This window comes from Arachis stenosperma, chromosome 10 (genome assembly GCF_014773155.1).
Source record: "Arachis stenosperma cultivar V10309 chromosome 10, arast.V10309.gnm1.PFL2, whole genome shotgun sequence".
Taxonomy (NCBI): domain Eukaryota; kingdom Viridiplantae; phylum Streptophyta; class Magnoliopsida; order Fabales; family Fabaceae; genus Arachis; species Arachis stenosperma.
The window spans coordinates 107,438,321-107,510,409 of record NC_080386.1 but is presented as its reverse complement, the minus strand read 5'-3'; the positions used below and the strand labels follow the sequence as shown (position 1 = coordinate 107,510,409).

The 72,089-nt window shown below is 38.9% G+C and overlaps 2 protein-coding genes and 1 pseudogene across 5 annotated transcripts; all 3 read right to left on the bottom strand.

Annotated features, from left to right (window-relative positions):
- Positions 1–2,477: 2,477 nt before the first annotated feature.
- LOC130957435 (uncharacterized) lies at positions 2,478–8,621 on the bottom strand (annotated as a pseudogene).
- Positions 8,622–48,680: 40,059 nt separating this feature from the next.
- LOC130955286 (mitogen-activated protein kinase kinase kinase 3-like) lies at positions 48,681–54,834 on the bottom strand. 4 transcript variants are annotated; one of them, XR_009076705.1, is made up of 13 exons: positions 54,154–54,834; positions 52,853–53,176; positions 52,644–52,731; positions 52,428–52,490; positions 52,127–52,287; positions 51,957–52,032; positions 51,493–51,552; positions 51,274–51,381; positions 50,936–51,172; positions 50,546–50,646; positions 50,032–50,452; positions 49,163–49,669; positions 48,681–49,090 (listed from the first exon to the last, which is right to left on the bottom strand). XR_009076705.1 is itself a non-coding variant. In XM_057882120.1 (11 exons), the coding sequence occupies exons 1-11, from the start codon at positions 54,627–54,629 to the stop codon at positions 50,203–50,205; spliced, it is 1,944 nt and encodes a 647-aa protein (XP_057738103.1). In that variant the 5' UTR covers positions 54,630–54,834; the 3' UTR covers positions 49,738–50,202. The 4 variants fall into 4 exon arrangements, 1 of the variants encoding a protein (XP_057738103.1); XR_009076706.1 differs by having other exon boundaries at positions 49,216–49,669; XR_009076704.1 differs by having other exon boundaries at positions 48,681–49,669.
- Positions 54,835–56,672: 1,838 nt separating this feature from the next.
- Positions 56,673–60,771, bottom strand: LOC130957434 (uncharacterized). The gene is made up of 4 exons (XM_057884291.1): positions 60,076–60,771; positions 59,674–59,994; positions 59,362–59,608; positions 56,673–56,911 (listed from the first exon to the last, which is right to left on the bottom strand). The coding sequence occupies exons 1-4, from the start codon at positions 60,769–60,771 to the stop codon at positions 56,673–56,675; spliced, it is 1,503 nt and encodes a 500-aa protein (XP_057740274.1).
- Between the last annotated feature and the right edge of the window lie 11,318 nt (positions 60,772–72,089).

Genomic DNA, 72,089 nt, shown 5'->3' with positions numbered 1-72,089 from the left:
GTAGGATTCAAGGATTGAATGACTGTGACGAGCTTCAAACTCTTGAAGGCTGGGCGTTAGTGACAGACGTAAAAGGATCACTGGATTCTATTCCAACCTGATTGAGAACCGACAGATGATTAGCCGCGCTGTGACAGAGCGCATTGAACATTTTCACTGAGAGGATGGGAGGTAGCCATTGACAACGGTGAAACCCTACATACAGCTTGCCATGGAAGGAGACTAGCGTGCTTGAAGAAGAAGACAGTAGGAAAGCAAAGGTTCAGAAGATAGAGCATCTCCAAAACCTCAACCTGTTCTCCATTACTGCAAAACAAGTATTTAATTCATGTTCTTTTGCTTTTTACAATCAACCGTGATAATTATTGATATCCTGACTAAGAGTTACAAGATAACCATAGCTTGCTTCAAGCCGACAATCTCCGTGGGATCGACCCTTACTCACGTAAGGTATTACTTGGATGACCCAGTACACTTGCTGGTTAGTTGTGCGAGATTGCAAAAGTGTGATTGCAATTTCGTGCACCAATGATCAACTAGAAGACGGGTGTAGAAAAAAGATTTGGGACCCCAGAATACATGAGGATCAACCTTGGGAGCCCCTGGCTTGTTCGGAGCTTTATCAAAACTTGGTGCGATTAATTTGGAATTTTGGAGCATATTGGAGATTCAAGCATTGGTGGAAGTTCAAGGATGAGTTCAACCATAAGCCGCCATGATAAGGAGCTCGCCAAATGTCCAACTTAAGAACAATAACTAAAAGTGCTAGGTGGGAGACACCCCACCATGGTAAACTCTTTCCACTTTCTCTTTTATTCATATTGGTGAATAAGTTTAATTCCCATTTAGTTTAGGTTGTTAAGTTTAATTAGTAGTTTAATATGTTTAAATAAGGTTTGGTAGTGCTTTGGTAACCTTTTGGGTGTTTGGAATGCTTGGTTTGGTGCAAAAAATTGGAAAAGTTTTGAAAAATAGAGCACCAACCATGCGTATGCACACCTCATGCATATGCATGACCCCAAAAGTTCACCAAATCATGCGTACGCACACCTCATGCATATGCATGACCCCAAAAGTTCACCAAATCATGCGTACGTATGCCTCATGCGTACGCATGACACCAAAATAGGACGAAAGCCATTTTGTGCTAGTATCGTGTGTACACCATGCGTACACATAGTACCCCTCAGTACATCATGTTAAAAAAAAAACCACATTCATGCGTACGCATGCCTTATGCGTACACACGATCCCCTTTCCAGAACCAAAAGAGTGTGGTGTGAGCGTTGTGTGTATGCACAATTTCCATTCGCACCATACCTCGCGAGTACGCATGCCTTAAACGTATGTGCGGATTTGAAAATCCCAACCCTTATACATGAATGCCCTAGTGTATTTGCACACCTTTCCCTTCTTTTCCCCAACGTCCATCTCTTCTCCAACGTTCCACCATCAACCTCCATCATTCACCACCAACCACCTCCGGTGACCCCAACAGCACTGTTAATACCTCCGTCTACCTCCATTCTACTTCCCCTTCTCCCCTTTCTTCTTTCATTTCCCCTCTCTATCCCTTCTGCCACCGCCATTACCGCAGCTCTGTCGGCGACCACCACAACGACCCCCATCACCCTTTCTTCCACTCACTCTCACTACATCACTAGTAATCTCGCCTATCTCCATCCCATTCTCCACTGTCTTCAAAGAACCAGAACAGGGCATGATCCCGTGTTTTCTTCTTTATACACTGCTACTACCGCCTCTCTTGGCTGGCCACCACTATTGCGACTACAACCCAGCCGTCCTTTCCCTTCCCCTATTCTTATCTTTCTCTAGTCTAGGTTAGTTTACTTTCAATTTATGTTAGTTTAATTTCATTTCGATAGTTTAGTTAGTTGGTTAATTTGGTTCATTAGAGTTAGTTAGAATTGCATATTTTAGTGGATTTTAGGTGGTTAGTGATAAGGAATTTAAAAGAGAATAGATAAATGGATTTTTCCTACTAGACCTCTAAGATACCTGCTCTTAGCAACCTAGGTCACCGGAAAGGATTTCCTACTAGATCTTCAAAGAACTTGTCCTTGACAACCTAGATCAGAGGGGCAAAAACTGAAAGAAACCACCACGCAGATCACCTTAGCGTTGGATCCTCCAATCTTTCTCATGCAACAAGTGAAGCAAATCACTCACCTCACTTCTCACACAATAAAAGTGCTTAAAAGCAATTGAAATTTATTCATCAAAGTTGTGTAAATTGTCTCACCAAAGATATTTAAATAGCACCTAACAATTAACTAAAAGATAAGATAACTAATTTAAATCAGATTTGATCTTATTGGATTAGATCAGATTTGATTTAAATTTAAAATCCCTAAAATACTACTAAGCATAACAGATTTAAAATAAGTCTTCTAACAAACTTTTGACCACATAACAAACTAAAACAAGAGTCTAGAATTTTGAAATTTAAAAATAAATTATGCCTCCCACTGAATTCGGAAAGCATTATTGGGCTTCTTACTGTCCTGACTTAGCCCAATGGGCCTTGCCCATTCTTCCTTGGTTAGAACTTGATGTAACTCCATATGCACAAGTGCTGCCAGGTTTCCAAAACTCTCTTTGAGCTTCTTTGCACGTGCTCTAGTGATGGGGCCTTCTGGAAGTGTGAAATTCCCATTTTGCCCTTGTGTCTTAGAATGCCCCTGTTGTCTTTTCGAGCATGTATCATTCCCTCCTTCCTCAAAAAGATTTGTCCTCGAATTTGTGTCCATATCAAAAGGAGAGAGATCAGAAACATTGAAAGTAGCAGAGACATTATACTCATCTGGTAGGTCAATCTTGTAGGCGTTGTCATTGATCTTCTCAAGCACTTGGAATGGGCCATCCCCTCTAGCATCAAGTTTAGTCTTCCTCTGAGCAGGAAATCTCTCCTTCCTCAAATGTACCCAAACCCAATCTCATGGTTCGAAGACTATATGCTTTCGGTTTTTGTTAACCCTTTCAGCCGTGGTTTTGTTCTTCCTCTCAATTAGGTCACGAGCCTTTGCATGTATTGCTTTAACTTTTTCAGCCTTGCTAGCTCCATCTAAACTAATAATATCACTTAAAGGTAAAGGCATTAAATCTAAGACAGTGAGAGGATTAAAACCATAGACAAGTTCAAAGGGTGAAAAACCAGTGGAAGAATGGATTGTCCTGTTACAAGCAAACTCAATAAAAGGTAAACAATCTTCCCATGTTTTCAAATTCTTACCAACAACAGCACGCTGATGCGTGAGCATCTTGTCTATCTTTTCCTAGTGAATTTACATCTAAATTATTGAGTTTAATTAAGAATTAATTATATTTTAGCCACTATGGATGCTATTTTGAGTTTTGTGCAATTTTATTTATTTTAGGTAGCATTCAGAGGGATTTGATGAAGTTTCTGCAGAGAAAAAGAAGAAATCAAAGAGATGACCAGCGAAGACCGACGCGGACGCATGGCTCACGCGACTGCGCGGAATAGAGAAATCGCAATGACGCGATCGCGTGCCTAACACGAACGCGTGGACTGGAATCTGCACAAATGACGCGAGCGTGTGGACGACGCGGACGCGTCACATGCGCGATCTGAAAAAATACAAATGACGCTGGGGTGATTTCTCGGCTGTTTTGACCCACTTTCTAGCCCAGAAAACACAGATTTGAAGCTGCAGAATGGACAAAGCAAGTGGTCCCCACCCATCAACTGAAAATCTGTTAATTAATTCGAATTTAAATTCAAATCTTATCTTTTAGGAAACGATATTATTTTTATTTTTAGATAATTAGATTTTAAATTAATGAGGATTAGTTATAAAAAGAGAAGACTTCTCTTCTATTAGAACATTAGATTAGAGGGATTCCATTAGGGAATTCTATACAAATTTACATTCTTCATTCCATGAGCAACTAAACCTCCACTGTTAAGGTTAGGAGCTCTGTCTATTTGTATGGATTGATTTTATTACTTTTTATATTTTAATTTATGTTTGGATTTATATTTAAGAATTGTTTTCGTTCTTTATCTTATGAATTTGGGTGGAACGGAAGTATGACCCTCTTTTTATTTGAGTTCTTGTAAAACTTGGAAAAGCTCTTTACTTGAACAACAGCTTGAAAACATATTCTCCTGAATTTTAATTATTTGGATTTAATGGGATACGTGACATATAATCCCCTTATTTTTGGGTAATTAGAGTTTTTGTGGCATGCAAACTGAAAATTGATTTTTACCCTCTAATTGAAATTAATTAATTGACCAAGGAATTGGCAGTTGATGAATTTTAGAGGAGACTAGGAAGGTCTAAGGAATTAGGGTCTAGTCACATATAGTTTGCCATAAATTAAATCCTACATAATTAAAATAGTTAGTAAGAAAAGTTAATTCGGAAAAATAGATAACTCTGAAGCCTTAACTGTGTATCCATATTTTATTTTTATTGTCTATACTTTTGATATTTTGAATTCAAACTTAAACCTTTTAAACATCTCAAAACCAATTTCTGCTTGCCTAACTAAGCCAATCAATCAATCATTGTTGCTTGATCCATCAATCCTCGTGGAATCGACCCTTACTCACGTAAGGTATTACTTGGTACGACCCGGTGCACTTGCCGGTTAGTAAGTGTGGGTTATAAAAAATGCACCACACGCAATAAGGTTCCCAATGTCCTATTTACGACTTCAGTTTGACCATCAGTTTGAGGGTGACAAGTAGTTGAGTATAACAATTTTGTTCCCAGCTTACTCCACAAAACTTTCCAAAAGTGACTTAAGAATTTGACATCACGATCAGAAACAATAGTTTGGGGAACACCATGTAAGCGCACAACTTCTCGAAAAAATAGGTCAGCAATATGTGTGGCATCATCAGTTTTATGGCAAGCAATGAAATGAGCCATTTTACTAAATCTATCTACCACAACAAAAATGCTATCTTGACCTCTCCTAGTTCTAGGTAAACCGAGAACAAAATCCATAGAAATATCAACCCATGGATGCACAGGAACAGGTAAAGGAGTATACAAACCATGTGGTAAAGACTTAGATTTAGCTTGTTTACATGCAATGCATTTAGCACAAAATTTCTCAACATCTTTACGCATGTGGGACCAGTAAAAATGCTCAGATAAAACATCCAAAGTCTTATGCACACCAAAATGACCCATCAAACCCCCACTATGTGATTCTAGAACAAGTAACTCCCTAATAGAACAAGTAGGTACACAAATTCTATTACCCCGAAAAAGAAAGCCATCATGCTTATAGAATTTGTTATATGCACCATGTTCACATACAGCATAGATAGAGGCAAAAGCTGAATCAGTTGCATACAATTCCTTCATACACTCAAAACCTAACAGTTTAGAAATAAGGGTTGTGATTAAGGAATACCTTCTAGATAATGCATCAGTAACCACATTCTCTTTACCTTGCTTATAGGCGATTATATATGGAAAGGATTCAAGAAATTCTATCCATTTTACATGTCTCTTGTTCAGCTTCCCTTGGCCCTTCAAGTGTTTGAGGGATTCATGGTCAGTATGTACCACAAATTCCTTAGGTAGCAAATAATGCTGCCACACTTCCAAAGCTCGCACCAAGGCATAAAGCTCTTTATCATAAGTGGAGTAGTTAAAGCGGGCCCCATTCAACTTCTCACTGAAATAGCCAATTGCTCGCTTTTCCTGCATCAAAACAGCACCTATACCAATTCCGAAAGCATCACATTCGATTTCAAAAGTTTTAAAAAAATCTGGTAAAATAAGAATGGGGGCAGAACACAATAATTCTTTCAAGGTGTTAAAGGCAAATTCTTGTTCCTGATCCCATTTAAAGTTGACATGTTTCTTGATGATATCAGTTAAAGGTGCAGCAATAGTAGAAAAATCTTTAACAAACCTCCAATAAAAACCCGCAAGACCATGAAAACTTCTAACATCAGAGACACTCTGCGGTGTGGGCCATTCTCTAATAGCCTTCACCTTCTCGTCATCTACCTCAATTCCTACAGAACTTATCACAAAACCTAGGAATACGACTTTACTCAGACAAAACGAGCACTTTTGGAGATTAGCATACAATTTTTCCTTTCTAAGTACCTCTAAAACAGATTGAACATGCAAAATATGATCATCAAGACATTTACTGTAGATAATGATATCATCAAAATAAACAACCACAAATTTACCTAAAAACTCTCGCAAAACATGATTCATTAGTCTCATAAATGTACTAGGTGCATTAGTCAAACCAAATGGCATAACTAACCACCCATACAAACCATATTTAGTTTTGAAAGCTGTTTTCCATTCATCACCAAGTTTCATTCGTATTTGATGATAACCACTCCTTAAATCTATTTTAGTAAAAATAACAGAACCATGCAATTCATCAAGCATATCATCAAGTCTAGGAATAGGATGGCGATACTTTACCGTAATCTTATTTACAGCTCTGCAGTCAAAACACATCCTCCATGAGCCATCCTTCTTGGGCACCAATAGTACCAAAACAGCACAAGGACTCATGTTTTCTCTCATAAAACCCTTAGCCAAAAGGTCCTCGACTTGCCATTGCAGTTCCTTCGTCTCCTCAGGATTGGTCTGGTAAGCTGGCCGGTTAGGAATGCTTGATCTGGGGACAAAGTCAATCTGATGTTCAATGTCTCGTAATGAAAGTAAACCTGAGGGCTTCTCATCCGAAAATACATCGCCAAATTCATGCAAGAGTGAAATAAAAGTGCTAGGCAGGTTATGGTTAGTTTCAATAGTAGAAAGTAAAGACTCTCTAAATCGTACTAACACCAATGTTTTTTTCCCTAAACTAGCATGCTTCAGATCCCTCTCTTTGGCATAAAAACATATTTTGTGAGCACTCTCACTCTCCACAGATGCTTCTCTTTTAGAACTCTCTTTTTCACTCAGACCCTGACTCTTTTTCTCACACGTTTCATCTCTCAAAGCCCTCTCTTTACCCTCTTGTTTTTCAATTTTCTCACATCATAAAGACTCTTTAGTAGATTTGTGCATGCTTAGTTGCTCCAGGTACACTTCTTTAGGTGTCAAAGGTGCAAGGGTAATCTTCTTCCCAAGATAAGTAAAGGAGTATCAGTTTGTGAAACCATCATGGACCACCTTCCTATCATACTGCCATGGACGTCCTAGGAGTAGATGACATGCCTGCATGGGAACCACATCACAAAGTACCTCTTCACTATATCTCCCAATAGAGAACTGTATGCGGGCTTGCTTCATAACCTTCAACTCACCAACATCACTTAGCCACTCCAGTTTGTAAGGGTTAGGGTGTTTGGTGCATTTCAACCCCAATTTTATGATCAAAGTAGAGCTAGCAATGTTTGTATGACTTCCAGCATCAATGATCATAAGTCCAACCTTACCTCCTAATAAAACTTTTGTATGAAAGATGTTCTCTCGCTGTTCTAGACGATCATCCTTGGCCTGTACATTTAAGATCTGCCTAGTAACAAGGGTCTCGCCACTAACAGCATACTCAACTATATCTTCATTATCTGTAGCATCATCCGCATGTGGCGTGTCTTCATACCCATCTGAGTTATTAGATTCTGAGAAAATATCATTTGCTTTAATTACCATGGTCCTTTTATTTGGACACTCGGAAGCATAATAGCGTAATCCACGGCACTTAAAGCAGGTAATATCACGATGCCGTGCAGGAGGTTTAGAAGTGGAATTAGGTGTGTGCAGCTTCCTGTGCTACTCTGTGGGCTTCTCCTTTGATTCGGTAGGTTTGGATCCAGTCTTCTCCCTGAAATTAGCACCTCTCGAATCCCACCTTGAAGTAGAATTACGCAGCCCTTTCGCCTTTTACTGTCTTTCCACTTTGATAGCTAGGTTCACCCAGTCTTCCATAGTCACAAATGGGAGATGTTCTACAGTATTTGCAATGTCTCGGTTCAGCCCACTCAAGAAACGTGCCATAGTAGCCTCAGACTCCTCTTCAATGTTTGCTTGGATTAGTAGCATCTCTATCTCTTTATGATACTCATCTACAGACTTAGAACCTTGGTATAACCGTTGGAGCCGTTGATGTAGCTCCTTGTAATAATAAGAAGGAACAAACTGTTGTTGCATGACCTTCTTCATCTTTTCCCAAGACAGAATTGGTGGTTTTTCATTCTGCCTGCTCTGTTTGTCCAGCTCGGCCCACCAGACAAAGGCATAATCTGAGAATTCGATAGCCGCTAGCCTTACCTTTTTTACATTTGTGTAGTTATGACACTGAAATAGGAGCTCTACCTTGCATTCCCATTCCAGGTACGCCTCAGGGTCACTTCTGCCTTTAAATTCTGGGATGCGCATCTTGATAGCATTAAGGTTATTATCAACATCTACCGGTTGTCTATGATGTCGGGATCTGGATGAAGTCTCCTCCTCAGACTCCGTAGAATCATTATGAATAGATTCTCGTGACCGTGCTTTTCGCCTAGGGGAAAAAGAGTTAATTTGAGAATCCATGCCATCAAGACGTTGTTGAATCCCTGTAAGGATGCTGGCAAATGCGTTGAGGTGGAAAGTTAGTTGTGGATCGGGGTTCCCTTCAGTGTTAGCCATCAATGAACCTGTAAAAGAAAAGACCTTGCAACACTCTTCTCACGTGTATCACTCGAAATAGGACACTCGTGTTTCACTCAATACGTGGCTTTTACCCTCTGATGAGCTTACCACTCTTGCCTTTTTCCACTCTTGGATTGCCTTAACAAGTTGCACTTCGGAAGATGAGGAATTGAGATACCAAACTAAGATAATCTGAATGATAGAAACGTTCAACTTGACAAGAAGACAATTAAAGTATGTGAAAAAAAAGGAAACAAGGAGTGATACTAGGATGACAAAAACTAGCAAAATTGGATCCTAAGTGGAACCTAAGGAAAATTTGAAAAGATAAACAACGGGAAAATTTAAAATTTCATTTTTTTTCTTTTTTTTTAAACGTTTATATTTTTTTTGTTAACTGGAATAAACAGAAATTGCAGTAATAGAATTTAAGGAAGAGTTTTTTTTCGTTTTTTTCTAATCTAAAGTAAATTGCAGAAATTGAAGAGAAAAAGAAAGAGATTAAACAAGACCCATGGAACGTGTAGATAAATAAGAATTTACCTACGACATGTAACTGATACCAGATGATAAGGAATTTAAAAGAGAATAGATAAATGGATTTTTCCTACTAGACCTCTAAGATACCTGCTCTTAGCAACTTAGGTCACCAGAAAGGATTCCCTACTAGACCTTCAAAAAACTTGTCCTTGACAACCTAGATCAGAGGGGCAAAAACTGAAAGAAACCACCACGCAGATCACCTTAGTGTTGGATCCTCCAATCTTCCTCATGCAACAAGTGAAGAAAATCACTCACCTCACTTCTCACACAATAAAAAGTGCTTAAAAGCAACTGAAATTTATTCATCAAAGTTGTGTAAATTGTCTCACCAAAGGTGTTTAAATAGGCACCTAACAATTAACTAAAAGATAAGATAACTAATTTAAATCAGATTTGATCTTATTGGATTAGATAAGATTTGATTTAAATTTAAAATCCCTAAAATACTACTAAGCATAACAGATTTAAAATAAGTCTTCTAACAAACTTTTGACCACATAACAAACTAAAACAAGAGTCTAGAATTTCGAAATTCAAAAATAAATCATGCCTCCCACTGAATTCGGAAAGCATTATTGGGCTTCTTGCTGTCTTGACTTAGCCCAATGGGCCTTGCCCATTCTTCCTTGGTTAGAACTTGATGTAACTCCATATGCACAAGCGCTGCCAGGTTTCCAAAACTCTCCTTGAGCTTCTTTGCACGTGCTCTAGTGATGGGGCCTTCTGGAAGTGTGAAATTCTCATTCTACCCTTTTGTCTTAGAATGCCCTTGTTGTCTTTTCGAGCATGTATCAGTTAGGTAGGATGAACTTAGTTTGTATTGGATTTTTACGTTTGGAAATTTTGTTGTTTTGAATGTGTTTGGTATGAATTTGTTTGTTGTATGCTGATGGCATTGATGTTTTTTTTACTAAACTGTATATGTGCTGCTCACTCAATTATGTTTGATTCGTATGAATTGATATGTGAATGGTGTTTATTTGTTGTTAAAATTCATTTGGACATTCATTTGATTGAGTGAATTTAGGAAATGTGCTAGTTTGCTGCTGAAATGCTACCAGAAATTGTTTGAATCTGTTTTCACTATTTATCTTTGGTACATTCGTTTAATTGATTTTGGTATTCCATTAATTTTGCTTTGAAATATTGTTGAGCTCAATTAATTGATTATCCGGCTAACAAATTCACTGTTTTGTTACTGAAAGCTAAGATTTTTGTTATTTTGTTTCATTAAGCTGCATTGTTTGATTTGGTGCAATAAGGCTTTATTTGACGGATTTTTGTGTCAATAGAACCTTGTTTACCAAACGGATTTGAAAAAGATGCCCTAAGGAAGCTTCATTGCAAATTTTGGTCATATCTTTGAATTCTTTTCTTGTTTTCAATTGTGATTTACTCATAAGCATTGAATGGCTTAAATTGACTTTCAAATTAACCAAAAGTTGGATTCTTTTGAGAACTAGAGCCTCTTTTGCAGGAATTCACAAGGTTGAGGATTCTTAACCTATGTGACTAGATTGATCCATTTTCACCATGCTTAAACTGCTTTAAGTCACATAGGGCATGAATTTTTCAATTCCTATTTCAAACTTGTGAATTTAATGCTTACTTGCAATTTGGTGTTTGAAATTTCCTCAACTGCTTTGTTAATCAATACTTTATCTTTTTAAACACCAAAATGCTTAAACTTATGCCAAGTGAATGTGACCATTTTTCATTTGATTATGTGCTATACACATACATTTACATCACTTGTTTTAGCATATTGCATTGTCGTGAAGTGAATGTGAGCCTGCTTGTTTTGAAACTCTTGAAACTTTTCAGAATTAAGGATCATACTTCTTATGCACATAACGCTTGACTTTTTTTTTCTTTTTCAACTAACTCTTTTTCTTTTTCTTTTTCTTCGTGCATAGCAACAATGTGTCCTTTACTTTCTTTTTCTCAATCAGGCAAGCTAATTTGCTTTGATGGATTCTAATGATTGGAATGAGATTTCTACTTAAGTTGCTTTGTCATTTCACTTATTCTTCCAATCAATTTTATTCCTTCTTTTCACTTCACTCATAATTGTGTTTTTGCCTTTATTTTTGTTATGCTGCTTGCTTATATTTCTGATTTATATACCGTAGATCACTTTTCATATCCCTGTTTCCTTTTATCCTTTTCAAGATGACTGACAGGAAGAGAAAGAGTAAGACAACTGGCCCGAGAAAGAGGAAAAGATCCTCACGGACCGCTGAAATAACGGAAGATTCATTATCAGAGAGACAGCTTAGTGAAAGGGACAAACCCAATCAAAAGACATCCTCCTTTGACCCGTCTAAGTTCACAAACCTCTACTCAGAGCTGAAGTTCCTACATTTTGTTGAGAAGTGGAGCCTCCATATTGAGAGGAAGCTTTAGATACCCCCAGAGCTGCAAAAATACACTGAGCATCAGATGGAGCAGCGGGGTTGGACATTCATGGATCGGGACCTAGTAGGAGTGAATGCATCTTGAGTCTGCGAATTCTACTGTGATTTTTACAGAGCGACCCTAGATGTAGTTCTCCTTCAAGGCAAGCAGATATTGATTACAGATGAGGTAATTAAAGAGGTCCTCTATTTTTGGCCTAAAATGGCCGAGAAAGATGCTTTTAAGAAGGTGGAAGAGGACATATAGATGATGACTTTTGATTGAGATGCAGTATTAAGAGTTATAGCCGTCCACCTCGATAGCCCTTGGATCTATGGGCGGTCGAAGCTAAGTCCGAAGGGCATAGCAATCAGATATCTCATAGTTGAGGCTAGGCTCTGGGATCAGATCCTAACCAACTATGTGATGCCTAGCACTCATGAGACAGAGATCACTTCAGATATGGATGTGCTTATCTGATGTGTCTTGGAAGGAAAGAAGCTGTACCTTCCAAGGGTCATTAGAAGGTATATAGCTCAGACACATCACATAGGCAACCTAGAATTCCTATGCCTGATTACACAGTTAGGTCTGCAAGTTGATGTAGTCTGGGAGGATGTGAATGAAAGGCCGACAGTTGTCAGTAGCAAGTGTAACACCCTACCACACAGAGTTTTACACCTAGGATGTAAAACAGAGGTGGCAAGGCACTACGACCTCTAAAAATAAAATTTTCATATATAATATAGTGAAAAAGGTTTATAATTAGAAGCCTTTGAAGAAAAGGAGGAAACAAAAAAATCGTTAAATTGAAAAGCGCAACACTCCGTGTACGATAACGTAAGCAAGATAACAATCGATATACTAAGAGTTCCAAAACACATGTAACAAGACTCAAGACTCAGCTCACGAAGATAAACCGTCCGAGTACATAGTTATACATATATAGATATATATAGGAAAAACCCAAAAGAAAACCCAGAATACAGAGTTACAAAACCCGAGTCTCCAAAATCACCTCTAAGAGGAATTAATACAGCATATATATAATGGGTGGAGACAATAAGCATCTAAACAAATACAAATAGCCAAAATAAACCCAAAAGTTAAAGATCTTCACAACATTAGAAGCTTCTAGAATGCTTTAGCAAGGTGTCGCCTGTCCTGCATCTGAAAACCACAAAACCCGCATGGGTGAGAACCGGAGGTTCTTAGCATGGTAATAGTGCCCACATATCTAACATATAATGTCCTGGAAAAGCCAAAGGCAATCATAGAATTTCCAACAGGTAATTAAAGCTTAAAATATAACTAAACCATAAAGAGAAAATAGGCAAGTAGTTAAGGGTCTTTAGAACTATCTAAAACTCCCCGTTCCAACTCCTCCGAACCTCCCAACCACCAACGGAACCAAATGCAACAAACACAGTTATTACAAATAGAGAAATTACAAATAGGATTCAAGTATAACAGATAATCAATAGTATTTAATTATGCAATCAGTTAGGCAATCCAAACAAGACATATAGATGCAAATGATGCATGCCTGTCCTAGTGGCTGATGAGTCTCATCTGTCGGTTATAGAGCCAACCCACAAGTCCTGGTAGCTAACCATTGGACGGTCCCTCTGTCGTGCATCCCCCAACTCGAGTAATTTTCAATCATAACATATTCATAATCATAATCATACAACACCCACTCTTGGTGCTTATCACGGGGGCGAGCTCATCCGGACCTTTCAGAGTGTCCGGCCATACTTAGGATATAGGGTCAGCAGATATCGAGTCTTAACCTAGAGCACGAGGTGGCTAGTCACTGCTTTCATCCAGGAAAACACGTATCTCAGATAATCATTTCACATCCATCCATACACATTCCATAATCATTCCTTATAACCATATCATTGCTCATCACAACCTGGGGAAAGTGGGACAAAACCATAACCCTTGCGTCCATCCGGGGAGCCTCTACACTAACCAACCTAGAGCAAGTGGGGCAAAACCACAACCCTTGCATTTGCCCAGGAGGTATGTTCTCATATGCCCATGAGGAACCAAGGAAGGGATCCTAACCTCCCACCATCTCGCTGGGGGCGATTTTACGATACTAGGAGGAACAAGGAAGGGGATCCTTACCTTCCACCATCTCTCTGGGGTCGCACTTTCGAGAAAGAGAGCTTTAGATACAGCAATCATTCACATTCACATTTTCATTCCCAGCCATAAATTACAATTTATCATAGCCATCCGGCTTGAAATCACAATTCATACCCAGCTGATGAGCGGATAATTTATACGCTTTTTGGCATTGTTTTTAGTATGTTTTTAGTATATTTTAGTTAGTTTTTATTATATTTTTATTAGTTTTTATTTAAAATTCACTTTTCTGGACTTTACTATGAGTTTGTGTGTTTTTCTGTGATTTCAGATATTTTCTGGCTGAAATTGAGGGACCTGAGCAAAAATCTGATTCAGAGGCTGAAAAGGACTGCAGATGCTGTTGGATTCTGACCTCCCTGCACTCGAAGTGGATTTTCTAGAGCTACAGAAGCCCAATTGGCGCGCTCTCAACTGGGTTGGAAAGCAGTCATCCTGGGCTTTCCAGCAATATATAATAGTCCATACTTTGTCCGAGATTTGATGGCCCAAACCGGCGTTCCAAATCAGCTCAAGACTGCCCGGCGTTAAATGCCCGAACTGGCACAGAAGTGGGAGTTAAACGCCCAAACTGGCACAAAAGCTAGTGTTTAACTCCAAGAAAAGTCTCTACACATGAAAGCTTCAATGCTCAGCCCAAGCACACACCAAGTGGGCCCGGAAGTGGATTTTTATGTCATTTACTCATTTCTGTAAACCCTAAGCTATTAGTTCTCTATAAATAAGACCTTTTGCTATTGTATTTTCATCTTGGTTCTTCTGGTTCCATCTTTGGGGCTGAAGCCAATGATCACCATTATCACTTATATATTTTCAACGGTGGATTTTCTACACACCATAGATTAAGGTGTGGAGCTCTGCTGTACCTCGAGTATTAATGCAATTACTATTGTTCTTCTATTCAATTCAGCTTATTCTTGTTCCAAGATATTCATTCGCACTCAAGAACTTGATGAATGTGATGATTATGTGACGCTCATCATCATTCTCACTTATGAACGCGTGCCTGACAACCACTTCCGTTCTACAAGCAAACAAGGCTTGAATGTGTATCTCTTGGATTCCTTAATCAAAATCTTCGTGGTATAAGCTAGAATTGATGGCGGCATTCTTGAGAATCCGGAAGGTCTAAACCTTGTATGTGGTATTCTGAGTAGGATTCAAGGATTGAATGACTGTGACGAGCTTCAAACTCGCGATTGTGGGGCGTTAGTGACAGACGCAAAAGAATCACTGGATTCTATTCCGACATGATCGAGAACCGACAGATGAATAGCCGTGCTGTGACAGAGCGCGTTGAACATTTTCACTGAGAGGATGGGACTGTAGCCATTGACAACGATGATGCCCAACATACAGCTTGCCATGGAAAGGAGTAAGAAGGATTGGATGAAGACAGTAGGAAAGCAGAGAGACGGAAGGGACAAAGCATCTCCATACGCTTATCTGAAATTCTCACCAATGAGTTACATAAGTATCTCTATCTTTATTTTATGTTTTATTCATCTTTTAATTATCAATCCTCCATAACTATTTGAATCCACCTGACTGAGATTTACAAGATGACCATAGCTTGCTTCATACCAACAATCTCCGTGGGATCGACCCTTACTCGCGTAAGGTTTATTACTTGGACGACCCAGTGCACTTGCTGGTTAGTTGTGCGAAGTTGTGATAAAGAGTTGAGATTGCAATTGAGTGTACCATGTTGATGGCGCCATTGGTGATCATAATTTTGTGCACCAAGTTTTTGGCGCCGTTGCCGGGGATTGTTTGAGTTTGGACAACTGACGGTTCATCTTGTTGCTTAGATTAGGTATTTTTCTTCAGAATTTTTAAGAATGAATTCTAGAGTTTCAAGGTGATGTTTTTATCATCACCAAAGCTGATTGATTTTCATCAATTTAGCTCTTGAATGTAATGTCCTGCTGAAGCTTGGCTAGCCATGTCTAATCTTTTTAGACTAAAGCTTTAGACTAACATTGCATGATTCTTAGAATTCTTATTAAAAATTTTGAATCTCTTTATTTTCTTTTCCATATAATTTTCGAAAAATCCAAAAAATTACAAAGTCATAAAAATAAAAAATATTTTATGTTTCTTGTTTGAGTCTAGTGTCTCATTTTAAGTTTGGTGTCATTTGCATGTTTCTGTTCTTCTTGCATTTTTCGAATTCATTCATATGTCTTCATTGATCTTCAAGTTGTTCTTGATGATTTACTTGCTCTGATCTTTAAATTCTCTTGTTTTGTGTGTTTTGTTGTTTCTCATATGCATTCTCAATTTGTTAGTGTCAGTAGTATACAAACTTCTAAGTTTGGTGTCTTGCATGCATTGTTTATTTGATTTTAGTTGCATTTTGATTATTCCTCATCATTAAGAATCCAAAAAATTTTTAATTTGTGTCTTTTCAAGTCAATAATACAGAGAATTGAAGATTCAGAACATACAGCAGAGGAATCACACAGAAAAAGCTGGGTGTTCAAAACGCCCAGTGAAGAAGAAAAACTGGCGTTTAACGCCCAAAAGGGTAGCATTTTAGGCGTTAAACGCCAGAATGGATACCATTCTGGGCGTTTAACGCCAGGATGGCACAAGAGGGAAGATTTTGTTTTTAATTCAAATTTTTTTCAAGTTTCCATAATTTTTCAAAATCAAATCTTTTTCAAATCATATCTTTTCAATCATATATTTTCAAAATCAATTTCTTTCCTTTTTCAAAAATACTTGCTAACAATTAATGATTTGATTCAACATTTCAAGTATGTTGCCTTTTCTATTGAGAAAGGTTTAATGTCTGAATCATATCTTTTAAATTTCTTGTTAGCCAAGTCATTAATTTTAAAAATTAAATCTTTTTAAATTATTTTTCAATCATATCTTTTCAATCATATCTTTTTTAAAACCATAACTTTTCAATCATATCTTCTCAGTCACATCTTTTTCAAAATAGTTTTCAAATTATATCTTTTTTATTTCTAATTTCAAAATCTTTTTCAAAAATCACTTTATTTCTTTCTCAATCTTAGTTTTCGAAAATCATCAATCAAATTTTCAAAATTTCTTTTAATTATTTTAAAATCTTTTACTTTAATTTCAAAAATTCTTCCCCTCTTCTCACATCCTTCTATTTATGGACTAACACTCCTCCACTATCAACAATTCGAACTCCATCTCTCTTGATAAGTTCGAATTCTTCTTCTACCTCCTCCTTCTATTCTTCTTTTCCTCTGACATCTCAAGGAATCTCTATACTGTGACATAGAGGATTCCATATTTTCTTGTTCTCTTCTCTTTCATATGAGCAGGAGCAAAGACAAAAGCATTCTTGTTGAGGCTAACCCTGAACCTGAAAGGACCTTGAAGCGAAAGCTAAGAGAAGCTAAAGCACTACTCTCTGTAGAGGACCTAACAAAAATCTTCAAACAAGAAGAACACATGGCAGCCGAAAACAACAACAATGCCAACAATGCAAGGAAGGTGCTGGGTGACTTTACTGCACCTACTCCCATCTTCTATGGGAGAAGCATTTCTATCCCTGCCATTGGAGCAAACAATTTTGAGCTTAAGCCTCAATTAGTTTCTCTAATACAACAGAATTGCAAGTTCCATGGACTTCCATTGGAAGATCCTCATCAGTTTTTAGCTAAATTCTTGCAAATCTGTGACACTGTCAAGACCAATGGGGTTGACCCTGAGGTCTACAGACTTATGCTATTCCCTTTTACTGTAAGAGACAGAGCTAGGATATGGTTGGACTCACAACCTAAAGAAAGCCTGAACTCTTGGGAAAAGCTAGTCAATGCCTTCTTGGCAAAGTTCTTTCCACCTCAAAAATTAAGCTTAGAGTGGAAGTCCAAACCTTCAGAAAGAAAGAAGGTGAATCCCTCTATGAAGCTTGGGAAAGATACAAACAATTGATCAGAAAGTGTCCGTTTGACATGCTTTCTGAATGGAGCATCATAGGTATCTTCTATGATGGTCTGTCTGAACTGTCCAAGATATCATTGGATAGCTCTGCTGGAGGATCTCTTCATCTGAAGAAGACGCCTGCAGAAGCTCAAGAACTCATTAAAATGGTTGCAAATAACCAATTCATGTACACTTCTAAAAGGAATCCTGTGAACAATAGGACGAATCAGAAGAAAGGAGTTCTTGAGATTGATACTCTGAATGCCATATTGGCTCAAAATAAAATATTGACTCAGCAAGTCAATATGATTTCTCAAAGTCTGTCTGGAATGCAAGCTGCACCAGGCAATACTAAGGACGCTTCATCAGAAGAAGAAGCTTATGATCCTGAGAACCCATCAATAGAAGAGGTGAATTACATAGGAGAACCCTATGGAAACACCTATAATCCTTCATGGAGAAATCATCCAAATCTCTCATGGAAGGATCAACAGAGACCTCAACAAGTTTTCAACAACAATAATGGTGGAAGAAATAGGTTTAGCAATGGCAAGCCTTTTTCATCATCTTCTCAGCAACAGACAGATAATTCTAAGCAGAGTCACTCTGACTTAGCAACCATGGTCTCTGATCTAATCAAAACCACTCAAAGTTTCATGACTGAAACAAGGTCCTCCATTAGAAACTTGGAGGCACAAGTGGGTCAGCTGAGTAAGAGAGTTACTGAACTCCCTCCTAGCACTCTTCCAAGCAATACAAAAGAGAATCCAAAAGGAGAGTGTAAGGCCATCAACATGGCCGAAATTGGAGAGAAGGAAGAGGCAGTGATCGCCACTGAGGAAGACCTCAATGGACGTCCACTGGCCTCCAATGAGTTCCCTAATGAGGAACCATGGAAATCTGAGGCTCACACTGAGACCATAGAGATTCCATTGGATTTACTTCTGCCATTCATGAGCTCTGATGAGTATTCTTCTTCTGAAGAGGACGAAGATGTCACTGAAGAGCAAGTTGCTAAGTACCTTGGAGCAATCATGAAGCTAAATGACAAGTTATTTGGTAATGAGACATGGGAGGACGAACTCCCTTTGCTCACCAAAGAACTGGATGACTTGACTAGGCAGAGATTACCTCAAAAGAGACAGGACCCTGGGAAGTTCTCAATACCTTGTACATTAGGCACCATGACCTTCGAGAAGGCTCTGTGTGACCTAGGGTCAAGCATAAACCTCATGCCTCTCTCTGTAATGGAGAAGCTAGGGATCTTTGAGGTACAAGCTGCAAGAATCTCACTAGAGATGGCAGACAATTCAAGAAAACAAGCTTATGGACTTGTAGAGGATGTTCTGGTAAAGATTGAAGACCATTACATCCCTACTGATTTCATAGTCCTAGAGACTGGGAAGTGCATGGATGAATCCATCATCCTTGGCAGACCCTTCCTAGCCACAGCAAAGGCTGTGATTGATGTTGACAGAGGAAAATTGATCATTCAAGTGAATGAAGAATCCTTTGTGTTTAAGGCTCAAGGATATCCCTCTGTAACCATGGAGAGGAAGCATGAAGAGCTTCTCTCAAAGCAGAGTCAAACAGAGCCCCCACAGTCAAACTCTAAGTTTGGTGTTGGGAGGCCACAACCAAATTCTAAGTTTGGTGTTGAACCCCCACATTCAAACTCTAAGTTTGGTGTTGGGAGGTTCTAACATTGCTCTGAACATCTGTGAGGCTCCATGAGATCCCCCTGTCAAGCTACTGACATTAAAGAAGCGTTTGTTGGGAGGCAACCCAATGATATATTTATCTATTTTCCTTTTGTTATTTTATGTTTTCTGTAGGTTGATGATCATGTGAAGTCACAAAAACAATTGAAAAAGCAAAAACAGAATGAAAAAACAGAATGAAAAATAGCACACCCTGGAAGAAAAACTTGCTGGCGTCTAAACGCCAGTAAGGGCAGCAAATGGGTGTTTAACACCCAGTCTGGCACCATTCTGGGTGTTTAACGCCAGAAAGGGGCACCAGACTGGCGTTTAACGCCAGGAATGGGCATGAAGCTGGCGTTAAACGCCAGAAAGGGGCAGCAGCCCGGCGTTTAACACTAGGATTGGCAGAAAAGGGCATTTTTGCATGCCACTTGGTGCAGGGATGAGATATCCATGACACCTTAGGATCTGTGGACCCCACAGGATCCCCACCTACCCGACCACTCTCTCTCTTCTTTACCCATTCACCAATCACCTCAATACCTCTTCTCCAAAAATCCCTCATTTATCAAATCCCACCATTCTCTTCACCACTCACATCCATCCTTCATAAAACCCCACCTACCTCACCATCCAAATTCAAACCACTTTCCCTCCCAAACCCACCCATAATGGCCGAACCCTACCCCCCTCTCCACCCCTATATAAACCCTTCTTCACTCCTTCATTTTCACACAACCTAAACACTACTTCTCCCCCTTGGCCGAACCACAAAGCCCCCTCCATCTCCTCTTTTTCTTCTTCTTCTACTCTCTTCTTTCTTCTTTTGCTCGAGGACGAGCAAACCTTCTAGGTTTGGTGTGGTAAAAGCATTGCTTTTCGTTTTTCCATAACCATTTATGGCATCTAAGGCCGGAGAAACCTCTAAAAAGAGGAAAGGGAAGGCAAAAGCTTCCACCTCTGAGTCATGAGAGATGGAGAGATTCATCTCAAGTGTGCATCAAGACCACTTCTATGAAGTTGTGGCCATGAAGAAGGTGATCCCCGAGGTCCCTTTCAAACTCAAAAAGTGTGAATATCCGGAGATCCGACATGAGATCCAAAGAAGAGGTTGGGAAGTTCTTACCAACCCAATTCAACAAGTCAAAATCTTAATGGTTCAAGAGTTCTATGCCAATGCATGGATCACCAAGAACCATGATCAAAGTGTGAACCCGGACCCAAAGAATTGGCTTACAATGGTTCGGGAGAAATGCTTAGATTTTAGTCCGGAAAATGTAAGGTTGGCATTCAACTTGCCCATGATGCAAGGAGATGAACATCCTTACACTAGAAAGGTCAACTTTGATCAAAGGTTGGACCAAGTCTTCACAGACATTTGTGAAGAGGGCGCTCAATGGAAGAGAGATTCAAGAGGGAAGCCGGTTCAACTGAGAAGGCATGACCTCAAGCCCGTGGCTAGGGGATGGTTGGAGTTTATCCAACGCTCAATCATTTCCACTAGCAACCGGTCCGAAGTTACTATAGACCGAGCTATCATGATTCATAGCATTATGATAGGAGAGGAAGTAGAAGTTCATGAGGTTATATCCCAAGAACTTTATAAGGTGGCGGACAAGTCCTCTACCTTGGCAAGGTTAGCCTTCCCTCATCTCATTTGTCACCTCTGTAATTCAGTTGGAATTAACATAGAGGGAGACATCCTCATTGATGAGGACAAGCCCATCACTAAGAAGAGGATGGAGCAAACAAGAGATACCACTCATGGACATGAGGAAATTCCTCACCATGAAATCCCTGAGATGCCTAAGGGATGCACTTTTCTCTATAAAACTATTGGGAGCAAATCAACACCTCCCTAGGAGAATTGAGTTCCAACATGGGACGACTAAGGGTGGAGCACCAAGAACATTCCATCCTCCTCCATGAAATTAGAGAAGATCAAAGAATCATGAGAGAGGAGCAACAAAGGCAAGGAAGAGACATTGAGGAGCTCAAGCACTCCATAAGATCTTCAAGAGGAAGAACAAGCCACCATCACTAAGGTGGACCCGTTCTTTAATCTCCTTGTTCTTTAATTTTCTGTTTTTCGAATTTTTTATGCTTATGTTTATTTATGTTTGTATCTTATGATCATTAGTGTCTTAGTGTCTATGCCTTAAAGTTATGAATGTCCTATGAATCCATCACCTTTCTTAAATGAAAAATGTTCTTAATTGAAAAAGAGAAGAATTGCATGAATTTCGAATTTTATAACAGATTAATTATTTTGATGTGGTGGCAATACTTTTGACTTCTGAATGTATGCTTGAACAGTGCATATGTCTTTTGAATTTGTTGTTCATGAATGTTAAAATTGTTGGCTCTTGAAAGAATGATGGAAAAGGAGAAATGTTACTGAAGATCTAAAAAATCATCAAATTGATTCTTGAAGCAAGAAAAAGCAGTGAATTCAAAAAAAAAAAGAGAAAAAAAAGAGCAAGCAGAAAAAGCCAATAGCCCTTTAAACAAAAAGGTAAGGGTAAAAATAAAAAGGATCCAAGGCTTTGAGCATTAGTGGATAGGAGGGCCTACAGGAATAACATCCTGGCCTAAGCGGCTAAACCAAGCTGTCCCTAACCATGTGCTTGTGGCGTGAAGGTGTCAAGTGAAAACTTGAGACTGAGCGGTTAAAATCGTGATCCGAAGCAAAAAGAGTGTGCTTAAGAACCTTGGACACCTCTAATTGGGGACTCTAGCAAAGCTGAGTCACAATCTGAAAACGTTCACCCAGTTATGTGTCTGTGGCATGGATGTATCCGGTAGTAATACTGGAAAACAGAGTGCTTTGGGCCACGGCCAAGACTCATGAAGTAGCTGTGTTCAAGAATCAACATACTTAACTAGGAGAATCAATAACACTATTGATGCAAATGCATATTTGCATTATTAGTTAGTTAGCTTAGTTAGTTTTAGCTTAATTTCACTCATTTTCTCTAAATAAACAAGTCCTTTTATGAGTTTTGTTTCCATGCATGATGATATTAAGGAACATGTTAATTCTAGCCAAATTCATGCAAATGATTTAAGGAATGCATATATGAATGAGTATGAATGAATCTCATGAAATTTATTGCTTGAATTGGTAAGACTTTGAAGCTATTTTCCTTGTTGATGATAGGTGATGAAACAAGGAGGCATGGAAGCAAGAATGATGCAAGCTGGGCAAAGTTGGCGTTGCCAACTTGGAATCCACGTTGCCAACTCCACAACACAAGGCAAGCTTGGTCCTGGAGGCAACCAAGGCAAGAGTTGGCGTTGCCAACTTGGAATCCACGTTGCCAACTCCACAACACAAGGCAAGCTTGGTCCTGGAGGCAACCAAGGCAAGGAGTTGGCGTTGCCAACTTGGGATTGGCGTTGCCAACGCCACACACAAGACTAAGCAACATCCAAGTTGCCAACGCCCATCACATGCAACATCCAAGTTGCCAACGCCCATCACATGCAACATCCAAGTTGCCAACGCCAAGACTAGGCAACATTCAAGTTGCCAACGCCAGCTTCTATGGGCGTGTTCACTGGCAACGTGGGAAGCAATGCCTGGAGCTAGGAAAGGAGGCTCGAGCACGTTGCCAACTCAAGATGGGCATTGCCAACGCCACACAACCAAGCAAACTTGGCCCTGGAAGCAAGGTTGGCGTTGCCAACTTTAGAACCAAGTTGCCAACGCCACACACACAAGACACAAGCAAGGAACTTGGCCCTGGAGGAAGACAAGAAGCAAAGTTGGCGTTGCCAACTTGAGAGTGGCGTTGCCAACGCCACACACACAAGCAATTTTGGCACTAATATGGAAGCTCGAGCACGTTGTTTGAGCTAGGAAGCATTGGCGTTTTTGAGGACAACGCAGGTTAACAACGCCACACTATCAAGCTTGGCCCTGGAAGAAGCAAAGTTGGCGTTGCCAACTTGAATCTGGCGTTGCCAACGCCACACACAAGCAAGGCAAGCTTGGCCCTGGAAGAAGCAAAGTTGGCGTTGCCAACTTGAATCTGGCGTTGCCAACGCCACACACAAGCAAGGCAAGCTTGGCCCTGGAAGAAGCAAAGTTGGCGTTGCCAACTTGAATCTGGCGTTGCCAACGCCACACACAAGCAAATTTTGGCACCAAGTCTTGGCGCACCAACCAGGCTGCCAAACGCCCAATGGCGCACCAACCAGGCTGCCAAACGCCCAATGGCGCACCAACCAGGCTGCCAAACGCCCAATGGCGCACCAACCAAGTTCCAAACGCCCAAATGCTGCACCACTCACGTTGCCAACGCTAGATGGGCGTTGCCAACGCCAACTTACCAAAACAAGGCAGCCTGAACATGTCCTCTTCAATGGAAGATATCTTGAGCTACAGAGATCCAAATTGAGTGCTTCCAGTTGCATTGGAAAGCTGACATTCAGAGCTTTCCAACCATATATAATAGTCTATGATGGAGCACAAAATTGAAGCCAAACCAGAGTCATCTTTAGGCCCTAAAAACAAGAACATGAAATGAAATTCAAGGGAGCTAGAGATGATCCTTGGCTGTGGGATCGAGCACGTTGCCAACGTGCACAAAGGGGGCGTGTTTTGCAACAACGCCAGCCTCAAGTCCTTGCCTTGGGAGAGTGATGCTCGAGCACGTTGCTAACTTGGGGTTGAGGGTGCGTTATTCACAACAACTTGGCAACAACTTGGCAGCTTGACCTTACCTTCTTTGAGGAACCATAACTTGAGCTAGGAAAGTCCAATTGAGGTGATTCCAGTGGCATTAGAAAATAGACATCAAGAGCTTTCCAATGATGTATAATAGTCCATATTGAAGCTGAAGGTTGACACTCAAATTCTGGGCTACAATTAGCATGAAAGTAAGGCCAAGAAGAGGAAAAGCAAGTTGTTGGCAACAACTTGGGCTAGCAACGCCCAAGTCTCATACTTCACTTCCAGGAAAATGTCAAGCACGTTGCCAACGTGCATTTGGCCTGGAGCTATTGCCAACAACGCCCATCAATGGGCCAGAATTGGTGCCAACTTGCTCTACTTCCCCTATTCATCACAAAGGTCAAAACACCTCCAATTGAGCCAAGAATTCAACAAAGAGGAAGCCCATATTGCTAACCCACTTGAAGATCTTTAGGACTAGTATAAATAGAGATTGAGTTTGTACTTTAGGGGACTTTTACACTCTTACTTTACTCTTTGACACTTAGACATTTTTACACTTTTGAGCACTTGTATTGGAGAACTCTTTGGTACTTCCGGGAGGAGAACCAGAGAGCCATTTTGGGGATTCATCTTGGAACTTCTCTTCTTCATTTTTCTTAAGCTTTAAGCATTTTCCTTATTCTTCATCTTCTTTCTTTATACTTAGCTTAATTTTCATTCATGGCAATTGTTGTTGATATTGGAGCTATGACTCACTAAACCCCACATTCATTAGGGGGATGAGCTCTGCTTGTTGAAATGAGTTGGTGAATTCATCTTTTCCTCCTCAATTCTAGTGGTTGATCTAAAGAGGGAACTCTTGCTCTTCATAGATTCAACCACCATCGAGAGAGGGGTTGATCTACATGAATTATGTGGTGAATTTGAGGAATGAGCCACATAATTCAGTTTAGAGTTCATCCTTTCATGATTCCTTCAATCAATATACCTTGGTTAGTATGTGAGATGTAACTCTCCTTGGTTGAGATTATAGGAATTGTGTGGCTGGATTAGAAAGGAGCTTCATCTCTTCTCATGAACAAATAGATCACGAGAGTGGCATTTGGTTATGTTGAGAGAGATTGAATCACCAAGAGATTGGGATTCAATCACCCACTTGCCATGGATCTATACCCATGATTGAGAAGGATTTGACTAACATCAATTCATGAAAACTTGCATCTCTGATCCCTAATGATCTTCTCTACCATCAATTCTTATTTCTATTGCCTCTAGTTGTTTAATTTCCCACAACCCAATTCCCTTTTACATTCGGTCATTTTATTCTTCTTGTCATCTACATTTTGTTCCTCTAATTCATGCTATTTACTCTTATGTTCTTTAAATTTCTGCAACCTTTAATTCCTTGCAATTTATCTTTGATGTCATTTAAGTTTCTTGCAATTTAAGTTTCCGTTATTTACTTTCATTTATTTTTTCTATTCTAGTTCTTTACATTTTGTGTCATTTACATTCTTGCAATTATGTTCAAAAATCAAAATGCTCATGAAATCAAAATCTTATTCGCTTAACTAAATCTACCATTTAACTAAAGTTGCTTAATCTACCAATCTCCGTGGGATCGACCTCACTCTTTGTGAGTTTTATTACTTGATACGACCCGGTATACTTGCCGGTTATACGTGAAATCTAATTTTTACGTATCAAGTTTTTGGCGCCGTTGCCGGGGACTGGTTAGGTTGACAATGATTAAGTGAAAGGTGGTTTAGATTAAGCATTTTTTTTATTTTTGTTAAGCCCACTAACTGTTTGATACTTTGTTTCACTAACTCCAATTCCACTCTAATTCTAGAATATTTCACTTGTGATTTTGGTTCTGTTTGTGTATGTCAGGAACAAGTAGACGTGATATTGAGGACGAGAGAACCCGACGAAGGTTAAGGAGAGCAGAAAGAGGAAAGTTCATAGTTGGTGAAGAAGGGTCAGAGGAATCAGAGGGAGAAGATCAAGTCATGGAGGATGAGATGCACAACCCTCCTGGAGGGGTCAACAATAATGGTGGACACGCTAGAAGGGTGTTATCCTCATATACTATCCCTGATCCAAGACATTGTGGGAGCAGCATTGCTACACCAAATGTTCAGGCCAATAATTTTGAGCTAAAACCTCAGCTCATCACTTTGGTACAGAACAATTGCTCTTGTGGAGGGGGACCTCTTGAAGACCCAAATCAACATCTCTCTGTTTTTCTGAGGATATGCAATACAGTGAAGACAAATGGAGTGCATCCAGATGTTTACAAGTTGTTGCTATTTCCATTCTCTTTGAGGGATAAAGCCACTCAATGGCTAGAATCATTCCCCAAGGAAAGCCTCAATGATTGGAATGAAGTGATGGGCAAATTTCTAGCAAAGTTCTACCCACCTCAAAAGGTCATCAAGTTGAAGACAGAGGTTCAGACTTTTAGGCAAATGGAAGGGGAGTCATTGTACGAAGCCTGGGAAAGGTATAAGGCACTAATGAGAAGATGTCCCCCAGACATGTTTAGTGATTGGGTTAAGCTCCAAAACTTCTATGAAGGCTTAAACTTAGAAGCAAGGAAGGGACTAGACTACTCATCAGGAGGATCACTCAACATGATGAAAACTGCTGAGGAGGCTCAAAACCTCATTGAGATTGTGGCAAACAATCAATATTATTACTCATCAGAGAGGCAACACAATCCACCCCCAAAGAAAGGTCTAATGGAGCTTGAAGGTGTTGATGCTATCTTGGCACAAAACAAGTTAATGCACCAACAAATCCAATAACAAATGGAGATGATAACAAAGAGAATGGATGGTATGCAACTTGCATCAGTGAACACAACAAATCAGCCATCACTTGAATGGAACCAAGGTGAAGGAACCACGGTTGAACAACCACAAGAACAAGTTCAATACATGCAGAATACTTCAAATTCTCAGGAAGAATTCCATGGTGATACATACAACTCATCTTGGAAGAATCATCCCAATTTAAAGTGGGGAGAAAACCATTGGCAAAAGAACAACAACCACAATCACACCCGTAACACAAACAACCAAAATCACCATACCAACAACACTAACCAATATAGAAAAACACAAAACACATATCAACACCTCCATCATAACCCACAAACCCACCAAAATAACTTCTCTGCACCAACATCCAACTCACAAAATTACCACACTAATCCACCCAACAACTTCCAACAACAATCAACCCCCATCATACCTCCAATTGACCATCATGAGGCCAGAATCTCAAGTCTGGAAGCAACCTTGCAAGCACTTGCTCAAACCACTCAAGCTTTAGCTAAGGGACAACAAGAACAAGCGGTCACTATGAAGAACATTGAGAGACAAGTGGGACAACTAGCCAAACAAGCCGAGAAACCAACCCATGTCCTCCCAAGTGACACAATACCCAACCCAAGAGAAGAATGTAAGGCTTTGCAGTTAAGGAGTGGCAAGGTAGTTGGTGAAAGTTCAAATAAAGAAGCAACAAAACCCAAAGAGCAAGACACAGTGGAGAAGCAAGATGAAGAAAAGGCTTCAACATCTAACAAAGACAAGGAGGTTGTAAAGCCACAAGGCAATCCACCAAGTCAAGGAGGCAACCGTGATGGCAAGGAGAGTATGAATCCACAAAAAGAAAACAAAAATGAAGGAGTGAAAGCTTATGTACCCAAGCTTCCATACCCAACTAGGATACACAAAGGAGCAAAGGACCAACAATTCCCAAGGTTCTTAGAGATCTTCAAGAAACTTGAAATCAACATCCCATTGGCAGAGGCTCTAGAACAGATGCCATTGTATGCAAAGTTTCTTAAGGAGTTGATCACCAAGAAGAAGAGTTGGCAAGAAAAAGAAACCGTGGTTCTCAATCAAGAGTGTAGTGCCATCATTCAACAAGGGTTACCTCCAAAACTCAAAGACCCTGGCAGCTTTCTCATACCTTGCACGATTGGGAGCATGGCTGTTGACAAATCACTTTGTGACCTGGGAGCAAGCATTAACTTAATGCCCCTTACCATGATGAAGAAAATGATGATTGAAGAGCTCAAACCCACAAGGATGTCACTCCAACTTGCTGACAGATCCATCAAAGTGCCAAATGAAGTAGTTGAGAACCTCTTGGTGAAGGTGGGAAACTTCATATTCCCAGCTGATTTTGTGGTCCTAGATATGGATGAAGAGGGAAACAATTCAGTCATTCTTGGTAGACCCTTTTTGGCTACAGCTAGAACAATCATTGATGTGGAAAAGGGAGAGATGATCTTCAGGGTGCATGATGAACAAATGACCATAAATGTCTTCAAAGCAATGCAACACCCTGTTGAGAAAGAAAATTGCATGAGGATTGATGTAGTGGACTCTTTGGTTGAAGAAGTGCTTAACACAAACCATCAAATGCAACAAGAGGAAGTCCATAACATCAAGGGACAAGAAGAAAATACGTTGGAAGCATCAAAGGAACCAAGTGAAGCTACCAAAGAAGAGGCACCACAACAAGAGTTGAAACCACTACCCCCTCATCTTAAATATGCATTCCTTGGTGAGAAAGACAGCTTCCCAGTGATCATCAATTCCACATTGAATGCAGAGGAAGAAGAAAAGCTCCTTGTGGTTTTGAGAACTCACAAAGAGGCTTTGGGGTGGACCATTGATGACTTGAAGGGCATAAGCCCTGCCATATGCATGCACAAGATACTCTTGGAGGAGAACTCCAAACCTGTGGTACAACCTCAAAGAAGATTGAATCCCACAATGAAGGAGGTTGTTCAAAAGGAAGTCCTGAAGTTGTGCAAGGCTGGGATCATCTACCCTATATCTGACAGCCCATGGGTCAGTCCAGTGCAAGTAGTACCTAAGAAAGGAGGCATGACTGTCATTGTTAATGAGAAGAATGAGCTTATCCCAACACGAACAGTGACAGGGTGGAGGATGTGCATAGACTATAGGAGGTTGAATGATGCCACAAGAAAAGACCACTTTCCTCTACCTTTCATTGATCAGATGCTTGAGAGGTTGGCTGGCCATGCTTATTATTGTTTTCTTGATGGATATTCTGGGTATAATCAGATAGTGGTTGACCCCATGGATCAAGAGAAGACTTCCTTCACTTGTCCCTTTGGAGTCTTTGCATACCGGAGGATGCCATTTGGACTTTGCAATGCCCCAGCTACCTTTCAAAGATGCATGCTTTCAATCTTCTCAGACATGGTAGAAAAATTCATTGAAGTCTTTATGGATGATTTCTCTGTTTTTGGTGATTCATTCAATACTTGCTTGCACCATCTTACCTTAGTCTTGAAAAGATGCCAAGAAACAAACTTAGTTTTGAATTGGGAAAAATGCCATTTCATGGTACCCGAAGGCATTGTTCTTGGTCACAAAATTTCAAGAAAGGGTATAGAAGTTGACAAGGCAAAAGTAGAAATTATAGAAAAACTTCCTTTGCCAACTAGTGTGAAAGCTGTTAGAAGTTTCTTAGGACATGCTGGATTTTATAGGAGATTCATCAAAGATTTTTCCAAAATAGCAAAACCACTAAGCAATTTGCTGGTGGTAGAAAATCCTTTTATCTTTGATGATGAATGCAAGCATGCTTTTGAAACTCTAAAGGCTAAGCTCACCACAGCACCAATCATCACACCCCCAACTTGGGGACTACCTTTTGAACTCATGTGTGATGCAAGCAACCTTGCAATTGGCGCTGTGTTGGGGCAAAGGAAGGAAAAGAAGCTTCATGTTATCTACTATGCAAGTAAGGTGTTGAATGAAGCTCAAAAGAACTACACCACAACAGAGAAAGAGTTACTAGCCGTGGTGTATGCCTTTGATAAGTTTAGACAATATTTGATTGGATCTAAAGTCTTAGTGTATACTGACCATGCTGCCATTAAGTATCTTATGTCAAACAGGATGCCAAACCAAGGCTAATTAGATGGGTGCTACTCCTACAAGAGTTTGACATTGAGATCAAAGATAGAAAGGGCAGTGAAAATCAAGTTGCTGATCACTTATCAAGGGTGCCACAAGATGAATGCCAAGACAACCTTCCATCAATAAATGAAGAGTTTCCAGATGAACATCTCTTGCACATTCAACATGTCCCATGGTTTGCAGACATGGCCAACTACAAGGTAGGAAGAATCATTCCACAAGAGTACACAAGACAACAAGTGAAGAAGCTGTTGCATGAGGCTAGGTTCTTCTTTTGGGACGAACCATTCTTGTTCAAAAGATGCCCAGACGGAATGATAAGAAGATGTGTGCCAGAAAATGAGATGAAGGACATACTGTGGCATTGTCACAACTCTAGTTATGGTGGTCATTTTGGAGCTGAAAGAACTGCTGCTAAGGTCCTTCAAAGTGGTTTCTATTGGCCTTCAATCTTCAAGGATGCTAGGGAGTTTGTGAGCCAATGCAATGAATGTCAAAGAGCAGGGGGTTTGTCAAAGAAAAATGAGATGCCCCAAAAGTTCATTTTGGAAGTGGAACTCTTTGATTTGTGGGGAATAGATTTCATGGGACCTTTTCCTCCATCCTACACGTTCAAATACATCCTGGTAGCAGTAGAGTATGTCTCCAAATGGGTAGAAGCAATAGCCACCACCACATGTGATACCAACGTGGTCTTGCAATTCCTCAAGAAGAACATCTTCACAAGATTTGGAGTACCCAAAGGGCTTATAAGTGATGGGGAAGCCACTTTTGCAACAAGCAACTCAATTCCTTACTCCACAAGTATGGTGTTACACACAAAGTAGCTACCCCATATCACCCACAAACCAATGGACAAGCTGAACTTGCTAACAGAGAGCTAAAAAGGATCTTGGAAAAAACTGTGGGAACAACAAGAAAGGATTGGGTTAGGAAGCTAGATGATGCACTTTGGGCATATAGGACAGCCTTCAAGACACCCATAGGAAAATCTCCCTTTCAATTGGTGTATGGAAAGGCATGCCACCTCCCTGTAGAGCTTGAACATAAGGCTTTCTGGGCCACCAAACTTCTAAATCTAGATGCTCAAGCAGCAGGAGAGAAGAGGTTGCTACAACTCAATGAGCTTGAGGAGTTCAGATTGGAGGCATACGACAATGCCAAAATATACAAGGAGAGAGCAAAGAGATGGCATGATAAGAGGATCTCTCAAAGAACATTTGAACCAGGCCAAAAGGTGTTATTATTCAATTCAAGATTGAAGATCTTCCCTGGGAAGCTGAGGTCTAGATGGACTGGTCCATACACCATCACCAAAGTATCACCTCATGGCTATGTTGAATTGCTTGATGAAGCCTCAAAACAAACCTTCACAGTCAATGGACATAGGGTGAAGCACTATTTTGGTGGCCCTTGGAGCAAGGAAGAGAGTGTGCAACTCTTAACATGAGCAAAGAAGCTGCAATGTCGAGCTAAGGACAATAAACAAAGCGCTTCATGGGAGGCAACCCATGCACAGGGAGTCTTTTAATTTCATGTTTTAGTAACCAATAATGAGCAAGTAGACTAGTACATGGTGTATGCAAGGCACTAAGTTTGGTGTGGCCAATCTTGAAGTAATGGCAAATGTGTGTTCTATAACACTTAGCCACAAACTAAGTTTGGTGTCCATACATACACGAAAATGCTAAGCTATGAAAGTTTGTCATCTACTTTAGTTATAAAATAAAAAAAAAAACGTGAAAAAAAAAAGCATTGAATGTAGGTAAATTACTAAGTTTGATGTGGCTATCTTTGGAATTAATTCCATAGAACACTTAGTCACAAACTAAGTTTGGTGTCTTTACTTGCATTATTAATGCTAAAAAAATAGATTAGGAAATCTAATTTAGTCAATTTTGTATAGGAACATAATCATAAGTTTTTAGCCATTAATGTCACTTTAAGAATCTCAATCCTTTGGCATTTTGTTGCAGGAAAGAAAGAAAGAAGTGATGGGGAATCTTGGAAGCATATAATGAAAGAAGGAAAGAAATGATGGGGAATCTTGAAGAAAGATCACGGATACGTAAGGAAGGGTAGTCACATGAATTTTAAACTTTGTGCATGGGGAAAAAGAAATCAACATGCATTGTGCACAAGGAAGCATGCCATGACCGAGCCTTAAATGCCTTCCCACCAACTTTCACTTTAAATACTTCAACCATATTCATTCATCATTCATTCTTCTAACCACCAACTTTCACTTCACTAACCGAACTCATACTCAACCTCCAACCTACTCCATGTTTCACAAATTCTAACCTTGAACCTCATCTTTACCCAACAAAACTCCTCTTGAAGCATCACATCTCTCACATAACCGAAACACTCAATCTCCTTCACCATCATTCTCTAAGTCACCGTGCTTACCTCATATCTCTCATTCACAATCATTTTCCTTGTGCTTGAGGACAAGCATTCAACTAAGTTTGGTGTTGGGGAGATTCAATCTTGCAAGTGAATCTCAATGGCCTCATCATCAAGGGATAGGAGAGAAGATGAATTTGATCAAAGAAGATTCAAATCCAAACACAATGAGCGAATTTTTAGTTGGATGTCAAGCAAAGATGTTGTTCCAGAGCTACCATTCAAGCTTAAAGAAGATGAATACCCTGAGATACAAAAAATAATCAGAAAAAGGGGATGGGAGCTTCTCTGTGACCAACCTCAAGAAATAAGCATGCTTCTCATCCACGAGTTCTTCACTAATGTGATAAGAGAATATGATGATGAAGAACCATACATGAGCTATGTAAGAGGTGTGGATGTTGATTTTAGCCCGGACACCATCAATAGGGTGCTAAGGGTCAAGCACAAACAGTTCAAACGACCTAGCTATGAAGAAAGGGTTGAAATGACCCAAGATATGTGGATGTGGTGAGTGACTTATGCAGAGTAGGCACGGATTGGGTATCGGATTCACATGGCCGACCACTCAAACTTCGGAGAGGTGATCTCATACCTCAAGCAAAAGGATGGCATGACATAGTGAGGAGGTCATTGATCTCTACTTCAAATAACTCTGAGGTAACGGTGAATAGAGCTATAATGATCCATTGCATAATGAAAGGAGGGGAAATCAATGTTGGAGACATTATAGCCAAGAACATCATTGAAATAGCTCAAAAGGTCAAACAGGACAGCTGGCTAGGATATCCTAGTACTATTCTGCGCCTATGTGAAGAAGCTGGAGTGCCTCTTGAAGAATTTGGAGAAACTGATTTGGTCTCCATTGGAAAGCCTCTCACCAAAGAAAGGTTGGAGTTCATCACCACAACCCAATTGGAAAGGCAACCTTTAGCAAGAAGGAAGAAAAGGAAAGAAGTAAGACAAGAGGAGGAGCCTCAAGAAATGGATGAATCCCACACCTTGAACATGAACCAACTCCAAGCCGCCTTGGAAGGGATTTCTGGGCAATATTCACAAATTCAAAGAAGCCAAGAGGAACAAGCGCAACAACAAAGGGACCTTTGGCAATTGATGGATCAACAAAGAGGGGTTCAAGTTCAATGGATGAACCAACAAAATGAGTACCAAACACATGATGGAGTTGCAACAAGAACAATATGCCAAGATGCAAGAAGCCATCAACAATTCAGCTATGGAACATGAAAAAGCCATGGAGAAAGTGATACAAGAACAAGCTCAACTAAGGATAGAGCAAGCTCAGCAAAGAGAACTTCTCCATAGGTTGGATGCTAGACATGAAACACTCTACAGAGATTTCAATGAAAACAGAATGTTCAAGGAAGCCAGGCACAAGGACAGACTTGACTATGACATATGCACCCAAGAAAAGCTTAGTTACCTCTGTTCCACACCCCCATTGATCAACCCACAAATCAAATGTTTTAATGAGGCTCGGAAGATATTTGAACAGCAAGAACTAGCAAGGGTGAGATTCAATCAACAGAGGCTACAGGAGACAATGATAAGCTCAGGAATTTGGCAAAAAGAAGATCCAAAGGGGAATGCAACGACACAACAACAAGGAGAAAGGAGGAGCAAAAAGAAAGAAGATCCAAAAGGAGATGCAACAACACAACAACAAGGAGAAAGGAGAAGCAAAAAGAAAGAAGACCCAAAAGGCAAAGGAAAGCAAGGAGAATCAAGCAAAGGAAAAGGGACATGAAGACTAAAGGTGGTGAAGTTCCTATGTTTTTCTTTATGTTTTATTAAATAAAGAAGATGTATGTCTGAAATATGGTATACCTTCTAGGATGCATTTTCTTTTTGAAGCATTGTCTTTTATGTTGCCCATTCCATGCATCACCACTCACAGATTTGGAATGGTTGCTTGTCTTTAATACTTTTACTTGTCATTGGAATAAAGATGCAGTTTGAGCAAGAACAGAGAGAAATCTAGCTTAAAAGGATCATGTTGTCCCATAGGAAAAGTGCTAGTATATTTATTGTGAAAGAATCAAGGTTCAATGAACTCAAAAGAATGCTTGCTATACAAGACTAGTTTGGTTAAGGATCATAAGGACTTTATTAGTAAAAGCACAAATAACCTTGACAATAAAGAAAATAGAATACAAAGAATGAAAGGCTAGGCATCAATGACAAAAGTTGGATATGTGTCTGTGGTGACTGATGTTAAGAGACATACTTGGGCTAGTAATCCGAGGGGTGCTTCATCACCCGGTAACTTGAGTTAACTAACTCGGGATTATCGATTGAAAACCCACAATCAGAGTAGCTCTATAACAGAACATTTAGCAACCCAAAGAGGTGCTGGACACCACTATCCAAACAAAATTTCAATGTTATATGCCTGTGACTGAATGTGTTAAGGAAAGAGGCTTGAGTGAGTAAATCTTTAAGAGTGTCTCAACACTTAACAACTTGAACCAACTGGTTTGGGATTGTTGATTGAAAGCTTATGCTAAAGAGCCGCCTTAAGACAAGATTTCGAGCTTAATTGAAAGAAAAAGGGAAAGAAAAAAAAAGAGAAGGAAAAAGAAATAAGCAGAAAAAAATTGGTTCAAGGATCATATGCTAAGGTATGAAAGAAGTCTAGTGAAGTTAACCAATTCAGTAGGGAAGCAAGCATTTTAATTGAAAAAGTTGAATAGTTGTGTTCAATTACAATAAATTAATGACCACACAAGTGAGGACAATATGCTCAATGAAAATTACTCTCTGGAAGAACATTCAAGTCTTACATCTTAAATTCTTGTGACAAAGTCCTTTATATTTTGCTTGAGGACAAGCAATACTTTAAGTTTGGTGTTGTGATGCAAATGCATATTTGCATTATTAGTTAGTTAGCTTAGTTAGTTTTAGCTTAATTTCACTCATTTTCTCTAAATAAACAAGTCCTTTTATGAGTTTTGTTTCCATGCATGATGATATTAAGGAACATGTTAATTCTAGCCAAATTCATGCAAATGATTTAAGGAATGCATATATGAATGAGTATGAATGAATCTCATGAAATTTATTGCTTGAATTGGTAAGACTTTGAAGCTATTTCCCTTGTTGATGATAGGTGATGAAACAAGGAGGCATGGAAGCAAGAATGATGCAAGCTGGGCAAAGTTGGCGTTGCCAACTTGGAATCCACGTTGCCAACTCCACAACACAAGGCAAGCTTGGTCCTGGAGGCAACCAAGGCAAGAGTTGGCGTTGCCAACTTGGAATCCACGTTGCCAACTCCACAACACAAGGCAAGCTTGGTCCTGGAGGCAACCAAGGCAAGGAGTTGGCGTTGCCAACTTGGGATTGGCGTTGCCAACGCCACACACAAGACTAAGCAACATCCAAGTTGCCAACGCCCATCACATGCAACATCCAAGTTGCCAACGCCCATCACATGCAACATCCAAGTTGCCAACGCCAAGACTAGGCAACATTCAAGTTGCCAACGCCAGCTTCTATGGGCGTGTTCACTGGCAACGTGGGAAGCAATGCCTGGAGCTAGGAAAGGAGGCTCGAGCACGTTGCCAACTCAAGATGGGCGTTGCCAACGCCACACAACCAAGCAAACTTGGCCCTGGAAGCAAGGTTGGCGTTGCCAACTTTAGAACCAAGTTGCCAACGCCACACACACAAGACACAAGCAAGGAACTTGGCCCTGGAGGAAGACAAGAAGCAAAGTTGGCGTTGCCAACTTGAGAGTGGCGTTGCCAACGCCACACACACAAGCAATTTTGGCACTAATATGGAAGCTCGAGCACGTTGTTTGAGCTAGGAAGCATTGGCGTTTTTGAGGACAACGCAGGTTAACAACGCCACACTATCAAGCTTGGCCCTGGAAGAAGCAAAGTTGGCGTTGCCAACTTGAATCTGGCGTTGCCAACGCCACACAAGCAAGGCAAGCTTGGCCCTGGAAGAAGCAAAGTTGGCGTTGCCAACTTGAATCTGGCGTTGCCAACGCCACACACAAGCAAGGCAAGCTTGGCCCTGGAAGAAGCAAAGTTGGCGTTGCCAACTTGAATCTGGCGTTGCCAACGCCACACACAAGCAAATTTTGGCACCAAGTCTTGGCGCACCAACCAGGCTGCCAAACGCCCAATGGCGCACCAACCAGGCTGCCAAACGCCCAATGGCGCACCAACCAGGCTGCCAAACGCCCAATGGCGCACCAACCAAGTTCCAAACGCCCAAATGCTGCACCACTCACGTTGCCAACGCTAGATGGGCGTTGCCAACGCCAACTTACCAAAACAAGGCAGCCTGAACATGTCCTCTTCAATGGAAGATATCTTGAGCTACAGAGATCCAAATTGAGTGCTTCCAGTTGCATTGGAAAGCTGACATTCAGAGCTTTCCAACCATATATAATAGTCTATGATGGAGCACAAAATTGAAGCCAAACCAGAGTCATCTTTAGGCCCTAAAAACAAGAACATGAAATGAAATTCAAGGGAGCTAGAGATGATCCTTGGCTGTGGGATCGAGCACGTTGCCAACGTGCACAAAGGGGGCGTGTTTTGCAACAACGCCAGCCTCAAGTCCTTGCCTTGGGAGAGTGATGCTCGAGCACGTTGCTAACTTGGGGTTGAGGGTGCGTTATTCACAACAACTTGGCAACAACTTGGCAGCTTGACCTTACCTTCTTTGAGGAACCATAACTTGAGCTAGGAAAGTCCAATTGAGGTGATTCCAGTGGCATTAGAAAATAGACATCAAGAGCTTTCCAATGATGTATAATAGTCCATATTGAAGCTGAAGGTTGACACTCAAATTCTGGGCTACAATTAGCATAAAAGTAAGGCCAAGAAGAGGAAAAGCAAGTTGTTGGCAACAACTTGGGCTAGCAACGCCCAAGTCTCATACTTCACTTCCAGGAAAATGTCAAGCACGTTGCCAACGTGCATTTGGCCTGGAGCTATTGCCAACAACGCCCATCAATGGGCCAGAATTGGTGCCAACTTGCTCTACTTCCCCTATTCATCACAAAGGTCAAAACACCTCCAATTGAGCCAAGAATTCAACAAAGAGGAAGCCCATATTGCTAACCCACTTGAAGATCTTTAGGACTAGTATAAATAGAGATTGAGTTTGTACTTTAGGGGACTTTTACACTCTTACTTTTACTCTTTGACACTTAGACATTTTTACACTTTTGAGCACTTGTATTGGAGAACTCTTTGGTACTTCCGGGAGGAGAACCAGAGAGCCATTTTGGGGATTCATCTTGGAACTTCTCTTCTTCATTTTTCTTAAGCTTTAAGCATTTTCCTTATTCTTCATCTTCTTTCTTTATACTTAGCTTAATTTTCATTCATGGCAATTGTTGTTGATATTGGAGCTATGACTCACTAAACCCCACATTCATTAGGGGGATGAGCTCTGCTTGTTGAAATGAGTTGGTGAATTCATCTTTTCCTCCTCAATTCTAGTGGTTGATCTAAAGAGGGAACTCTTGCTCTTCATAGATTCAACCACCATCGAGAGAGGGGTTGATCTACATGAATTATGTGGTGAATTTGAGGAATGAGCCACATAATTCAGTTTAGAGTTCATCCTTTCATGATTCCTTCAATCAATATACCTTGGTTAGTATGTGAGATGTAACTCTCCTTGGTTGAGATTATAGGAATTGTGTGGCTGGATTAGAAAGGAGCTTCATCTCTTCTCATGAACAAATAGATCACGAGAGTGGCATTTGGTTATGTTGAGAGAGATTGAATCACCAAGAGATTGGGATTCAATCACCCACTTGCCATGGATCTATACCCATGATTGAGAAGGATTTGACTAACATCAATTCATGAAAACTTGCATCTCTGATCCCTAATGATCTTCTCTACCATCAATTCTTATTTCTATTGCCTCTAGTTGTTTAATTTCCCACAACCCAATTCCCTTTTACATTCGGTCATTTTATTCTTCTTGTCATCTACATTTTGTTCCTCTAATTCATGCTATTTACTCTTATGTTCTTTAAATTTCTGCAACCTTTAATTCCTTGCAATTTATCTTTGATGTCATTTAAGTTTCTTGCAATTTAAGTTTCCGTTATTTACTTTCATTTATTTTTTCTATTCTAGTTCTTTACATTTTGTGTCATTTACATTCTTGCAATTATGTTCAAAAATCAAAATGCTCATGAAATCAAAATCTTATTCGCTTAACTAAATCTACCATTTAACTAAAGTTGCTTAATCTACCAATCTCCGTGGGATCGACCTCACTCTTTGTGAGTTTTATTACTTGATACGACCCGGTATACTTGCCGGTTATATGTGAAATCTAATTTTTACGTATCAACTATCCGGATTCTGAGTTCCTATAGAAGCCAATCATTCTGAATTTCAATGGATAAAGTGAGATGCCAAAACTGTTCAGAGGCAAAAAGCTAAAAGCCCCGCTTATCTAATTAATACTGATCTTCATAGATGTTTTTGGAATTCATTGTATATTCTCTTCTTTTTATCCTATTTGATTTTCAGTTGCTTGGGGACAAGCAACAATTTAAGTTTGGTGTTGTGATGAGCGGATAATTTATACGCTTTTTGGCATTGTTTTTAGTATGTTTTTAGTATGTTTTAGTTAGTTTTTATTATATTTTTATTAGTTTTTATTTAAAATTCACTTTTCTGGACTTTACTATGAGTTTGTGTGTTTTTCTGTGATTTCAGATATTTTCTGGCTGAAATTGAGGGACCTGAGCAAAAATCTGATTCAGAGGCTGAAAAGGACCGCAGATGCTGTTGGATTCTGACCTCCCTGCACTCGAAGTGAATTTGCTGGAGCTACAGAAACTCAATTGGTGCGCTCTCAACTGCGTTGGAAAGTAGACATCCTGGGCTTTCCAGAAATATATAATAGTCCACACTTTGCCCGAGATTTGATGGCCCAAACCGGCGTTCCAAATCAGCTCAAGACTGCCCGGCGTTAAACGCCCGAACTGGCATAGAAGTGGGAGTTAAACGTCCAAACTGGCACAAAAGTTGGCGTTTAACTCTAAGAAAAGTCTCTACACATGAAAGCTTCAATGCTCAGCCCAAGCACACACCAAGTGGGCCGGAAGTGGATTTTTATGTCATTTACTCATTTCTGTAAACCCTAAGCTACTAGTTCTCTATAAATAAGACCTTTTGCTATTGTATTTTCATCTTGGTTCTTCTGGTTCCCTCTCTGGGGCCGAAGCCAATGATCACCATTATCACTTATGTATTTTCAACGGTGGAGTTTCTACACACCATAGATTAAGGTGTGGAGCTCTGCTGTACCTCGAGTATTAATGCAATTACTATTGTTCTTCTATTCAATTCAGCTTATTCTTGTTCCAAGATATTCATTCGCACTCAAGAACTTGATGAATGTGATGATTATGTGATGCTCATCATCATTCTCACTTATGAACGCGTGCCTGACAACCACTTTCGTTCTACAAGCAAACAAGGCTTGAATGTGTATCTCTTGGATTCCTTAATCAGAATCTTCGTGGTATAAGCTATAATTGATGGCGGCATTCTTGAGAATCCGGAAGGTCTAAACCTTGTCTGTGGTATTCTGAGCAGGATTCAAGGATTGAATGACTATGACGAGCTTCAAACTCGCGATTGTGGGGCGTTAGTGACAGACGCAAAAGAATCACTGGATTCTATTCCGACATGATCGAGAACCGAAAGATGAATAGCCGTGCTGTGACAGAGCGCGTTGAACATTTTCACTGAGAGGACGGGACTGTAGCCATTGACAACGGTGATGCCCAACATACAGCTTGCCATGGAAAGGAGTAAGAAGGATTGGATGAAGACAGTAGGAAAGCAGAGAGACGGAAGGGACAAAGCATCTCCATACGCTTATATGAAATTCTCACCAATGAGTTACATAAGTATCTCTATCTTTATTTTATGTTTTATTCATCTTTTAATTATCAAACCTCCATAACCATTTGAATCCGCCTAACTGAGATTTACAAGATGACCATAGCTTGCTTCATAACAACAATCTCCGTGGGATCGACCCTTACTCGCGTAAGGTTTATTACTTGGACAACCCAGTGCACTTGCTGGTTAGTTGTGCGAAGTTGTGATAAAGAGTTGAGATTGCAATTGAGCGTACCATGTTGATGGCGCTATTGATGATCACAATTTCATGCACCACCAGCCATAAACCATTATCACACACAGCCATTCGGCTCATATCACACACACAGCCATTAGGCTCATATCATCATATACACAGCACTCCTCCATCCTCCTCAACATCTCATAACCTTATCATTAGTCATAACTTCTCATTATATTCCCTTCTTCATCTGCAAGTTACCCTCTTCCCTAGCTTCCTCTCAAATCACTAGGCATTCTACATTAATTTAAAATTTAAAAGATGAAATTGGGGGTTTATAAGTGTGAAATAACATCTCGGAAGGTTACAAGCTTTTTGGGAATGTGAAAGACTTGAAAACAAAAGCTTTAGAAAAGAACAAGGTCGTGTGCGTACGCACAAGGGTGTGCGTGCACACGCCCAGAAGTGTTTTCAGAAAGTGTGCGTGTGCATAGGCTTGTGCGTACGCACAGAAAGTAAAATTTCCAGTGTTGAGTGCACGCACAAGGTGTGCTAGCGCCATCAACAGAATGACATTCCCAACGTGTGCGTGCGCACAAGGCTGTGAGTACGCACAGATTGCAAACCTCTGTTGGTGGAGTGTGCGCACAGGGCATGCTAGCGCTCCCATCAGTAGCCCTGTCCCCATGTGTGCGTGCGCACAGGTTCAAAATTTCACGGGGTGTGCGTGCGCACACAAACCAGAACTCACAAATTCTGCAAAATTTACAGAATTCAGATTTTTGGCCCAAACTTCCAACTATCATATCTCCTTCCACAAAAATCAAATTTTCACCAAATTTAAACCATTTTAAAGCTTGTAAAATTATCTTTCTTTTGATATAAAAATCATCAATGAAAATGATAGCTCAAGATATGATCCATTGAAGTATATCAAAATTCCATTTTTACCAAAACTCAAACTCCCAATTTTTAAAACATACACTTCCAAATTCATCCAAAATCAACCGAAAACTCAACCATTCCAATATCAATCATTTCCAAACCTCATTCAATCATCAACCCACCAATTCTTCCATATTTATCAAATCTCAATTCAATAATTCGATTCATAATCATCCTTCCCTATCACAATTTCCAAACAAACATTCAATTTCATCAATCACCATATATATACACATATCAATACCACACTCCAAAACATGCTCATTAACAAAAGCCTCAACCCTATCATCAGTCAAACGTATTAATCCATATCACATACAACATTACATGCTTTACCTACCATTATGACCACTCATAATCATTTCCACCATCATTCATACATATTTAACTCAATCCAAATTATCCAACAACTACATCAACATTCCAAAATCCACTAAATTCATACATAACAACACAATTATATCATCCATCAACCACATCAATATTTCAAAATCTTATCCTAGGGCCACTAGCCTACGTTTTCACAACCACATTACATTTTAGATACAGAAAACCGAAATCATACCTTGGCTGATTCCCCGCTCAACCCGGAACACTCCCGATTTCACTTTTTCATTAATTTTCAAGGTTCCAACACCTTCAAGGTCATATTTCCAGCTTGCAACTTCACTTCCAAGCTTCCAAAAATTCCAACAAGCTTCAACAACCAATTTTTTCCCAAGCTATACACATTAATTACCACAAATCAATATCTAAGGTTCATCAAAATTATAATTTCACAAGGTAAAGAGTTTTCTTATCTTTTCCGATGGTGTTTGAGACACAAACCACCAATAGCCCAACCTTAATTACCGCCTAAACAATCAAAACACAAAAATTCCTTCAAAACCATCACCCATATTTTCGGACTTTTAGGGCAGAGGAAAGAAGATGAAAATTCAAATTCTTACCAGTAAAGGATAGATAGAACTGACAGGCTCGGCAAGAGCTTCGTGTAGCCACTGACGGCACGCAAATTGAAGCATTGTAGCTCAAGTTATGATCTAATGAATGATGAGGTGAATAGTGTTTGTGAAACCCTCTCCTCTCTTCCTCTCATTCACGTTGCTTCAGCTCTTATGTGATGAAAGTGAGTGAATTGGTCACTTAAGTGACCTTTTATATGTTGGGCTTGGGCCCAACTTGAGTCCGGTCCAATCCGTTAGCGTTTTTGGCTCGTTTGGCCCAACTTTGGGTCAAACCTTTAAAATTAGTGTCCGATTTTCAATTCTAAATATTTTTCCAAGGTTTTTCTACTGTTTATATTATTCTCGCATAGTACCGGACAGACTTAAGCTGGTACTGCCGATTAATTTGCCATTACGCATTTTTACATAATTTTCCGAAGAAAATTACATTTTCCAACTCAGAAAAATCTACTGAGTCCAATTATCATATTTAAATTTTCCAATTAATATTCTAAAATTTTGAACCTATTTCGGGCAATTAAATTATTATTATGTTACGTTAATTAATCGGTTAATTAATTCGCAGTTCTTACAGCAAGAGGATTATCTCGCACAGTAATTGGTTTCCGTCATCCACTAGACGCCGAGGTCGTAGGACGATGACTACCACAGAGGCAGCTACCTCTTCAACAGCACCCTCAACACGTTCAGCACCTGGACCATCATCAGCATCACAACCACTCTATCCTTTGATCCACTGGTTGGTCGAGGATGTAGCTCGTTTGGAACGCCACTCCAAATGATGCTATCAAGACATCAGGAGACAGCTTTTGATGTGGGATTCAGTGATAGAGGAGCCAGATACCCCCTCTGAGCACAATGAGGAGGAGGAGGAGCGGGATGCACTAGCTCAGGATAGCAACGAGGACTCCTTCCACTCCACCTGACTTCCGGAGTACCAAGGACGGTGCTAATTCTTAAGTGTGGCGAGGTCGTCTGACTGATCGGCGATGTTTATTTTGGGTGAAATGTTCTACTCCAAACACTTTTATTTTAATTTTTATGCTTTTGGACTTTTGTATATATTATGTTATTCTGAACACTTTTTAGTTATTGCACTTTATACCTTTAGTTTGTACGTACTCTAGATTTCTATTTTAGTTTTACATACTTTTTACCTTATTTTATGTTGTCTAGTGTATATACATAATTTAGTTGTAGTTTATTAGTGGTGATTGGACAATGCACATAATTGAACTTAGTTGAATTTCCTATACATTTGATGATTTGGTTTGACTGAAATTAGGAAATAAACTTAAGATTTTTTATGGTTTACATCCAATCACATTATATATAGAATAAGCTTAGTTAATTTAATGAAATTTCAAAGAAAACTTCTTTTAATATAGGACATTGATATTCCAAGTGAATTGAGTTGAGATTTTTCATTAAGACTTGCTTGAATTACACATTGTGGAACATGGCTTTTGAACTAAGAACACACATCCTTATGATTTTTAAGCTTAATTTTGTGGTTGCATCATATAACCACTATTTTAATTCTTGTGTATATTCTCTTTCTATGATTGCAATCTTTGATTTGTTTGATTCTTTATATCCATTATTTGATGTATATATACATTTATGTGATTGAGGCCTTCATTTCAATTAGCTCACTTACCCATATAGCCTACCATTTTATCTACCTTTGTTAGCCCACTTTGAGCTTTTTTAATCCTCTTTTGTTCCATATGTTAGCATATCACTAACCATAAGAAAAAAATAATAAATATCCCTAATTTGAATCTTTGACTAGTTTAGAATAGTGAGTGTGTGTGTCATTTAAGTGTGAAAAAAGATGGAAAACATGAGTTGATAAAAGTGTGTTGTATTTCTATTGAAAAATCTTGAAAATTTGGGTACATACTCATGTATTAATTATGTAAACCATATGCATTCACCTTTTGTATATATTATGTTATTGTTTCAAAAAAAAAGGAGAAAAAAAGAATAAAAAGGGGACAAAATATCCCAAAGTAGAGTAATAATAACAATGCATATGTGTTGTGATTGAAAAGAATGCATCACTATGTGTAAAAGTGAGATTTTGGGTAGCGAAGCTCAATGTGAATTGCATAGGTTGTTATATGTGTTAGGTGAGAGCTTAGGTTAATTAAAGATTCAAATTCCAACTCACTTAGCCATATATATATATATATATATATATATATATATATATATATATATATATATATATATATATCCTTACCTTTACCTTTAGCCCCATTACAACCTTGAAAAGTCCCCATGATACTTGTATGTGTACACTAAATATTTGTTGATTGTTAGATGAAGAACAAACCTTAGAAAGCATGATTAGGGGAGAATTGAGTGGATCGACCCTAAACACTTGAGTGACTAGAGTGTATACACATATCCAGTAAGGGGTTCGATTGCTCAATTCTATGTTTCCACCTATGATGATCTCTTATCTTGCAAGTTTGTACATTCTTGTATACGACTCAATTCAATTGTGGATTTGATTTGGTTATAATTGCTTTAGCCCTTGATTGTGCATAAATGCTTTCTTGAAAATTAATTTACTTTGACTAAGTAAATACATGTAGATAAATAGATAGTGTTATTTAGAGTAGTTGCATGAATGTAGATAGATTGTATATAGATAGTTTACATCGAATAAATGTTGATACCCCTTTCTTGTCTTTCTTGATGTTTAGCATGAAGACATGGTATTGTTTAAGTGTGGGGACGTTGATAAATCATAATTTTATGGTTTATTTTTTATTAAAATGAGTGGATTTATCAACTTATGTTGTACTTATTCACTGAAATAGCATGGTTTTATGATTTCTTCCTAAATTGTGCTTAAGAGTAAAAACATGCTTTTTAGACTCTTAAAATTGCTAAATTTAATTCACTTTAATTTCGTTCGATGTCTTGATATGTTTGTTGAGTGATTTCAGGCTTACAAGGTAAGGATGGATTGAAGAAGTGAAGGAAAAACATATAAAAGTGGAAAATTCATGAAGAAATGAAGTTTGAAGTACTTCATGGTCATGCGTACGTGCTTTGAGAATTTGCCATGTTGCGCGTACGCATGCGTCATGCGTATGCACGATTGACGGCACGTGATTCCCTTAAGACAACATGTGGCTGATGGTACACGAAATCGTGATCTCACACACTTTCTTCACAACTCCGCGTAGCTGACCAGCAAGTGCGCTGGGTCGTTCAAGTAATACCTTACGTGAGTAAGGGTCAATCCCACAGAGATTGTCGGCTTGAAACAAGCTATGGTCACCTTGTAAATCTCAGTCAGGCAGATTCAAATGGTTATGGGACTTTGATAATTAAAAGACTGATAAAACATAAAAAAGGATAGAGATACTTATGCAATTCATTGGTGAAAATTTCAAATAAGCGTATGGAGATGCTTTGTTCCCTCTGAACCTCTGCTTTCCTACTGCTTTCATCCAGTCATGCGTACTGCTTTCTATGGCAAGCTGTATATTGGGGGATCACCGTTGTCAATGGCTACCGTCCGTCCTCTCAGTAAAAATGGTCCGGCTACGGGTTACGTAGGGCTAATTATCTGTCGGTTCTCGATCGTGTCGGAATAAGATCCAATGATCCTTTTGCGCACTGTCACTGCGCCCAGCACTCGCGAGTTTGAAGCTCGTCACAGTCATCCCATCCCAGATCCTACTTGAAATACCATAGACAAGGTTTAGACTTTCCGGATCTCAAGAATACTGCCAATTGATTCTAGCTTATACCACGAAGACTCTAATTGCACGGAATGGAAGGCTCTGTTGTCAGGAGAGGCAACCATGCGTCGTGGACCAGGAGGCCAAGAGATATGCATTCAAGCTTGTTTTCAGGTAGAACGGAAGTGGTTGTCAAGCACGCGTTCATAGGTGAAAATGGTGATGATGTCACTTGATCATCACATTCATCATGTTGAAGTGCGAATGGATATCTTTGAATAAGAATAAGCTCGAATTGTATAGAAAACAATAGTAATTGCATTAATTCATGAGGAACAGCAGAGCTCCACACCTTAATCTATGATGTGTAGAAACTTCACCGTTGAAAATACATAAGAACAAGGTCTAGACATGGCCGAATGGCCATGCCTCCCAAATAACATGAAACAATCGAAAAAAGGGGTTCAAAGACTTGATCCCAAGATCAAAGATGATCAAAAGATGAAAATACAATAGTAAAATATCCTATTTATAGTGAACTAGTAACCTATGGTTTACAGAAATAAGTAAATGATGCAGAAATCCACTTCCGGGGCCTACTTGGTGTGTGCTTGGGCTGAGCATTGAAGCTTTCACATGCATAGGCTTCTCTTGGAGTTAAACGCCAGCTTTGGTGCCAGTTTGGGCGTTTAACTCCAACTTTTATGCCAGTTCTGGCGTTTAACGCCAGAAAATGGTCTCTGACCGGCGTTTTGACGCCAATTTGGGCCATCAAATCTCAGGTAAAGTATGGATTATTATACATTGCTGGAAATCTCAAGATGTCTACTTTCCAACGCAATTGAGAGCGCGCCAATTGTGCTTCTGTAGCTCCAGAAAATCCACTTCGAGTGTAGGGAGGTCAGAATCCAACAGCATCTTCAATCCTTTTTCAGCCTCTAAATCAGATTTTTTCTCAGGTCCCTCAATTTCAGCCAGAAAATACCTGAAATCACAGAAAAATACACAAACTCATAGTAAAGTCCAGAAATGTAATTTTTGCATAAAAACTAATAATTATATACTAAAAACTAACTAAATCATACTAAAAACTATGTAAAAACAATGCCAAAAAGCGTATAAATTATCCACTCATCAGCCGACGATTTCTGGACCTTCTCAAGCCCAAATCCAACTCCTTTCTGGATATTTCAATCCAAACTAAAGAAAGATGAAGGGGAGAGCAATTAGAGTAGCTTAGAATTATGTTTTATGTCATTTTCTAGAGAGAGAAGCTCTTCTCTCTAGAATTAGGATAGATTTAGTAATTTCTCCTTTAGATTTAGGTTTTAATTCTTGTTCTAGTGTAGTTTCATTTATAATTGCATATTTCATTGCCTTGATTCTCTTAGTTTCTCTTGTTAATCTCTCATTTTTACTACTTTTAGTTTTATGAACATTATCGTTAATTTTGAGTTCTTTAATGCAATTTATGTTTTCATGATTATTATTACTTCCTTTAATTATTGATTATTGCTATCTTATATTTGGTAGCTTTAGATTTTATTATTATTGAAATTTTATCTTGCTTTACTTTTATGCCTTCCAAGTATTTGTAAAAATGCTTCTCTTGGTTTTAGAGTAGATTTTTACACTCTTGACTTAGAATTGAGTGTTTGAGTTGAGATGACCTTGAGTCACTAATGTCCGAATTGATTGACAATTTGGGGATTTCAATTAATCTTGTTTCCATTAATGAGTAAGACCTATAGATTGTGATTGATTGAGCTCGGTTGACTTATCTCACCATTAAAGGTTGACTAATTGAGTTTGCTCTTATAAATGTCATGTTGTGGTTAGTGATGAAAGAGTAATTGATGTCCAATATTGATTGTTGATTTAGGGTTGTTAGTTGTTCTTGTTTCCATTGACGAGTAAGGCCTATGGATTAAGACTGACTATGCCTATTTGACTTTCTTCCAATATTGGAAATGACTAAATGGAATTAACTCTAGATAATCACTATATTTGTGGTCTATGACTTGGAAAGGAAGCTTTGACTCTCAAACCTTACCAAAAATGTCTTTTAGCCTTTATATTCCTTCCGTTGTTGGTTTTATTTTCTTGTTATTTAATTTTCTGCCTGTTTATCTGCAAACCTCCGTATGCTCATAACCGATAATACGCATACCTCACTGTAGTTCTTTTGAGAGACGACCTAAGATCTAATACTTTCGGTTTTTTTATTGGTTTGCACTTATAAAAAACAAATTAAACTTTGATTTTGAGAATTAATTATCTGTTTGGACTATACTTACAATGAAATTCTATTAATAAATTCTAGACCGACGTTAATCCCTCCGTCATGCAGCAATGCTAAATTGGCTTAGACATTGCTTCTGTTTTGTTATGTATTTTGGTGGTAATATATCACATTACTCAAACCTTAAATGCACTTATTTATTATTTTCGTTATAATTTGATTAGTAGTGTCCTTACTGCTGTCTACTTGATTTATCTAATACAATGTAGTTACCAACCAATGCAGGTGCTGATTAAAGCATAAGGGCTTGCATCACATTTTTATTTTCAATTTGCAAAATGCATATTTCACATAAACTCACATTTCTCCACAAAACAGGTCCATCACACAACTCTAATTTGATATCCTAACCTATTTCTTACACCATAAGTACAATTATTCAAGCATACAATGCACTAAATAAAGCCAAAAATGACAATGTCAATACAATTCCAAACATCAATGTGGAAATAGTCCTGCATTTAGTGCTACCATGAGATTTTATCCCTACTATGTCCTTTTCCATCAACATCTCCTGAGATCACAACTTCTCTTCCAATCTCTTCATTTGATCCACCAATTCATTAGAACTCGTTATATCTTTACCATGAAAAGATGTCACATATTTGTCCAACCAAGCAAAGAATTTGCAAAGAGGAGCTTTGGTATGTAAAAATACATTTACTTGCTGAGAGTGAAAAGAAAGAAATTGACATAAATAACCATTAGCAGAATAGGTCCAAAATCAAACCGAAATTACCTTAAAATAGGAGCATTCGAAAAAGTTTGTTTGGGTTGTCCATGGTACTTAACTCTAATAAGATGGCATATATTTCGCAGTTACAGGTAGGTGCTGTAAATTCTTTCTTCCTCCTATTCGCCCCTCTCCTGAAGCTCTCAATCAAGCCAACATCGCATTCAAACCCTCGCTGCGCGCTTGGGCTTCCATTTCGTTTCTGCGTCATTGAGTAAGAACCCTCATCTTCATCAGCCATGACTTGCAGAATACACGTTCTCCAACTATGGCTACAACGAAGACCCAAACCCTAATTTAAAGGAGGTTGAGACAAGGATGACGTGTTGTACGTTAGGAAGGGGTCAATTTGTCCCAATTTGGTAGGAAAAAAATCCACGTGACTGAGAAATTGACAGGTTAGCACTCCACCATCTCCCAAACGGTCGCAGGGGCTGCCATAACCATTTTCTTAGGTGTTTGAGGTCCGCTTGGTCAATTTCCAATCGTTAGGGAACGCGTTGTCCTTCGGAACTGAAATAGACATTTATTCTAAATGAACACACCCACTAACCAAACACTTACTATGGTAAAGCTGAAACTAAAACTAAAACTAAATCAATTCAAATGAGTGATATAATCACTTTCAAATATTTTTTTGGCATTCGGGATAAACGAACTCTTCCAAGCCAATACACTAGTCAGTGTCTTGAGTCTGAACTAGTAACTATATAATTTAAAAAATGGAAAAAGAGTATGTATGGAAAAATTACTCTCTTTTCCCTTCTGCCATGAACTATGAATATACAACATCAGCGTTGCTACAGACAGAGAACACCTTACACCTTGCATTTACAATAATCAATAAATTGGTACACTGAACTAGGTCTCTATACCTTGCATTGAGTTCTCCTTCTTATATCCTTCACCTCATCAGTAGTGAAAATGGACCCGAATATTTTTATGGAAAAAGTTTGCTTTTGTAGAGATTGAAGTTCAACCAGAGGTCACAATGCATGCTGGGGAAAACACTGGAAGATTTTAGCGGAATTTACAATGGTGGCAACTCAAATGAGTCTCGATCTTGGGGATCCACCAGGTGTGTGGTGGGATCTGTATGGAGATGTTTCGTGCCAAGGATCAAGAGTGAAGGCGGCATTCGATCTCAACGGATATGACGGGAGGGTATTTTGTCCCATCAATGTGCAAGTTGGATGAGGAGGTGAAAGGAAACAGCTCTTGTGTGCTGATCCATACTGCCGCAATGGACTTGAACAAGGAGATACGGGTAATGATGTGATCATTCTTGAGTTATCTCTGAACAAGCGAATTACAATAGCTGGTTAGTCCAAGTAACTAACATAGTTATAGTTATACTCTCTAAAAAACAACAGGTTGTGGGTGTTTTACCTTTGGTTCCTTACAGCCCGCGAGGCTGGAGGGGCTGCCCTTGTTGCATAGTCTCCATCAAATGAAGTTGCATTTATTTTATTTGAAAAAATCTCAGGTGGCTGCAAATAAATCCAAACAATCAATTATGATCAAATATTTTTCGTTCAAGTCAAAACTAGAATTATATGGCAGCAAATCTTCTATGAAGTTATACACTCCACTAATACAGTATAGATAAATGGTAACATATTTCCTTATCAGTCATCACTTATCACCCCAAACTATGTTAAGGTTTTCCAATTAATCTGTTCCCTACAGTTAAGCCAAACAACAAAGCATACTAAAGCCTCAAGCACATATAAGGTCAGCTACAAAATACAAACTATGCAAAATAATCAAAGACTATACCGGTGTCCGGCTCCCATCAAGCATATAGGGGAAAGCACTCCTGGTTATGCTGACATTTGCAGCTCTTGTTGCCGACTGATCTCGAATAAATGGGTGATCTAGCAGCATTTGAGCTGTTGGGCGAGCCAATGGATCTCTTTGTAAGCATAACTGGATGAAGTTCTTTGCCTCATTCGACAGATGCTCAGGAAGTTCAGGCATATCTTTGCTGTTACCAATTTTGAATATTGCTGCTACCTGTTTCAAACATGTGAAAATAATGATTTTGATCTTTTTATCTTGAAACAGGATCACAAGCAATGTCAATGAATGTAGTTATAAAATATTGAATAGCTCACCCCTTCATATTGACTCCAAGGAGGCTTCGATGTCGCCATTTCAAGAATTGTGCATCCCAAGCTCCATATATCAACAGGAAGACTATAGCCATTTGTATTCATTACAACCTAAGATAGCAAAAATCAGGATAACGTACTATGTACAGCAGAAACTGAAGTATAGGGAATTTTTTTTCTCCGAAAGAAATTTCAAGATCTAAAACCGGAGGAAATATTTACCTCAGGGGCCATCCAGTATGGACTTCCTTTGAAAGAAAGCATTGAGGAAGAAGCATTTATCTGGTTCAGAACAGCCATAATTCAGAGATGATCTCCATCAGAAATCAACCAACAGAGAAAATTATACATCGCTCTCCAAACTAGCTTTGCTTAGTATATATTCTCAGGTGATACAGCTCCAACTTATTAATAAAATAACAGAATCAATGTGTTTTCATCTCTCCTTATCTATGTGAGTGTACATAACTGTTAGAGAGAGAGTAGGGAAAAATCTCTTGCCACATACAGATATGTGCAAATCTACAAAAATTTCCAACCTTCAGGAAAACGAGTATTTTTTGGGGTTTCACCCTCTAATACAACTTGTACATTGTATAACTTGTATGTACCACAAATAATAAATATGATTCGCTATTGAAGTAATCTAGAAGAAATTTCATTCTTTGTTCATATGATACACTTACATGTTTAGCCATTCCAAAGTCTGCCAGCTTGATTTCACCATTTGGATCAACTAGTATGTTAGCCCCCTTGATATCCCTGTGAAACAAAATTACAAAGTGATAAACTATTTGATCAAGAGTAAAGAAACAGCAACTTCATGTTATAAATAGAGCAGGCATGGTCACGTTACCTGTGCACTGTATTTCTACCATGAAGATAGGCAAGTCCAGAGACAATCTGCCTAGTATAATTTTGAATAACAGGCTCCTTAAAGGCCCCATATTCCTGAAGTAATTTATGAATCGAACCACCGGAAACATATTCTAAATAAACTGAAAGTGTTTCTTCTCCCTGCAAACACGCCATATATATTATTCATAAATGGATCCCATTCATCAATTTTTGTTTTTTCAAATTTCTATGTGTGCACATTGCTACAATATGTACGTACATGATATAAAGAATTCTAAACTTTGATATTTTAGGCATACCAAGTCACTCCCATAGTATTGAACAATATTCGGATGTGAAAGCTGACTAAGCAAGAGTATCTCCTGCAATTGATTGGTGTAAGTGTTATAATTTATAGACCACTGTATGATAATGTGCATATTAAATCAAAATCCAAATCAACTGTGAGAAGAATATCTTCCTAATAAGTGTTATAATTTATAGTCACTGCATCATGCTTTGTACTTATGACGTACCTGATTAAGTTGTTTGTAGCACTCTTTTGATGTTTGATCATCACAAACAACCCTGACTTCTTTTATTGCACACATTTGTCCATTTTCACTGTGAAAGTTGCAATATAAGAATTTTAGGATTGAAAATTATACATAAGAATAGGTAGTGGAAGGCTAATCTAAAAGGGAATTCAAAATTGACCTTAAATTTCCTTCAAAAGGGGGATTACCTATTGAATCCAGCATATACATGCCCAAATGTACCCCGTCCTAGCAGCTTTCCTTTCTTCCACTTGGATGGATTACATGTGGTGTTTTCTGGAAGTCCATTTGGTTTTGTGTTGGAATTGGAAAGAGAAGAAGGACTAGTCGGAGAACCCGGCGGAAGAGGCAACGGATGACACTCACTCTTTCCATCTTCTTGCCTGCATGTAGGGGAGTCAAGACTCAAAACATGCAACCTCGGATGAAGCGGTGATGTAGGGCTGGTGGGCCCTCTTGAACCAGGACCCGGGCTTTTTGACCTTGCATTGAACTTTATGTCACTTTGTCCTCTACCATAAAGAAAAATGGCATAGATTAGTTTAGCATAAAACTCTAGAACAACACTGAACCACACCCTTATAAAAAAAAATTGCAAACTGCATGTTTCTCTTCCTTACATTGTCAATCAATGCTAAAATATGTGCACAGATTATCACTTATCAGTCCCAGATATTTTATAATGATAACCATCTCGTAGGCTTAAATGAATTATGATAATTATGTAAGAAAAGTAAGGTGCATTTATCTTTGCATTAATGTCTCCTAAATCAACTTGAATGATTAAGTAAGATTCCATAATCAGTAAAAGGGGGAGAAAAAGGACGGGATGTAGTATCAACAAATCTATCCCTCAAGATTCAGATCTTCATTTTTCCCTCAAATGAATCAATACATGAAGTCTGCAAATTGCAAATTTCCAAATCGCCAGTTAATCTAAATAATTTTCCAAAGCACGGATTGTAAATCACGAGTCGCAGAACAGAACCACAATACCCTAATCTGAATGGAGAAGAATTGCAATAAAGCATGAGCAGACATACACACAGAATGCGTGAGAGAACCCTTTTAGAGGTTAATAACTAAAACGGAAGAGAAAAGTTGAAAGAGAAAAAAAAGGAGAAGGAAAGTAGAAGGCAAGAAAAGGGTGAAAGACTGAAGGGGAAGAAAAGTGAACAATCATGTGAGAGTGTATGTAAAACCAAAAAAGGATCCCATACATGAAAGCAATTATGGTCTAACTACAAAAGGGAAAAGAAAGAAAGGGGGAAAAAAAAAAAGCAGAGTCCTGTAACTAAGGCTCCGGAGTAAAAGTAACTAACTTTAGCTGATCAATGATCAATAATTACACTTAACCTTTTCATTAACACCAGAACAATAAAACGGATCAATCAATCAAACTAAGTTTCACCATAAGTACTAGGATTAGGGAAAATAAAATAAAATTAGGGAAGTAGTGAAACCAAATCATGATTGGAAAATAACGAACCTGGTTGCATCTATACGAGTGTATCGAAGGGTGGATTGTTGATCATCAGAGCCCGTGGAACTAACGCTGGAACCAGAGACGGAGGCAGATCCAAGGCCTTGGTCGTTGCCGAAGCTTTGGGTGGAGGAGACAGAGGGGCGAGGCAAGGGGTGGCCTCTCTTGTCGCCGTCGGAATCCAAGCATGAGAATCCGGAGGATGAGCCTCCGGCGGCGGCGGCGGCGGCGGAGGAAGCTACGGCGGGGGTAGAAGAGAAGTCTCTGCTGACCCTTGGTGAGTTGCGGGAGAGGGTTTCGTCGAAGCTGTGATTGGGCTTGTCGGATTTGGCCTTACTGGGAGGTGAAAGAGAAGAAGAAACGTTGTTGTTTGATCTGGTGAAGGTGAATTGACGAACTCCTCGTCCTCCATGCTGATGTGGCTGCTGCAGTTCTTGCTGCTGCTTGGACTTGCTGGACTTTTTACTCCACCAAGTGGGCATTCTAAATTGGGAAAAAAATAGAGAAGAAGAAGAAGAAAAGAGGGAGCGTTTAATTTGTTTGGTGGGAGAAAGTGAGAAGGACTCTTCAAAGAAGAAGGAAAAGAGGAGAGTTAAGGGGTAGGTTTTGTGTTTTGTCGTTGTAGAAGGAAGTGGAGGAAGAAACGACGAAGCAGAGAGAGAGAGAAAGGGGAAAAAGGGGGGTACAGTAGAAGAACAGCTAAGGAAGGATGGAATTGTAGACTGTAGAGAGAGAGAAAGAGGGGACGGCTAACGGTGGTTGGATGGATAAGTGACGTGGCAATTGCTTAGATAGAGATAGAGAGAGAACGCTCTTGTTTTGAGTGCTGTGTCTGCGCGTACGTGTGTGATGTCTGCTGTTAACTCTGTCTCCTCTCTTAGGAATGATAATACTGCACGTTCAAATTCTTTTTAGTTTACTTATGCAGTTTCACACTAGTAACTTTTTATCCGAATGTAACAGGCTCAGTGTAGATAAGAAATAAAATATTCAATAAGATTAGGCCTTTAAGTGATTTTTAAACCAAGTTTTTAATTAAATCATCACACCAATCTTTCTCCCTTTTGTATATCTATATGGACTAATTTTTTTGGATATGAAATTTAGTGTGGTGAAACATAATGTTATGGACGTTAGAGGTGTTATATATTGCTGTGAAAACAGTAAATTGACAGAAAAAAATCAGATGGTCTAATTTTTTGAGAAGAGAAGAGAATACAAATCGAATCGTTTAATTTATGTTGAGTAAACAAATATTTTATTAGAAATTGGATCCACCAATTTCATACATACAAAACAAAAACTTTTTTAACTAAAAAAATTGGATTCATCGATTTTATGTATATAAAACAAAAAAAAATTTTGCTAAGGAAATCGGATCCACAAATTTATGCATGCACTTTTTTTTTGCTACGACACAATTCTAATCGGACGGTCTGATTTAGGTTCTTCTAAAATTTGAAATAGTAAAAAAGGCGGTCAGACGATCCGATTTTAATGTTTATATATATCCAATCCCCTAATCGAGCTTTCCACTTCATCTTCTTCTTCTTCTTCTCACAATCTTTAAATCTTTTAAAGCTCCTTCTCTTCTTCTCCGGTGTTTCAAAAAAATTAATACCAAAGCTGAGAGTGTTCAATGTGAGTATATTATCATGGATGATAGAGTTATGTTAAAAATATATTATCATGGACAGATTTTATTACAAACATCTGAAGGAGTGAAATTTGTATGTGAAAATTCATTAGATATTATTATTTCATTCACACTGTCATTTGAAGAACTAAAAGGTGTAATTTGTGAGAAGATGGATTCTCAAATATGTAGGAGAGTGTCATGTATTTTGTACAGATATCCTATATTTTTTTGTGGGTTCGTTCAATTTCAAACAAAATACGTGACAGATGAAATGAGCATGCAAGGAATATTTTTAGTATATCTTGAAAGTCGGTCCCGACTATCGTTCATCGAGCTATATTTTAGTTCGAGCAATCTGTAGTGGATTGAGATATTGAATTGGAAGATTATAACAGTGATAGCGAAGAAGAGTTTGAAAGTAACTATGAGGTCGTTGATCCAGTTGTAGACGAAGATCAACTTTTATTTTGTTGCTATCATTCTTTTACTTATTTATATACAAATTGTACCAAAAATACCTTCTCTTTTTTTTTTTACTTTTAAAATACCTTATCTTAAGAACATAAAAAAAAGAAATAGATAAAATGAAACAAAAATAGTAGTAATAAGTATATATAAAATTTAGTTTCCATCGTTCAAGTATTCATTATGATCAGGTAACATTATACATTTGTGTGGATTCATAGATTCCTAACATACATTACATATATAGTTAAAGGGTGGCCCAAAATCAAGAGACTATCCATAAGTACTACTACTATCATCCAAGAATACTTGTCTTTTTACCAATATTCAAAAAGAAAATAAAAGTTGTATTTAACACAACTTTTCTCTTTTATCTCAACACATTTATATCTTATCTCTCTAGTCTATCTCTATACACTTATCAAACACGACTTAGAAGATACTTAGTTTTATACGGAAGCAAATTGAAAGATACCTTGGCAACAATAACAGGTGAATTGCCAATCGAGTCTATATTGGTTATTGGTCCTTTCTCTTCAGAGAAGTACTTTCTTAGCACTTTCTCATACTTCTTTGACTCAATATAAAAGAAAGGGAATGCAGCTCCAAGATTATCTCTGGTTAAGTTTGAAATAGGCTTGACAATTATATGATCTGGCTCTGACATCAATATACAACTGAAAATATGTAGTACAAATGACACTAACAAAAGTCAAAACCCAAAATTCCTTTAACAAAATAATGATTTAAAGTATAGCACATAAAAAATTGAAGTTAAAAATAATCACATACTCTTCTTAATTTTTTTACAATAACTTTTAAACACCTTAAAAGAAAAATAGTATATGCATTTATTATTTTCTTTTTGAAATCAGATAATAATTAGGACGAATAAAATCTAAAACATTTTACCCAAAGAAAAAGTGCAAGGCATAGCACTTAAAATATCATACTTCAAGAACAAGTGCGAGGCATAACATTTATACAAATTATTCACAAATTGAAGCACACATTTTTTAGTTATCTAATTCTATAATAACACAACACAATGGACAAAACTTAATTGTAACTTGTAACAGAACAAACACACACACTTCTTAAGAGGAAGGAATGAAAACCAAATCATAGCATTAGTATTTGTATACACTCTTTCTTCCAAATAATTAACTTAAAATCTTCAAAATTCAACTCCTCACTCACAATAATGTCATAAATTCTAAATGTAAAACATCAATTTTTTCCAAAAAAGTCAAAGCATCCAATCACCAATTTCTTTTTTATAATCACAAAAAAAGCAACCATAAAAGAAACACAATTCAAAACCCCAAAAAATGAAAACTAAACCAAAAAAAGGAAAAAACATGATCCACGCCAACTGGCAAAGGCTGAGCCACAAAGGTAGGGATCTCATCCATGAACTGATCAGGCTTTCCAGAATGAAGAATCCTGGTGAAGCCTTGAGTCCATTATCTAGCAGCAGCAATTTGAAAATTTTGCCGATCTGTGGCTGACGGTGTGTGCATCGATGAATTTGGGGCAAGAAGAAGAGAGAAAGCTGACGTTGATTGCAACGCTGTGCTAGGGATTGTGGAGAGTTCGGAATGCTGAGATATTTGAAGGAGAAAGAACCACAGCTCAAGTGATTTTTGTTACGGCATCGAAGCTCCAAGATTTGTCGCTAAAACTTCCAACTTTGATTCATCTACGTTTCGTCGATGCTGTTGGTAGTGGATGAATGGCCTTCTTCTAGTGGCGATAAGCATGGGAAGGACGTCGAGCAGAGGAGATGCCACAAGATGAGACCATGCGGTGGATCTGGCGAGAGCTCAAGAAGTTAGGGCTACTGGGTTAGGACTGGGTGAGTGTGGGACAAAATAATAAGGGCTTTTTGGGAATTTTTAAAATATGAGAGTGTCTTTGATTAGATTTTTTTATTGTGAGACTATTCATTTTTTAACAGAATATTTTGTTATTTCATACATTTTTTTCATATTTGTAAGAACCGAACCGGTGATCAAACCGGTCAGGTTACTGGTTCACTGGTTTATTAGTTTAACCGATAAATTGTTAGTTGAACCGGTAAAACCGATTTCACATAAATAAAAAAATATAAAATATTAAAAATAATCATAACATTAAAAAAATTCAAAATACATATCTTTAGTTTTTTACCAATATTTTAAAAACAACCAAATTTCAAAGTCTAAATATAACTAATACAAAGATAGACATGAAATTAGTTAGTACTAGTACAATAGTATCTTAATTAAACACAGTAAGGATAACAATTCATAAACTAAATCCAATGAGTGATTTTGAAGTCGGGAAATTGCTCTTTATCTGACAAATGTGGAACTACATCCTGATTGGTTTTATTTTGATTTGTATTTTCCACAGAATTATTAGCTCCATCATCATCCCGATCATCTTTCAAATCCAATTGATCTTGCATTATAGATAATATTTCATAAATCAAGATAAAAAATAATATAAAACATGTTATAAGGCATACAAAAATCATAGTTGATCATAATTCATAAATAAATAAAAGCATACCTAAATCATCTAAAGGTGATTAAAGAGACATATTTGCAAGATCATTTCGTAAAGCATCAACTTCTTCAGGAGTTAAAAATAGTGGTGAATCTTCCAGTATTCATTCTGAATGATCCTTAAATGCATCAAGACAAATTGGATCATAAACTTGCTTTCTCATTTGGTTCCTATGTTATCAATATACTTCATTACTCTTGTGATGATTAAGATTTTAAAATAATGCTTTCAACTTAAAACAATCAAGAAAGTACCTTTGTTGTAACCTTAAGTTGTAATGAACATAAACAAGATCATTAAGTTTTTTATGCTCTAACCAATTCCTCTTCTTTGAGTGAATGTGTTCAAAAATACTCCAATTACACTCACAACCTAAAGAGCTACAAGTTTGGCTTAAAACACGAATAGCCAACTTTTGCAAATTTGGTGCTCCATAACCATAAGACTCCCACCATTAATCTTAACATAAAAAACAGAAAAATAATTTATCACAATCATAAATATCACATAATAAATACATCATAATCGTAAAAGGCCAAATTTATGAAGAAATTCACCTTGCATAACAGTGGTTCGTTTACGTATTGTAGATGGTCTTCCAAAATCTTGTTTAGCATTCTTAAAGATCCTCTTCTCACTTGTCAGCTTAGAATTCAATACAGGATCATCATAAGCATATTTCTCAATAACATCTAACAAGCCAGAAGTCGTTTGTTTGTGTTTTTCAAATTCTGCAGCATTAAATCGAAAAGCTGGATTTAACCAATAACCAGCGGCATGAAGATTTTTCTTAAGTTGTGCATCCTACAGGTATCTAAAATCTTCAAATAAGGATCAGCAATCTTCTTTCTTTTCTGAAACCTCTTCACCATTTCTTCTATAGCCTTATAAATAGCTTGATAAAGAAAACTCATGGCAGCTCTGTCTTCACTATCCACAATACGTAAAACACGAACAAGTGGCTCAGTAAGCTTAACAATATCAGTACATTCACTCCAAAATTTAGAATCCAAGACTTGATCCAAAAATTTCTTAGCTTTGGCTTCTTTGGAATAAGCTGAGCTTGTCCATTCTTTAGAGGTCACGATAGCTCTCAAAGGATCCTTTTGAGCTAAAATACTTTGCAAAGCAATGAAATTAGTGGCAAACCGAGTTGGAGCTGGACGAAGTATTTCCCGTCCACCTGTAAACTTTCTCATCAAGAACAGTGGATAGCAATGATTATAGATATACTTGGTGATCATTGAAGCTTATGACATAGTTTCACTCACTTCTTGTAACTTCCTAATATCTTGAAATATAAGATTAACACAATGAGCTGCACAAGGGGACCAATACAATTTAGGAAACTCAGCCTCCAACAACCTTCCCGCAGCAACATAGTTTGCAGCATTGTCCGTTATAATATGCACAACATTCTCAGGACCAACAAACAATACAACATCCCTAAACAACTTAAACAAAGCATCACCAATTTTTGAGACATTAAAAGCATCAACTGACTTTAGAAAAACAGTTCCTTTAGGACAATAAACTAAAAAATTAATCAAAGTACGCCTACAACAATCAGTCCATCCATCGGCCATAATAGTGCAACCAGTTTGTTTCCAAATCTCACGATAACCATCAATCATTTTCCTCATATCCTCAACTAATTTACTCAACAAATACCCACGGACTCTTGGATAATTTAGCCCTTTATACCCTGCACCCATGCTTGCAATAGCATCAATCATTGGCTGATAATAAGCTGAATTAACCGCATTAAATGGAACAGAGGCATCCATCATCCATTTCGCAATAGCAATATCACACTTCTCCACAATTTCTTTGCTTTGAAGAACGCTTTTGATAGTTGGTCGAGCTCTGGGTGTTGTTGCCGATGGAAAATAGGATTGTAAACTTTTGACTTGTTTTACTTTTCTAGAGCTAGGTGCTAGAACTCTGGATTTTTGTTGTTGTTGCATCTCATTACATTCGATCTCTTCAAATTCTCTTTCAACTTCATCACAAGCATTATAACTTTCTGCATATTATTCTTGAGTTTTTCTTTTCTTGCTTCGAAACTCTTCAATGCTTTGATGGAATTGGTGTCTCATTGCAGTTAGCACCTTTCGACATGACTCAATATCTCCTCCTTTTCCAGCCAAATGAAGCTTAAACTGATGAATTCCTCCACCCCTAATAAGTTTCTCACAATATATGCATAGTAGAATAGTTTTTCCAGATTTCACAACTTGTTTACAATGACCCCACACAGGATCGGTTTTTGCTCTATTATTGTTTTTTTGGGTTCCGATTGATGCATCAGGAGTTGATCCTTGTTCTTGCGAAGATGGTGTTTCTGATGGTGTATTCGCAAAATCCATTCTAAAAGAATATGGAGTAGCAAAAGTATAAAACAATAGCAATCCTAAATTCCCTAATTCCTATTCCTTATTCAGCAAGACATCAACCTTAAAGGCTTAAATAGTTAAATTCACAGCAACCTTAAATAGTTAAATTCACGGCACAAGACCACAAGCATATTCATAACAGAGCAGACAACATAAAAACATTAGTCATAACAGCTTCATATTCATAAATTTTTCAACAAGCATATTCAACACATAACAAATCAACATAGCAACATTATTCATAGTTTCAAGCTTTCAACAAGGAAGTGCATAATAGAACAACAGAAGATATTGCGAGAACAAGTTTTTGAACAGAATAGAATAACTCTAGAAAAGAACGTATCCTTTCAACTCCAGAACAATAGAAAATATTGATGCATCAGTTAAGGAAGTGCAGAATATATCCTTTTAACTTTTTACAACAGAATAGAACAAGCATAAGTCATCACAGAAGTGTAGAATAACATTATTCATTATTCATAAGTTTTCAACAAGCATAGAGCAGAACTGCAGAAGTGCAGAACAAAGGAGAACTGGAGAACAACATATTCAACTAACCTATTTGACATAGCAGAAGAGCGAGTCGTGAGGGCGACGGCGCGGCAACAGCGAGCCAACAGCGACAGTGATGAGAGACAGGGACGAAGCAGAGTCGCGGGTCTATTCTGTTCCTTCAGACTTCAGAGTTTAGAATGGGTGTCTGGCGGTGAGACAAAGAAGACGATGGCGGGCAGCGGTGGCTGGGTGAGTAACACTGTGACAGAGTGAGGTGAGGTGGTGACGGGGAGGGTTAGCCATTAGGGGATTAGGGTTGGGAAAAAGTGGAAAGTGGGGTTTGGGGGGTGATGAGCGGATAATTTGTACGCTTTTTGGCATTGTTTTTAGTATGTTTTTGGTAGTTTTAGTTGAGTTCTTAGTATATTTTTATTAGTTTTTAGTTAAAATTCACTTTTCTGGACTTTGCTATGAGTTTGTGTGTTTTTCTGTGATTTCAGGTATTTTCTGACTGAAATTGAAGGTTCTGAGCAAAAATCTGATCCAGAGACTAAAAAGGACTGCAGATGCTGTTGGATTCTGACCTCCCTGCACTCGAAGTGGATTTTTTGGAGCTACAGAAGCCCAATTGGCGCGCTCTCAACGGCATTGGAAAGTAGACATCCTGGGCTTTCCAGCAATATATGATAGTCCATACTTTGCCCAAGATTTGATGGCCCAAACCGGTGCTCAAAGTCACCTACAGAAATTCCAGCGTTAAACGCCGGAACTGGCATAAAACTTGGAGTTAAACGCCCAAACTGGCATGAAAGCTGGCGTTTAACTCCAGAAAAGGTCTCTACATGAAAATGCTTCATTGCTCAGCCCAAGCACACACCAAGTGGACCCAGAAGTGGATTTTTACGTCATTTACTCATTTTTGTACACCCTAGGTCACTAGTCTACTATTAATAGGATCTTTTGACATTGTATCAGGACCGGATGACAATTTTTTACACGTTTCTTTGTGTACATTCCACGGCATGAGTCTCTAAACCCCATGGTTGGGGGTGAGGAGCTCTGCTGTGTCTTGATGGATTAATGCAATTACTACTGTTTCTTATTCAATCATGCTTGCTTCGATTCTAAGATAACACTTGTTCTTAATCCGGATGAATGTGATGATCCGTGACAATCATCATCATTCTCAACTATGAACATGTGCCTGACAACCACCTCTGTTCTATCTTAGATTGAGTAGTTATCTCTTGGATTCTTTAATCGGAATCTTCGTGGTATAAGCTAGAACTGATGGCGGCATTCAAGAGAATCCGGAAGGTCTAAACCTTGTCTGTGGTATTCTGAGTAGGATTCAATGACTGAATGACTGTGACGTGCTTCAAACTCCTGAGGGCGGGGCGTTAGTGACAGACGCAAAAGAATCACTGGATTCTATTCCGGCTTGATTGAGAACCGACAGATGATTAGCCTATGCTGTGACAGAGCATCAGGGACGTATTTTCACTGAGAGGATGGGAGGTAGCCACTGACAATGGTGAAACCCTACATACAGCTTGCCATGGAAGGAGCCTTGCGTGTTTGATGAAGAAGACAGTAGGAAAGCAGAGATTCGGAAGATGGAGCATCTCCAAAGCCTCAGCCTATTCTCCATTACTGCAAAACAAGTACCTTTTTCATGTTCTTTTGCTTTTTACAATCAATCCTGATAATTTCTGATATCCTGACTAAGATTTACAAGATAACCATAGCTTGCTTCAAGCTGACAATCTCCGTGGGATCGACCCTTGCTCACGCAAGGTATTACTTGGACGACCCAGTGCACTTGCTGGTTAGTTGTGCGGGATTGCAAAAGTGTTATTGCAATTTCGTGCACCAAGTTTTTGGCGCCGTTGCCGGGGATTGTTCGAGTTTGGACAACTGACGGCTTATCTTGTTGCTTAGATTAGGACTGTTTATTTTTGTTGGTTTAGAGTCTTTTAGTTGAGTCCAGTTTCATATTCTAAGTTTGGTGTCAATTGCATGCTTTTGTTTTTTCTTTTAAATTTTCGTTTTTGCATGTTCTTAGTCCCTTTTTGATTCATAAAAAATTTCTAAGTTTGGTGTCCTCTTTGTGTTTTTCCTTTAAAATTTTCGAAAAAAATTAGTGTTTGATTTCTAAAAATTTTAAGTTTGGTGTCTTTTTGTGTTTTTCTCTTTCCTCTTTTTAAGAATCAAATCTTTTTCATAAAAATTTTTCAATCATATCTTTTTAATTGCTGTTTTCAAAATCTTTTTTTTTTACTAATTGATTCAGTTCTCAATTTGCTTTGATCTTATTTTCCTTTTGATTTTCGAATTTTTTATTTTATCTTCCTTTTGTTTTATTTTATTTTATTTTAATTTTTTTTTCGGTTATTTCAAAAAAAAAAGAAGAAAATAAACAAAATTTATTTCTTTGCAATCATTATCATTTCCCTTTTGTCCATTATGGACTTAAGTGGAATTAATCAGTCCAAAAGGACTCTGGGGTCATATGCTAACCCCATTACAGCTGCATATGGGAGTAGCATCTGTACACCTCCCATCAAAGCAAGCAGCTTTGAGCTAAACCCTCAACTCATTATCATAGTGCAGCAAAATTGCCAGTATTCCGGTCTTCCACAGGAAGAACCTACTGAGTTTCTGGCACAGTTCTTACAAATTGCTGACACAGTACATGATAAAGAGGTGGATCAGGATGTCTACAGACTATTACTGTTTCCATTTGCTGTAAAAGATCAAGCTAAAAGGTGGTTGAATAACCAACCTACAGCAAGCATAAAGACATGGAAACAGTTGTCAGACAAATTCCTGAACCATTTTTACCCTCCAAAGAGGATGACACAGCTAAGGCTGGACATCCAAGGCTTTAAACAAGAGGATAATGAATCCATTTATAATGCCTGGGAGAGGTATAGAGGTATGCTAAGGAAATGTCCCTCTGAAATATTTTCAGAGTGGGTACAGTTAGACATTTTCTACTATGGGCTCACAGAAAAAGCTCAGATGTCTTTAGACCACTCAGCTGGTGGATCTATACACATGAGGAAGACAATTGAAGAAGCTCAAGAGCTTATAGACACTGTTGCTAGAAACCAATATTTGTACTCTAGCAATGAGTTCTCTCCAAAAGAGGAAGTCATGACAGTAGTCAATGACCCTCATCCTCAAGAACAGATAATTGAGCTTAATCAACAATTGCTCCGGATAACTGAACAGTTAGCAGAATTTAAAGAGATGCTCTATGAAACTAAAGTTGCTAACAAGAACATAGAACTGCAGTTGAATCAAACAAAATAGCAAATATCTAAACAGATAACAGAGGAATGTCAAGCAGTTCAACTGAGGAGTGGGAAGACACTGAATAACACTGCTCAAAGTAGTAAAAAGTCAGTAAAGGAACAATTGACAGAGGATAGCCAAACCACTATCCAAAATCCCTCTGAGGACAGTAAGAGCCCAGAGAGGAATACTAATGGCGTTCAAACGCCAGAAAGGGAGGGAAAGCTGGCGTTAAACGCCTTCCCTGCCCAGTTCTGGCGTTCAAACGCCAGAAAAGGGAGAAAATTTGGCGTTAAACGCCCAATGGGTAGCTAAGTCTGGCGTTCAAACGCCACAAAGGGGTCAGACACTTGCAAGTGCTGATAACAACCCCCTTAAGCATGCTTCTTCAACCACTTCTGTAAGGAATAAACCTGCAGCAACTAAGGTTGAAGAATATCAAGTCAAGATGCCTTATCCTCAGAAACTCCGCAAAGCAGAACAGGATAAGCAATTTGCCCGCTTTGCAGACTATCTAAGGACTCTTGAAATAAAGATTCCGTTTGCAGAGGCACTTGAGCAAATACCTTCTTATGCTAAGTTCATGAAAGAAATCTTAAGTCATAAGAAGGATTGGAGAGAAACTGAAAAGGTGTTTCTCACTGAAGAATGCAGTGCAGTCATTCTGAAAAGCTTACCAGAAAAGCTTCAAGATCCAGGAAGCTTTATGATACCATGCACATTAGAAGGTGCTTGCACCAAGACAGCCCTATGTGATCTTGGAGCAAGCATCAATCTAATACCTGCATCCACTATCAGAAAGCTTGGGTTGACTGGAGAAGTTAAACCAACCCGGATATGCCTCCAACTTGCTGATGGCTCCATTAAATATCCATCAGGCATAATAGAGGATATGATTATCAAGGTTGGGCCATTTGCCTTTCCAACTGACTTTGTAGTGCTGGAAATGGAGGAGCACAAGAGTGCAACTCTCATTCTAGGAAGACCTTTCCTAGCAACTGGACGAACTCTCATTGATGTACAAAAGGGGGAAATAACCTTGAGAGTCAATGAGGATGAGTTCAAGTTGAATGTTGTTAAAGCTATGCAACATCCAGACACATCAAATGACTGCATGAGCACTGATATTATTGACTCTTTGGTGGAGGAGGTCAATATGACTGAAAGTCTTGAATCAGAGCTAGAGGACATCTTTAAAGATGTTCAGCCTTATCTTGAGGAACTAAAGGAAATAAAAGAAATTCCGAAAATTCCTCAGGAAGAAGACAAGCCTCCTAAACCAGAGCTCAAACCATTACCACCATCCCTGAAATATGCGTTTCTAGGAGAAGGCGGCACTTTTCCAGTGATCATAAGCTCTGCTTTAAATCCACAGGAAGAGGAAGCACTAATTCAAGTGCTAAGGACACACAAGACAGCTCTTGGGTGGTCCATAAGTGATCTTAAGGGCATTAGCCCAGCAAGATGCATGCACAAGATCCTATTGGAGGATGATGCTAAGCCAGTGGTTCAACCACAAAGGCGGCTAAATCCAGCCATGAGGGAAGTGGTGCAGAAAGAGGTCACTAAGTTACTAGAGGCTGGGATTATTTATCCTATTTCTGACAGCCCCTGGGTGAGCCCTGTCCATGTTGTCCCCAAAAAGGGAGGCATAACAGTGGTTCATAATGAAAAGAATGAACTGGTTCCTACAAGAACAGTTACAGGGTGGCGTATGTGTATTGACTACAGAAGGCTCAATACAGTCACCAGAAAGGATCATTTTCCTTTACCATTCATAGACCAGATGCTAGAGAGACTAGCAGGTCATGAATACTACTGCTTTTTGGACGGCTACTCAGGTTACAACTAAATTGCAGTAGATCCTCAGGACCAAGAAAAAACAGCATTTACATGTCTTTCTGGAGTATTTGCCTACAGAAGGATGCCTTTTGGTCTGTGTAATGCACCTGCAACCTTTCAGAGGTGCATGCTCTCTATCTTCTCAGATATGGTAGAGAAATTTCTGGAAGTCTTCATGGATGACTTTTCAGTGTTTGGAGACTCATTCAGCTCCTGCCTTAACCATCTAGCACTTGTTCTGAAAAGATGCCAAGAGACCAACCTAGTTTTAAACTGGGAAAAATGTCACTTTATGGTGACTGAAGGGATTGTCCTTGGGCATAAAATTTCAAACAAGGGAATAGAGGTGGATCAAGCTAAAGTTGAAGTAATTGAAAAATTACCTCCACCCACTAATGTTAAGGCAATCAGAAGCTTTCTGGGGCATGCAGGATTCTACAGAAGGTTTATAAAGGATTTTTCAAAAATTGCCAAACCTCTGAGTAATCTGCTAGCTGCTGACACGCCATTTATCTTTGATAAGGAGTGTCTGCAGGCGTTTGAGATCCTGAAAGCTAAGCTGGTCACAGCACCAGTCATCTCTGCACCAGACTGGACATTACCATTTGAACTAATGTGTGATGCCAGTGACCATGCCATTGGTGCAGTATTGGGACAAAGGCATGGTAAGCTTCTGCACGTCATTTATTATGGCAGCCGTATCCTAAATGATGCACAGAAGAACTACACAACCACAGAAAAGGAGTTACTTGCAGTGGTTTATGCTATTGACAAGTTCAGATCTTATTTAGTAGGATCAAAAGTGATTGTGTACACTGACCATGCTGCTCTTAAATATCTACTCACAAAGCAGGATTCAAAGCCCAGGCTCATAAGATGGGTGTTGCTTCTGCAAGAGTTTGATATAGAAATAAGAGACAGAAAAGGGACAGAGAATCAAGTAGCTGATCACCTGTCAAGGATAGAACCAGTAGCAGGAGCATCCCTCCCTCCTACTGAGATCTCTGAAACCTTTCCGGATGAGCAATTGTTTGCTATTCAGGAAGTTCCGTGGCTTGCAGACAGTGCAGACTATAAAGGTTCTCCTTCTGTAACCATGGAGAGGAAGCATGAAGAGCTTCTCTCAAAACAGAGTCAAGCAGAGCCCCCACAGTCAAACTCTAAGTTTGGTGTTGGGAGGCCACCACCAACTTCTAAGTTTGGTGTTGAACCCCCACATTCAAACTCTAAGTTTGGTGTTGGGAGGTTCCAACATTGCTCTAAGCCTCCGTGAGGCTCCATGAGGGCCCACTGTCAAGCTACTGACATTAAAGAAGCGCTTGTTGGGAGGCAACCCAATGTTTTAAAATTAACTATTTCCTTTTGTTATTTTATGTTTTTTGTAGGTTGATGATCATGAGAAGTCACAAAATCAATTGAAAAAAAGCAAAAACAGAATGAAAAACAGGAAGAAAAACAGCACACCCTGGAGGAAGAACTCACTGGCGTTTAAACGCCAGTGAGGCTAGCAGTTGGGCGTTTAACGCCCAGTCTGGCACCATTCTGGGCGTTTAACGCCAGAAAGGGGCACCAGACTGGCGTTAAACGCCAGAAAAGGGCAAGAACCTGGCGTTAAACGCCAGGAATGGGCACCAGCCCGGCGTTTAACGCCAGAAATGGCTCAAAACGCGATTTTTGATGCCATTTGGTGCAGGGATGACTTTTCCTTGACACCTAAGGATCTGTGGACCCCACAGGATCCCCACAAACCCCTCACCTATCAAATCCCATCTCTCTCTTCACCACTCACCTCCATAAAACCCCACTTACCTCACCATCCAAATTCAAACCACTACTTCTTCCCCTTTTGGCCTAACCACAAAGCCATCTCCCTCTCCTCCATTTCTTCTTCTTCTACTCTCTTCTTTCTTCTTTTGCTCGAGGACGAGCAAACCTTTTAAGTTTGGTGTGGTAAAAGCATTGCTTTTTGTTTTTCCATAACCATTTATGGCATCCAAAGCCGGTTCAACTGAGAAGGCATAACCTCAAGCCATCACTAAGAAGAAGAGGGAGCAAACAAGAGACCCCTCTCATCAAGAAATCCCTGAGATACCTCAAGGGATGCACTTTCCTCCACAAGACTGCTGGGAGCAAATTAACACCTCCCTAGGAAAATTAAGTTCCAACATGGGACAACTAAGGGTGGAGCACCAAGAACATGCCATCCTCCTCCATGAAATTAGAAAAGATCAAAGGATCATGAGAGAGGAGCAACGAAGACAAGGAAGAGACATTGAGGAGCTCAAGCACTCCATAGGATCTTCAAGAGAAAGAAAGAGCTGCCATCACTAAGGTGGACCCGTTCTTTAATCTCCTTGTTCTTTATTTTTTCTGTTTTTCGAATTTTAGTGCTTTATGTTTATCCATGTTTGTGTCTTATGATCATTAGTGTCTTAGTGTCTATGCCTTAAAGCTATGAATATGAATCCATCACCTTTCTTAAATGAAAACTGTTTTTATCACAAAAGAACAAGAAGTACAAGATTTCAAATTCATCTTTAAAACTAGCTTAATTAGTTTGATGTGGTGACAATACTTTTTTATTTTCTGAATGTATGCTTGAACAGTGCATATGTCTTTTGAATTTGTTGTTCATGAATGTTAAAATTGTTGGCTCTTGAAAGAATGATGAAAAAGGAGACATGTTACTGAGGATCTGAAAAATCATAAAAATGATTCTTGAAGCAAGAAAAAGCAGTGAATACAAAAAAAAAGAAGAAGGAGAAAAACGAAAAAAAAGGGGAGAAAGAAAAAGAAAAGAAAAAGAAAGAAATAAAGTTGTGATCCAAGGCAAAAAGAGTGTGCTTAAGAACCCTGGACACCTCTAATTGGGGACTTTAGCAAAGCTGAGTCACAATCTGAAAGGGTTCACCCAATTATGTGTCTGTGGCATGTATGTATCCGGTGGTAATACTGGAAGACAGAGTGCTTTGGGCCACGGCCAAGACTCAATAAGTAGCTGTGTTCAAGAATCATCATACTTAACTAGGAGAATCAATAACACTATCTGGATTCTGAGTTCCTAAAGAAGCCAATCATTCTGAATTTCAAAGGATAGAGTGAGATGCCAAAACTGTTCGGAGGCAAAAAGCTACTAGTCCCGCTCATCTAATTTGGAGCTAAGTTTCATTGATATTTTGGAGTCTATAGTATATTCTCTTCTTTTTATCCTATTTTGATTTTCAGTTGCTTGGGGACAAGCAACAATTTAAGTTTGGTGTTGTGATGAGCGGATAATTTGTACGCTTTTTGGCATTGTTTTTAGTATGTTTTTGGTAGTTTTAGTTGAGTTCTTAGTATATTTTTATTAGTTTTTAGTTAAAATTCACTTTTCTGGACTTTACTATGAGTTTGTGTGTTTTTCTGTGATTTCAGGTATTTTCTGACTGAAATTGAAGGTTCTGAGCAAAAATCTGATCCAGAGACTAAAAAGGACTGCAGATGCTGTTGGATTCTGACCTCCCTGCACTCGAAGTAGATTTTTTGGAGCTACAGAAGCCCAATTGGCGCGCTCTCAACGGCATTGGAAAGTAGACATCCTGGGCTTTCCAGCAATATATGATAGTCCATACTTTGCCCAAGATTTGATGGCCCAAACCGGCGCTCAAAGTCACCTACAGAAATTCCAGCGTTAAACGCCGGAACTGGCATAAAACTTGGAGTTAAACGCCCAAACTGGCATGAAAGCTGGCGTTTAACTCCAGAAAAGGTCTCTACATGAAAATGCTTCATTGCTCAGCCCAAGCACACACCAAGTGGACCCAGAAGTGGATTTTTACGTCATTTACTCATTTTTGTACACCCTAGGTCACTAGTCTACTATTAATAGGATCTTTTGACATTGTATCAGGACCGGATGACAATTTTTTACACGTTTCTTTGTGTACATTCCACGGCATGAGTCTCTAAACCCCATGGTTGGGGGTGAGGAGCTCTGCTGTGTCTTGATGGATTAATGCAATTACTACTGTTTCTTATTCAATCATGCTTGCTTCGATTCTAAGATAACACTTGTTCTTAATCCGGATGAATGTGATGATCCGTGACAATCATCATCATTCTCAACTATGAACATGTGCCTGACAACCACCTCTGTTCTATCTTAGATTGAGTAGTTATCTCTTGGATTCTTTAATCGGAATCTTCGTGGTATAAGCTAGAACTGATGGCGGCATTCAAGAGAATCCGGAAGGTCTAAACCTTGTCTGTGGTATTCTGAGTAGGATTCAATGACTGAATGACTGTGACGTGCTTCAAACTCCTGAGGGCGGGGCGTTAGTGACAGACGCAAAAGAATCACTGGATTCTATTCCGGCCTGATTGAGAACCGACAGATGATTAGCCTATGCTGTGACAGAGCATCAGGGACGTATTTTCACTGAGAGGATGGGAGGTAGCCACTGACAATGGTGAAACCCTACATACAGCTTGCCATGGAAGGAGCCTTGCGTGTTTGATGAAGAAGACAGTAGGAAAGCAGAGATTCGGAAGATGGAGCATCTCCAAAGCCTCAGCCTATTCTCCATTACTGCAAAACAAGTACCTTTTTCATGTTCTTTTGCTTTTTACAATCAATCCTGATAATTTCTGATATCCTGACTAAGATTTACAAGATAACCATAGCTTGCTTCAAGCCGACAATCTCCGTGGGATCGACCCTTGCTCACGCAAGGTATTACTTGGACGACCCAGTGCACTTGCTGGTTAGTTGTGCGGGATTGCAAAAGTGTTATTGCAATTTCGTGCACCAAGTTTTTGGCGCCGTTGCCGGGGATTAAAAAAAGTATAGGGACATGCAGAGTAATTAAACCTTATTTTCTCATAGCCCACTTTACATCTTTGTATAATTTTTTCACTTCTTTGCAACCCTATTAAAAGTGGATGGGATAAATCAATTAGCGCTCCGACGTGGAAAATACAACACATTCAATAAATCTTTGTATTTTTTTCTTTTTCGCTTGTGGTTGTACCTATGAAAATACAACACATTCAATAACCAATAATCAAACCAAAATGACTAAAAGAAATTACTTTACTAACTAACCAAGAAATTACTTTACCTCCACTAGACGCTGGACCATCATCTTGACCGGCCGGGTCATCATCGTCGTCATCATCATCATCATCATCATCATCATCATCATTCTTATCGTCGTCCTCATCCAGATGGTCTACCAGGTAGTCATCAGCCTCATCATCAACTGCCTTATTGC

What these genes read in the sequence shown, in the direction of transcription:
- LOC130957434 (XM_057884291.1), bottom strand. Translation starts at nt 60,771, where the DNA reads ATGCAACAACAACAAAAATCCAGAGTTCTAGCACCTAGCTCTAGAAAA. An exon ending in ATATTAGGAAGTTACAAGAA is followed by an intron (nt 59,995 to 60,075) that starts GTGAGTGAAACT and finishes TTGATGAGAAAG; the next exon opens with TTTACAGGTGGACGGGAAAT. An exon ending in ACGAACCACTGTTATGCAAG is followed by an intron (nt 56,912 to 59,361) that starts GTGAATTTCTTC and finishes TATTGATGTCAG; the next exon opens with AGCCAGATCATATAATTGTC.
- LOC130955286 (XM_057882120.1), bottom strand. Translation starts at nt 54,629, where the DNA reads ATGCCCACTTGGTGGAGTAAAAAGTCCAGCAAGTCCAAGCAGCAGCAA. An exon ending in GTATATGCTGGATTCAATAG is followed by an intron (nt 52,732 to 52,852) that starts GTAATCCCCCTT and finishes CAACTTTCACAG; the next exon opens with TGAAAATGGACAAATGTGTG. An exon ending in CTTGGAGTCAATATGAAGGG is followed by an intron (nt 51,173 to 51,273) that starts GTGAGCTATTCA and finishes TGTTTGAAACAG; the next exon opens with GTAGCAGCAATATTCAAAAT.